The 63,765-nt window shown below is 42.0% G+C and overlaps 1 protein-coding gene across 1 annotated transcript; it reads left to right on the forward strand.

Moving 5' to 3' along the window:
- The first annotated feature begins 20,052 nt into the window (after positions 1–20,052).
- LOC8037211 (papilin-like) lies at positions 20,053–57,712 on the forward strand. Its single transcript, XM_040216555.2, has 7 exons — positions 20,053–20,138; positions 37,184–37,387; positions 42,527–42,712; positions 48,400–48,573; positions 50,737–50,907; positions 56,549–56,725; positions 57,517–57,712. Exons 1-7 carry the CDS (start codon positions 20,096–20,098, stop codon positions 57,543–57,545), a joined length of 984 nt encoding a protein of 327 aa, XP_040072489.1. The 5' UTR covers positions 20,053–20,095; the 3' UTR covers positions 57,546–57,712.
- Positions 57,713–63,765: the final 6,053 nt, after the last annotated feature.

The raw sequence follows: 63,765 nt of genomic DNA on the forward strand, positions 1-63,765 counted from the left end.
CGATCGTTTCTAGGCGATGCGTTATTCCGTGGATGTATGGCATCATCACAAGAGGTTTGGGGGGCTTCTTTTTTTGTTGGTTGTGTAATTTTTTATTTTTTGCCACACTTGCTTGCAGAGGCTCTCGCATACCGGTATTAGGAGTGTGCTTGTGTAACCAGAGTCCTGAAGCCTACAGAGCTGTTTTTGAGAGTTTTGCCCGACTCTATGGGGGCATGATTTTTGTAATGCGGAGACAAAAGCTTTGGTAGCCAACCCTCGTTTTATAGTTTCTGTGTGTTCTGAGTTGCTTGGAAGGAATCCTTTAGATGAGCTGGCTTCATACATCCAGCACATATGGGTAGTTTAGAACTCCAAGGAGAGATATAGAAACCGTATGGACAGGTTTACGCGAAGTTCCTGGGTGAAGGATAATCCTGGGAAGCTGTATTTAAACTTGCGTTAGACACTATCTAAACACCTGTTACTCGGCTCGTCTGCATCGGAATTGCACAGTATGAGAAAGTAATCTACATACAGGAAAATGGCCTCAATGCGTCGATCTTTAAGATTTTCTACTCGGGATCCTCTGCAGACTCCACTTTCCTGCACATAGTGTTGCTCCTGGTGTGAAACCACAGTCGCTATGACGTATATTCCTAAACGCTCCAAGAAGCTATCAAGGCTCATACCAGCTGCACTTTGGAAGCATTAGAGGCCCTGCTCCTCGATGGTTGTTCGGAGGATCATCAGGAGAGTGACATGGGAATCGAATAGTACATGTCCTGGATATCTAAAAACAAACCCGGAAAAATTTAACATCCTTTTTCCTTAAGAAAGTAAATCACTCGTTCCGAGCTTGGTATCCTGAAGGGTCGTTCACTTTAACTTACGATAGAATCTTCGCCAAAACCTGTGACACTTGACTTTGCCATGTGTGTCTCTCCGATACGGTGGCGCGAAAAGGAACTCCGTTTTTGTGTGTTTTGTTGCCGAGAAAAAAACACACAATTCACTTGGTTGCGATCCTTTGATAATGATGATAAGGCCTCTGCATTGTTTAGATTCGAGTAATTTTAGGATGGCTTTTCTTGCTGATTGAGTTCGTTTTGGATCTACTTGTTTGAAGTTCTTCGCTATGGCTTGTGTGGATTTTTCTTTATACGACCCCGAATCCAGAACTACAAACCCTCCCTCTTTGTCTGAAAAGCATAGCCTTTAGTTTTTGCGACGCAGTTCTTGGACGGTTGAGGCAAAGGTCAACTTTGGAGTGTCCGGGTTGTGTAAGCCGGCCAGGCATTCAAGTCCCTCATAGATGACTTGCAATGATGTTTTCTGGGGTGCTTTGAATGCTCTTTCTCGTACCACTAGGAGCTTATCAATGGCGTCTTGCCCTGGTGGGAGGCAGCACTTAGGTCCCTGTTCGATCACGCGTCGGGCTGGTGGCGAATAAGATACGACCCCGATGAACTGGAGCGGCGAGCTTTTGGGTCCCGTCGTGACTCTTCGTGCTGTATGTTGTTTTCTTGTTGGGAAAAAAACACATTTTCGAAAGGTACTCCGTGGTATATCTTGAGTTTCTTCGCACCACCATCGCGCGATAGCAAGTGTTGACCACATAGTCATCACGCGCTATAGGTCTCAAACCTTGAGCGCGTGATTACTATGGGGGCAACTTTCTTTATATCGAGTCACCCAGGAACGAAGCGGTGTGGCATTGTTTCCATAGAGTGGTTACCGAGATCCGAAAAATTTAGTCGACGCTAGCAATAGAACCAGCTTTTAAAGTATCTGCAGTTATTTTTTTTTCTGTCCTAGAATGCACGTGACATAGCAACCCATAGCTCTCGTCAGAAAGGGTTCATTCACTCAATAGAGCGTTTTCGTAGATCGTTTTCGCCGCTCCTCAAAGCTCTCCCCAGCCCACTCTGATACCCAGAACTCTACAGTCAAGAACATCGGCGCGCAGGCGCAGTAGCGGCTTTTTCGTTGCTAATCGCTCAGTGGAGGGGGAAACGCGGTCTACGAAAACTCCCTATTCACTCAATAAAGGGTCTTAGTAGACCGTTCTGGCAAGCCCCGCTCCGCTATACGCTAAAGCGACGACGCTACTGCGCATGTGCAATGCTAGCGGTGCATTAGCAGAACTGCGGAAGCTAGCAGAGGCGCGCTATTTTACGTGAGTTGCGAGAAACGTGGCGCACGTAGCGCGGCGCCCTAGCGTGAGTCTCGTGAGAACAAGTCTCGGCTAGACTAGGGAGAGCCATCAACATGGCCGTCACGCCGCGACAGTCCGGTCTGTCCGCTTCGCGATCGCGGATCTGAGGGGCGGATTATATCTTGCTGCTGCGAGAAATAGCCGCGACAAAGCCGATCCAGGACTGACACTGGTAGCGATTTATGGCGGACGTGCTAAATACAGCCACGGGGGAAAAACAAGCTGCGCAATTCGTGGTACCTTGAGCACAGGGTGCGGCCTCCTGCTCGGCAGCTATTGTCGTGAGGACACAACCGACCAAGGGAGCGAGCGAGCAGGCGGATCTGAAGGACTTCTGTGGCGTTTTATTTGTGTAATGAGTGAGAAAGATGAAAGAAAAACAGACCGCAACGACACAACAAAAGAGTTACGGTCGTGGTAATTTATGTTTGAAGATTTCTTCTGATGGCTTTGGCTCTTGACTCATATCGGATTGGCTTGGACAGCTTGACAATCAGTTGTATTCAATTACAAACAAAATAATCATTTACTTAAAAAGAAAACAAGCAAAGAGTAGCACTTTATTCGATAAAATAAGAATATTATATAAAGATAACTACGTTAATAAAAAAAAATGCAAAAAATTGCTTTAAAAACTTTTGCTTTACGCAAGCCTTAGTGTCTCAAAGAACCGCTGGTGGCGTTGTGTCGGTTTTTATAATGCTGTAACGCGTAGTGGTTTGCGAACGTTCTACTAAAACTTGAAATGCCTGTTCCGCTACGCTATAGACAGCACACTCAGCGAAGACGTTAGGCGATTGCGGATAGCGTAGCGGGAGTGACGGAACGATCTACTAAAACACTCTATTAGGGAGTTTTCGTAGATGGTTTTCGGCGTCCCGCAACGCCCTCCGCAATCCGCTACGGTACCCGGAACTCTACAGACAAGACTATCGACAGGCAGCCGCAGTAGCAACTTCTTCGATGCGGAGGGCTTAGCGGAGGGGGAAACGCGGTCTACGAAAACTCCCTATTGGCTGCTTGGGGTGTTTCGGGAAGGGGGCGCCGCCGCTGCTGCAGCTGCTTATCGTCTCCGCGGTGTTTGTCTACACCGCATGCGAACGCCGCCGTTGTTGAGGGTCCTGTACGGGTGAAGTCCGGGCGAAGTCATGACACCGGGCCGTCACCCAACGTTCCGTCCCCTTCCACCGCTCGCATCCGTCTTTCTTCGCTCAAGAATCTCTTCATATGAAATGTCCTCACCCCCTATAAGGCCTTTCTTCAGTCCGAACAAAAGATTAAGTAAAAGGTGTAAAAATATTTTCAAAGGCGCACATAAAGTATAGACGTTTCAGCAAAAAAATTGATATAAATAGAGTTCGTTTTTAGAACGCCGGGACATGTAATGTATGATCATATAATCTCCGACCAAAACGAAAACGTATCATTGGCAGGATATCGTGATTTTTAAGTTGTTTTACAGTTACAAGTTCTTTTTCATTGTATTATTGAAGTGCGTATAAGTTGCCTGCATCTGTGCTATTTGCTATTAAAAAAAACAAAAAACCTCGACACACTTTAACGGCAGTGACGCGCAAGCAACTGACCACTTTTCACCTTTTTGTCTTCCACATTTATCCCTCGTACTACTAATACTACTACTATAAATGCCTTCATACTCATTGGCTTGGTTTGATGAAAAAAAAATGTACTTTAAAAAGTATCTTGATTTTGTACTTAGAAGCCAACGGCAGCTAAAATCTACTTTAGAAGTATTAGATATTATTCCTACAATATTCGACGTCCGTCTTGAATTATTAGAAAAGTTCCAATAACTGAATTGTCTTGTCAACTACAATATCTTGAAATTGACTGAAAAGAAACATGAACGTTTAAAAGTGATAACGGTCTTTAGTTTTGTTATAACTGAAATATCCCCAACATTTACAATGAAATGCAATTAAGGTGGTTGTAATCCTTCTTTACTAACATTTTTTACTGTTATCTCATTTATAGCTGCTCACGTACCTCAAGAGGAATATTAACATGAAGGAGCTGATGGCGCCCTGACTTCTTTGAATAAACTTCACTATCTGATAGTCTTGCTGAGGCACTCCATGAGTCGGCAATGCTTTTAACGATGCCATTTCTTTTAATAATCTTACTCTCAAAATAAAGGTTGTAGTTTTATCTCATCTCTTGTCTTCTTTATTTTCATATTTAAGTAATGCGCGCATGATTAGAGAAACTCAGGAGGTCAAAAGGCTTGAGTAAGATTGACCACACGCCTTGGAGCGTGTCTGTGGATTTTGTCTGGAAAGATTATTATCAAAAATCAACAAGGTGAAGGAACGACGTGCGTTTCATAACCCAGGGGCCTGTGATGAAGACGAATAAATAAAATGCCACTATTCATGGGTAATTTTTTATTATTAACTTTTCCACTTCATTTGTCATTTCTTTTCTATATCACGGAATATCGTATGATTTCAAACATTTGTCCTTTAAATATGAAAACCCTAATTCATATTCATATCAGCTATGAATTCATATGAGCTTTCTGCTGATAGTGTAATTAAATATGCAGACATCTGTAATTTAGTAACCGCAAAACTCGCTTACCCTATAAGGATGTTACAATTTTCTTGCTACGCGTACTTGATTTTCTCTATTACTAACATCAAGAATTACGTTCACAAGCTCGTGACCGTAACGAAGTATTTTTGCGACATAATAAGCATACCTCGTTTCACCATTAGTCACTCAGAGCGCAGTCAAAGTGACGAGCTGATGAAGTCAATCTAGCAGCGTAACAAACACGAGTCGTTCTTTTCTCAATACTGTGACACTGTGGTTCGACCAATGAAAGCGCTCTCAGCGCACCATGACCTGACTCTTTCACTCTGTGCGTGTGTAACTGCGGTCTTACTTATGGTAAAAGCAGGTATAACAAAATTGTTTCATTTGACACCAATATATCTGGAATACCTATTTCCTATCGCGCTCTCGTGACCACATTTAGAGTGTTTTGGTTCGTGAACCAGCTCGACAAATAAGAAACGATGGCTGCCTGCTTTCAAACCTATACGGCGAGCAAGCTCGTCTGTTCTTGGCGAACCTCGTGCGTTTGTTAACCCTCCAGATAAGCACAAGTGCTTCTGTTTGCCCGCGCGTTCTCTATAAATCATCCTTTGATTAGTGAGCCCCTCTCGGCGTTATGATGCGCCAGGGACGCTTTTTGAAACACTTGCTCTCCCTATTGCATTTAGTTCAGGTGCCTTTTTATATAGCAGAATGACAGAGCGTACCATAACAGTTACCACACCAGTACCGTGAGATCCTGCACTTACCGCGCTCAACTTATATACAATACAATAGAAAGACCATCTTTAGTTACTTTCTTTAAAAATAATAAAATGTAAAGCCACCCAGATTTTGTTCCTACGGTGTCCACGCACAAAGCACCGACCAAGCGCTTGTCGGTAGCTTGCTACCAGTGTCGGCGGCAACGCGTTACAAGTAACGGCGTTGCCGGTAACGCGTTACTTTTTTTTGTAATGGAATAACGTACTAGTTACTTCTTCATGACAGTAAGGGGGAACGTACTTACGCTACTTGTTTCAAATAACACGTACTAGTAGTTACGTCACTCGTTACATATTCTTCCCAGGACCTGAAAACAGTATTTTGTTTTCGTGCTTTCATACTTGGTCTTATTTTCAGCCCAGACGCAGCCGGCGCTACGAGCTGAGGGGACCAATCGACAGCGTAAACAAAAACCATCATGCTGTCTGTCATGTTTCTGAAGTACGTGTTCTACCATCCCTGAACCAATCACAAACAAGAAAGATTCAGTGACTCACTCTTTTGACGCTGCTTGATTGGTCCTATTAGCTCATAGCTTCGGCTGCGTCTAGATTTAAGATGAAACCAGGTATAGGCCACAAGTCATTAATTATTGCACTACATTCTACCTACCTTCAAAATTTTGCTTGTCTTTTCCCCGTGCAAAAAGTCCCACTTCGGAAAAACCTTAACCCCTACGCCTTCTGTCCCAGTGCCGGAGAAACGCTGTCGGAAAAAAAACAAAAAAAATATTGTTACCGTCAATTCATAAATAAAAAGTAATGGAAAAGTAACGTGCGTTAATTTTTAACGGATACGCGTTCCTCTTATTTTGAGGTAACGTAGGTTGGTGACGCGTTCCTTTTATTTGCAAGTAGCGAGTGACGTATTTCGTTACTTCTTTTCGATAACGCTTACAACACTGCTCGCTACGCCCGTGCTACAAAGTGGAAGAGGACCGGCCGTTTGTTCCTGCCTTGTGATCATAAGGGTAAGGAAAATATCATGCCTCGACTTGAAGGACGCTCTATGTATTTAATTAATAAATAAATACACTTCCTCACACCCACTGTCTGCTGATCCACTGTGCTGATCCCGCCGGCAGCGCGGAAAGCGGCTCGAAGTACTTGTAGGCCCCGAGGGACCTGTACGCGTACACCCTGTCGGTCGTGAACTGGCTTGGCGAAAAAAACTAAGTAAACGACGACGTGAGCCGTTGACGTTGGTGGCAAAAACCTCACGTCGGAACTCCAGCAGTCCTTGTTTACGGCGTACAAATCGTCTGAGGCAACGCCGTCAACGCACAGTTTGTCTCGATACCGCTGCCGTTCAGGCTCGGGTAGCAAGCTCAAATAGTCGGGAATAACATACGACATACGTTGAGAAGACATAAGACGCATGAATAAAGCTAGAAGCTTTTCTACAACGTCAACAACGAGCGCGCGCGCCACACAACAGAATGGCGAAAACAGGGAGAGCCCGGCCGCTTTTGCCCACATAGCTTCTGCGCATCCGCGGCCTTCCGGACCTGTCGGTAAACATAGCCGCGCCGCGTGTCGGTCTATAATAATTTTTCTTCACTTTCAGACAATTCTGTTACATCTAAAAATGAGAAATTGAAAAGAGGAATGGAGAAGAAAGAAGAAAGGAGAGGTGATGCAAAGGGGCGACTGACCGAATCGTCCTGGGCGCGCCAACGCACAACATCTGTCTGTGCGGAGCGCGGGCTGGGGTGCGATGTCGCCTAACCCGGTGGGCCTCTGAAGGAAACCTAGCCCGGGCTTTGCTCAACTGCCAAGACCTCAGTTTAATCAGACACGGGAACACCTAGCTCAGCCAGGCATGCAGGGGTTCTGAACCCATGCAGGGCTCGGGGCTCATGGTGACTGGGGACACAACTCACCAAACACCCCCAAGGGCACAAGTCTCCTGTGGCAACGCAACCCTGTAAAAAGGCAATCAGTAGATGAAGTACATACTGATCCAGCCAAGCGAGAGATACACCTGAACTAAAAACAATGAAGTCACAGCTCAGACATATGATGGACGCTAAAATGCGGTTGTCTGTCACGTCCAATCTATTTTATATGCTCCAAGTGAACTAATAGGCATCATAAATGAACTCAAAGCGACAAAGTAAAATGTGAACAAAATAATGAAAGCTGAGCCGGTTAATAAGGCTGAATGCACAGCTTTCTGAACCGAGATACCTAATAACATTTTTGTTTTACTTGTCCTTCTAATTAAGTGTGGCATCAAGTTTTCAGCTACAAATAGAATGTGCTCATCTGAAACCTATGACTTCATGCTAGATTTGGGTCATTCCTCTTCTACAGCGTGCTGGCTTTCTAAGTATATTATTGGCATAAGTATATTATTGGCAAACAGAATCAGAATTAGACATTGCACTGAAACAATTAGCTAAGTGAAATCATCAATTAGTTGAATGCTCAGGCGGTCGTAACCTGCCAACTCAGTAGCATCCACCAAAAACTATTTTCATTGCATCAGTTGCCAAATAAACGGGAAACACGTTTACTTTGGCGATTTTAGCGGGGAAAATTTTTCGGTTAAATTTAGCGGGGGGAAGTTTTTTGCTCGAACTTTAGGGGGGAATTTTTTCTGCTACATTTAGCGGGAAAATTCGTCCGCTAGAGTTTATGGACAAATTTTCCCGCTAAATATAGCGGGGATTTTGTTTCGCTAAACTTTGCGGGGAAATATGTCTGCCTAATTTTGCGGGAATTTTTTCCATCAAATTTTGCGGGAAGATATTTCCGCTAAATTTGGTGGGGAAATTTTTTCGCTAAATATGGCGCTGACGTTTTTGGGCTATATTGAGATGGAAAAATTCTCCGCTAGTTTTAGAGGGGAAATTTTTCTACTAAATTTAGCGGGGATTGTTTTCCGTTAAATTTAGCGGGGAAATTTTCCTGCTAATTTAAGCGGGGAATTTTTACCACAAATTTTAGCGGGAAAATATTGTCACAAAATTTGATGGGGAAATTTTTCTGCTAAATATAGTGGGAACATTTTTCCGCTAAATGTAAGGAGATATTTTCTTAAATTTAGCGAAAAATGTTCTCCTCCTCCTCCGCGCTGTTACGCCGGCGGCGACGGCGGCGGCGGTGGCGACGGCGGCGGCGCTCAAGCCGGAATTGGGCGCCTACAAGCTGCGCTCTAAAAAAAGCTGCACTGAAAGTTCACTAGCAGTAGATGTTGAAAGTGCGTCACAACCATATCTGCGAAAGCAGGGAAGAATGACGCACAACGGATTTGTTAATGCGTCGTAGCAGAAGCTTTTGTTATTTAGGCAATGAAATATTAGTTTTTCTTATATATGAAATTTAATCTTTTTTTTCTAGATACAGCTAGTTTTCCTGATGCGTATTACACGAAATATATTTATTAATTTTTTTATTCAAAATACTTTATTCGCTTGTCGGAATTACAAGAAAAAGGACTATACAGTCTGATTAACATGACTAAGGAATTGCAGCGAGCACCCCGACTCCATACAAACAATAATACAGAGCTGCGCGCATTAAAATAAGCCAGACATTTGCACAGATGGGTGACATAAAGCGCATAATGACACAAAAAAAATGTTAATACCCACATCCATTAACATCTCATGTAATTCAAAGTATACAGTGCCCAGTTCACAAGGAAAGAACATCGTTATTTAATTAGCTAATATGTATGTGGTTAACTCTAAACGAAAAAGTGCGGGATCGGAAACTGAAACAGCGGCTTCGGGAAGATCACTTCAGAGCTTGAAGGCACGTGGCAGGGAAGAATCATTTAATGAAAATTATGTTCCGAAAACTCGTTTAAAATGTTTAGTTTTAAGGTTACGTAGTTCCTTGTTGAGGTGTTCCAGGTGCAAGAACTAAGTCCCACATGGGCTGTTGCATAATCGTTGAAGTATGCATAGGAGAGAAATGTCACGTCAAGTTTCCAGTAGACTGAATAATTTCGCTTTATTAGTGACACGCTGTCGAAACGCGAATATGATGAAGAAACGAAGCGGGCAGCTCGGTTTTGGATGGATTTTATTCTAATAATAATATAGTTTTGGCGGAGGCGTACTCTAGTTTTGGGCGAACATTGGTTTCATAGGGTAATTTGCGGAGGTGAGGGGGCGCAGATTTCAGTTGGCGTTTCAATTAACTGAGAGTACGGGATGCTTTAGCGGTTATCGTATTAACGTGGGAAACCCAAATAAGATTACAAGTTAGTTCGACACCGAGGTACTGATATGTAGAAACAGGGATGATGGGCGAATTGTTGTGTAAATATGCGAACTCTGAATTTGTGCGTTTACGGGAGAAGGAAACAAGTTTGCAATTTGCTGTGTTAAGGGTTATTTGCCATCTGTGTCACCAGTTAACTCCTCGATCATTTTCACCTTAGAGAAGTAAGTGGTCATCAGGGTTGTTTTTTCTTCAAGTACAGTACACAATTTTTGTCCTTTGTCCCCCTTGTTCCCGTTCTTCATGGATTATTATCCTCATTCCTGTCCAGCTCGCTTGAACCTTTGCATTTACTGAATTATTATTATACCTTTGAAATGCAAGCCGTTCACCCTTGTTGGTATTAGACTGATGGCTCTTGATAAAACCCGTTTGCTCTACTGACGTGTAGCTCCTGGTTAGCTCAGTTGGTAGAGCGCTCCACCTGTAATGGAGAGGTCCCTGGTTCAATATTAGGACCAGGCGGATTTTTTCGGTCGCGCACCAGTCACCTAGCTGTGTTTGGAGATTTATGTGTGTCCTTTGTCCCCCTTGTTCCCCTTCTCCAGGGATATTATCCTAGGTCTTGTCCAGCTTGCAAGCCATCTACCATTTACACTTAGCAGAACGAACGACAAAAGGAAGGCGAGTCCCTCTTCACCTCGTGTCGGGTCCTGTCTGACATTCGATCTGCTAAGAGGAAAGAGCGGAGGGCTTCACGGGAGGAACTCGTCCTGTTTTTTTAACCTGCAACAGGGTATAGTCAAAAACGTGTTATAAAATCATGAAGATAACGCAATTAATGCAAAGGGGCAAGCGAACTGGGCAAGAGTGCCCATAATAATTCGTGGAGGAGGAAAACAAAGGGACAAAAGACAAACAGAAATTCACAAACACTTACAATGCAGACTTAGGCGAGTTGGATATTCAGATTGTAGGAGAAGCGCAAAAGTAAACTCACTCACACTGAAAATACACGCACACCAGAAAAACGGTCACTGACATCGCACTGACTTACAACTCAGTTTGTATTTTCTTCTTCTTTCTTTTTCTTTTAGTCTTATTAAAAGTGTCATATCTCACTTCGTTCTCTTCTGTACAAAACAAATAACGCTGTCAATCACATATTACCTTCGAGAGTCAAGATATAACAATTACTTTTCAGTAAGCGTTGTGGATGGAAAACTAACACAAGTGTCGCTCCTTTTCATGGCGTTAGCTGCCTTTATTATTTCCTGTGTTAATTAATGATCGATCGTTCCAATTACGGTGCTATTTTCGAAGTCCGCAGTGCACCCACACTGCACCCGCAGTGCATCCGCAGTGCACGCACACACAAGGGAACGTGAGTAAACGTTTTTCTGGTGTGCGTGTATTTTCAGTGTGAGTGAGTTTACTTTTGCGCTTCTCCAACAATATTTACAAACACATCAAGATGACTCGTGCGCGACCGAAAAGATCCGTCTGGCCCTGGTATCGAGTCAGCGACCTCTCCACTTCCAGTGGAGCGCTCTACCAACTGAGCTAACCAGAGGAAAGTTTCCAGGAGTTAGACATCAGCAGAGAAAACGTGTTTTATCAACTGCCACGAGTCTAACACTAACAAGGGTGAACGGCCTGGATTTTTTTTTTAATTTATGTGTTTTATACAATTAATGCCAAGGTGCAAGCGAGCTGGGCAAGAGTGAGGATAATAATCTCCGGAGAAGAAGATCAAGGGGGACAGAGGACAAACAAAACTCTCCAAACACAGCTAGGTGACTGGTGCGCGACCGAAAAAATCCGCCTGGTCCTAATAATGAATCATGGACCTCTACAGTTTCAGTGAAGCGCTCTACCCACTGGGCTAACCAGGAGTTAGACGTCAGTAGAGCAAATGGGTTTTATGAACTGCCGCAGTCTAACACCAAGAGGGTGAAAGGCCTGCATTTTTTAAGGTTTTGAATAGAATGCAATTAATGCAAAGGAGGCAAGGGAGCTGGACAATAATCTCGATAATAGTCCTCGGAGATGGGGAACATGGGGGATCAAAGAAAAACTAAAATTTCCAAACACAGCTAGGTGACTGGTGCGTGACCGAAAAAATCCGCCTGGTCCTGATATCAAACCAGGGACCCATTCGCTGTACTGACGTCTAACTTCTTGTTAGCTCAGTTGTAGAGCGCTCCACTAGAAATGGAGAGATCTCTGGTTGGATACAAGTACCAGGCAAATTTTTTTTCGGTCGCGCACCAAGCACCTAGTTGTATTGGGAGATTAGTGTTTGTCCTTTCTCTCCCTTGTTCCCCTTCTCCAAGGATCGTTATCTTCATTCTTGTCCAGTTCGCTTGCCCCTTCGCATTAATTGTATAATCTTCATAACTTTAAAAAAGTGCAGTTCGTTCACCCTTGTTGGTGTGAGACTGGTGGCAGTTGATAAAACACGTTTGCTCTACTGACGTCTAACTCCTGGCAACTTTCTCCCGGTCAGCTCAGTTGGTAGGGCGCTTCATTGGAAATGTAAAGGTCCCAGGTTCGATACCAGGACCATTCGGAGTTTTTCGGTCGCGCACAAGTCGCGTAGCTGTGTTTGGAAATTTATCTTTGTCTTTTGTCCCCTTTCTAAACCTACTACAGGAACTGTTATCGTAATTCTTGTCCAGCTCGCTTGCTATTTAAAATTAATTGCATTACCTTCATGTTTTCATAAAACATTTTTGACTATACCCTATTGCAGGTAAAGAAAAGCAGGACAAGTTCCTCCCGTGAAGCCGTCTGCTTTTTCCTCTTAACAGAGCGAACTCCAGACAGGACGCGAGACGAGGTTAGGAGGGACTCGCCTTCCTTCAGTCGTCCATTTTGCTGAGTGGAAAGGGTAGATGGCAATTTGGGAGGGGCCTGTCCTGCATTTTCTAAACTGAAACATGGTTTAGTTGCACTGTCCGCGTACTGGCGTGTGAAGTGGCAATAGGAGGTACAGGTGTCAGGACTAGCACTGGCATACATTGAATATGGGGGTGTAAGAGAGCACAAGTGTAGAGAGGTCAACTACACTGACAGTGGAGGTTTTCTCGGTGATAGGGGCGGAAGATATACAATAAATATTGTGCAAGATACATTTATGATCGCGAATTTAGGATCTTAATAGAGGCGGCAAATATAGTCCACGTAAGGGGTCAGTATGTATGTTTATTAAAAACATCGTGCCCTGTTATCATAGAAAATAAAACAAGTTACTTTTGATTATATGCGGGAATAATGTTTTCTGTATAGACATTCGCTCGATCAGTGTATTTATTGGTTTAAAGAAAACATGTATTGTTCTTGCTCCCATTACTACCATTTCCGCAGATCATTTTCGACGTTTCATCACCACAATTCTACATCGACGATAACATCGGCCAAGAACTTCCACGGAATTGCCACGGAGCGATGCAGCACCGGATTGCAACGACGTCCTAGGCATCGTATGGGATGGGGGCTGTGAGAGGACATTGTCGATTTCGCCAGCTACTTCAACTGGTAAGGATTCGACGACGTGGTTAAAGCGGGCGACTTGTGAGGCGATTCTACGGAGTTGGAAGTGCGCCTCTACCTGGCCGAACCAAACCTGGGGGTTCTTGGGCCAAAACCGGGGTAGCCGTAACGGAAGTGGTCCGTTGGCATTGTCAATGCCTGTGTTTGGTTCGTTTGGTTTGAGGGGAGTGGGCTGGGTGGTCCTCGGTGTGCTGCGCGGACGCGCAGCATTGTTGAGCCTGACGTGGAGGCATGGCCAAGCATTCGGTAGGTCGTCCGGGTCACCAATTTGTAAAAACGTCCGACCATCTCGGGGCCTGAATTCCAACTGTTTTAATCACTAGAGCACGGGGCTCGTTGTATCGCACGTGAGCCTGCTCGTATTTTACGAGATGACAAGGCGCCGTATCGCCACAAAGAGTAAGACTGAAAAGAAACCCTAGTGTTCAGGTACCGAAGCATCAACATTGAATGGGAATATACAGTCAGTGCCCAGGCAAGCTGATGCAAGTTTATCATGATGCATTAACCTAAGACTGAGGCAGGATGACAAAAATCTTTGGCAGTGGTAGAAAAAGAAACAGTGAGAACGTCTCTGCTTCTTTTACTACAATAGTTAAAGTTGTTTCCTCCATCTACCCTAGTATCTGGTTAAATACATCATGGAAGGCATGAATGCGGTAATAGTTGGAGTGTTTTGAAGCCTTTCTATTGGCCCCATGTTTCACATAAAAAGGAATATTCTTCCTTCCCCTGGAGTCATTCTTCCAACTCACAGACCATGTCATGTGCAAAATACTGACAAACACTTCACACACATAAGAAATAGCTTTTTAAAATTTTTTTGTGACTGCCGCAACATAACTTCTCTTTCTAGCACGTCATTGTGGAGAGGCTTGTTTGCGGTGCGTCGAGCGTAGGAGACGAGCCATCTGGGGATCTCGTTTAAGAAAAAAATCACTGTATGACGTCAATGCCACCACCTGCTGTATCTTCTTGAACCCGGATGTTGTGTCTAACACCGTGTCTACATTCTGAAAAATTTCGTCTACACCTTGTCTCACGCTACGATGGACTAAAGGCAAAAGCTAGAAACCGCCAGATCAAATCACGAGCCACTTGTGTGGTATTTCGCTTCGACGCACGTATCGGCCGCTCGCATCTCGGATTACTGATGGGCATGGGCGGACAGTGGTTTGAATAGAATAGCACAGAGTGACTCATCAAGTTTACATTGCAAAAAAAAGACACGACATGCGGGCTCTTTTTAATGTCGAAGTGATAGAAATGATGCAGCGGTTTTTTATTCGGAGCATTTTTCGTGCGCCTATAATCAAAGTTAAGCACGCCCCAATTTTGCGTAGAGCTTGATTGGACCTGGCGGCCCGTGGCTTTGGCCTTTATCCTATTGTACGATGAGACGAAGTATAGCAATTCATAGTATACTTGATCATCCGAGGCGGGCACCTTCGTCTTGGATCAAGTGCACCTGTGCGCACCCGACGTCCTCCGTCAACGGAGCGAACGCTCTCAGTGCGGCTTTTCGTTGCCCCAAGGCGCACCAAGAAAAACGTTGGTGCCCCTGAGTGCAGTCCCATTAGGTAACGTGGCAAAGAGCAGGAATCGAGGAGATGGCGGGCATAGCTGACGCGCACTCGATCGAGATGATGACCTAACGAAAACGAACACGCCTCGCAGCGGCATTCGATGACTTACTCCGCTCTTCTGACAGCCAGGATGACGAGCTTCTTACCATCGCCGCGATTACTGGATATCGCTGCATCGGCAAGGAGTGCCCGAAATTTATGAACTTCGTGAAAAGCGCAATGAGGCGTTTGGATGACACCTATCTGATGGTACGCTTTCTTGAACCCAAATGATGGGCAAAATATAACTGTGGAATTGTCACCCGCTTTGTTACCCCACAGGGAAGCAGGTCCAGGATGTTCGTTTGTGTGTGACCGCTAAATCTGCGAGTCAAAGACCAGAAGAAATTGACAGGATGCGGGCACCGCTTTTGGACGTATGCAAAGAAAGGAGGGAAAAAAACTCGAGGCGACGCATGGTGGCGGTCGCCGCGGTGCACCGGCGTGGCGCACCGGCGAGGCTGCGCCGCGGGGCGGTTTGTCCTAGGTGCTGCACCGATTACACATTGCACAATCGAGGAGCGCTGAGCACACTTCTGGTTTCAGGGCAGTTTCGATGTGAGTTGACCGACGGTGCTGTCACTTTCGCGCAAAACACGGAGACGGCCAATCATACAAAACAATATCATAATCCCAAAGAATCTTTAAGCTCAGTATAACGATTAGATAAAAACAAATGTAATGTACGCTGGAACAATGTTCATGACGTTTTACTTCCGTGCTGTCCCTGCGCGCACGGCATGTTTATATGTAATCGCATTATTAGCTTGATAAATTTTGGGGATCTTTGTATTGCTCTCCGTGATTGGCTGTCTGCGTGTTACGCAAAAACGTTAACTCACAGACGATTTTCAGAGTGTACCCGGGATTGTACTAGATCCGTACTAGAAAATGAGTCATGTCCGTGCAGTAAACTAAAATAAATTAACAGCCGCAGTAGCATAGTTAAAGGACTCCCAGTTGGGTTGATTCCTCTCAGAGAGCAAATTTTCCTTTAACTGTACATCTAAAGAAGTAAATATCTTTTTTCTTTTTGTAGCTGAGTAAAAAAAAAAAAAAGAACGATTAATTACCAGGATTTTTACCGTTCAAGTCTAGTAATTAGAATGTTAGCACATTACAATTAAGGATCTTTGACGCTTGTGTTTCTTTATGAGCTAAGGCAGCTGCACATTTACTACATCAAGAAATCAGTGCATCTAATGTTTACACTCTTATCGCTGCGACACGGGAGTCCAATAAATATGTTGTGTGGCATTATTTGCTATCCTAACTATATTGAATTTTTGAATGCTTGTTTTCCTAACAATGTTCTGCTATTTTGTTATATTCAAATTTAGCATCGAATAACACAATAAATGTCACCGTTCTATTTTATAGCCAATATTTCACATGATGAAACGACGCCACATCGAGACATTTTATGAAATTTGTTTTTTCGATTCAACGGAAAACCATCCGCAATGAGCAGTGTCAGAAAAAAAGTAAACAATTTGTCTATCCTCGCGCCCTACCAGTAATTTAAAACATAAAAGTGTAAACGTTTCTGATATCCCTCGTATCTATTCGATGCAATAAAGTTAGTGGCGATAAAATATTTAGTTTCAAAATAAATCACCGTTGATAATGACATTCTTGCTTGAGTTCTTTTTTTTTTTCTAAACAACCACTATAAGAATATGCCACCACCAGTTCGATTCAATCAGTTTTCTCGATATCTACAGTTGCCACTACAGACGTAGGCCCAAGGTTGATGGTCGTGTTCTCATTCTAATTTAAAAGACGACGTTAAGTGGTGTCTTAAGATATATTTGCGAAACTATACATGGGATAGCTCATCATATTTGCTCAAATAAAATACTTTCTTTAGAAAGTTAAAGGCTCTGAATAAAAAAAAAGCACCATAAAATTGTGCATAGGTGAAGGTTTCACGTTTTCGATTCGATTCTATTTGATTCGATACTGTGAACATTGGAACGTTAGTTCCACTGTTCACAATATACAACTATACTCTAACTTGTAATTATTTGCACTTTGGACTCTTTAAGATTTTTCGTAGACGCAAAATCTCCCCTGTCATCAGTTTAAATTTCTGGCTTTTATGCGATTATAAATAGACAGCCCAGTCCAATGTCGTTTTAAATTTGATTTTCTATAACAAGCGAAAGGCTAGAAATTATTTGATTCAGCAACTGCAAGTGCGTAGCCACTAGTTGCGCTGATGTTTTAAGGCGGATCTTAATTATATTAAAAAAATATTGCCCGTACGTTAGGTTTCACATTTCGCGATATTTCAATTTTATTTATTAAAATGGCTATATTGTTTATTCATGTTTCAATTCTTGGTGGATATTACTTGAATTCGGTTGTTGGCTGATGATATTTTGCGTTTATAAGTGTCAAATCATTGTATGATTGCTCCATTCTCCAGGCTAACATAGAACGTGTTTCTGAATAGTGCGCCGAAAACCACTTGTCACGTAACCCCAAGAGAACTAAATCTATTCTGCTATCCAGAAAGTGCGAGGTAATTTATTTTTCCTATATACTGCGAGGGCCCCGATTCCTCCGGTTTTCTATTATCAAGAATCTTGGTGTATTCATGATGAGTTCACTGTCTTCTATTTACCACATATTTTTAAGCATGAATGCAGCACAGTAATGGGCATTATTTCACAACTGTGGCGCCAGTTTTTCCACGTCCCATTGCTTACTACATTTCAATAAGACATAACTGAGGTCAACAAAAGAATTTGGCTGAATTATTCCAAATTCATTAACTTTATCACAAGTCATTGCAATCAAAAATATACAAAAACGATTGATTAGAATGGTGTACGACCGTTATATTAGAAGAAACTATTTTTAGGATTATGAAACTTTACTCGTTCGATTTGCGTTGCACAAGCCAGCCGTGCGAAGGCAATACAAAGATGTTATATTTATTCACAAAGCTGAACACGGGGAAGTGAATTCAATTGATTTGTTGCGTTTTTCACACTTGTATGCCCTGTGAAGAGTCAGCAGTAATGTGCTAGAGTTTACCTATCTCGAGTGTCTTCTGTGTCTCCTTTATTGAGAATTTAATTAGCAGTTATTAAGGCCCATCTTGACATTTTTCTTTAATTTGCTCTTCTCTTACCAGTTACATTTTGATGTGCAAAGATAGAAGCCTTCGAACTATCTATTGTAAGGCGGGTTTCGTGTAATCTTTTTCACTCTCTATTTTCTATTGCTTATATTTTTATTGCTACGTGTATTTTAATGCGTGATAAGATGCTGTGCTTTTGCTTGCTTTGTGAGCACCATATTATAGTGTTAAGTTGTTTGTGAACACGGAAAAATAAAAATTTATTATAAAGATTATTATTTATTTATAGTATATAACATATTATTTTAATAGTTATATGCTTCGGTGGGGCTGAAAAAGTTTATTTATACACATCTTAGTACTCGCTCTAAACATCTGAATCTTGTGTATTCACTTATTCTGAACATTTTTTTTAAATGGTATGCAATTCAAATTGCCGGAATGGTATAATCATCGATACGGTATTCTCTACGTAATTCATTTGTAATTTTTCTAAATTTTCAAAGACTGATGAAAGACTCAAATATTACGCTAATTTCACTGCGGCCGTTTACCTCCTGAGACCACCACAGATCTTGGAAGATACGCCTCGGTGTAATGGCGATAGTGTGTAATGTTACATTCCTAAATTATGGCTGAAACATTATGTAAACATACGAAGTAGAGACGCTCAAAATAGTCATTCCCAATGTGTGTTCGAAGCAGTGTTAATTGCTCTCGCTGTTAGAGTTCAAACATTGCCCAGTGGTGTTGTTACTGTCACGTGAAAATCGCAATAGTAGAAACTTAAAGGAGAGTTATGAAACAATGTTTCCTGTTAAGCTAGGTTTTTCACTTCACACAGCAGCTGGCTGCCACCCACCTGCACCACCCGTTTATTTCTCTCAAATTTTAAAGGTAATATTTTAGCAGTGTGTAAACTCCGGTCTTGTTCAATTGCTTTGTTAAACGTAGTAGCATAGCAACTTGCTACTTCATATATTTCGAAAAAAAAAGTACTTTGTTTTACGATTTTGTTAGGAGGGAGATATTTTCGCAAGTTTCCTCGAAGATATCCTGAAAGACTGAAGAATGCTGACGAGTAGACAAGAATAATATTTATCATTTAATATAAGTAAACACTTTACGTGTTTATCATAAACAGTCGAGGTGAAAAACCAAGCTTAATATTTATACATTTTAGCGGACACCTTCGTGCAGAAATTTTGTCGAGTAATGTTATGACTTATAATGGTTTTGACTGTCGTCTAGGCGTCTTGGCGCAGTGAAGTAGTATAGGAAATAGCGGGAGACGTTCTGCACTATATATGTACATCAAGGCTTGCTCCTAGGTTTTTGGCAGGTGAGGATACACTTCAGAAATGCATACTTATGAAAGCTAACAGCTTGCGTTAATAAATAAAAAAAATATTGCAGGTAGCTTAGATCTTGATTTGCCCCGTAGAAACCTCCGGCCAATTCTTACGGAGCAAGAAATTGACATAATACATAATGTGATCACTTCGTTCAATAATAACCCAAAACGGCTGAGGAGGATATTTTCTTAAAATTTGCCTGTGAACCTCGGCGAAAATTCTTCATAATATTTCTAATCCTTGTTTTAAAGATGTCACAACCAGTTGCACCAGCTTCACACTTTAAATGGTTCATGATTTCTTTCTGAGATACGTCACATTTATTTTACTCGTGCAGACAAAATGGGCAGAAGGCTACGTAAAGGAAATATACACATACAAATATAATTTTTTCTGCTCTTTTTGGTGATGTCCTTTGTTTGTTCGTACCATGGCTGAACCAGATACATGCTCCCTGGACATCTACTTAGCGCACACCATATCCCTGCTAAACACGTCGGTTGATAAAGTTACTTTCATTGACTTCACGAACTGACGTCATGAGTGAGTCACAGGTTCCAGATGCTAGGAAGAGTTTTTTTTTTTTGGTTCGAGAAAAAGTCTGTACCGCACCGTTTAATAAGTTGCCTACGTTTTTTTAGTTTTTCATGTGTTTACAATAAATATATATTTTCTCCTGCTGGACGCGTAAAGTACGCACAACAGAAACTTCTTCAATTACGTATCACTCATCAGGATCAGTTTAACTGGCAATGCTCATTCAAATCGTATGGATTCTCACTACTGCAGCAACAGGTAAGCATTTCTATCAGTATATTCCTCAACGTGTCAGCGCATATTGCTATATGTTTTCAGCTAGATTTGCAACTTCATCATTGTCATTTTATTTCCGATCATTGTTTACACATAATATATATTATTTTGTTATATTCCCAGAAAAGAAAGGAGCGATATATGCTTATTTTTATGTGAGTTGTTTTTGTACGAGTTGTTTCAAAGATACATTTTCCAAAATAATTTGTAAAACATAAATAGCGTTTCTATCTAATTATTTATTTTATGTTTAATGTTTGGCTTGTCTTCCTTTCCGCATTAATCTCTAGGGTTGGTAAACTTTAGTTAAAAATAATTTTATTGAAGGTGTTTGCTGGTTTCGAGGCACTTTTTGAACTTAATGGGACTACCTTGATAGCAAGAAAGTACTACATAAATTGTACATCTATATTTATATATAAAAAATTGAATAGGTGCATTAATATTGGCTGTTAATCGACCAATGTTTGTTTCGTTTATGTTCCGCGCTTTTCGCAGTTCACCAATGTCCACGCCGAAATGACAATCAAAGTGAGAGAATGTTCAACATGGAAATGTTTTTTGAGCTGTAGGATAAAAGGTGCTATCACCAAACTATGTCATGGTTTTTGTAAGAACAATACCTTCATTTGTCCCTGCACTGAAGTTTTATTTGTTGAGCTTCTACGATTTCCGTACAAATTTATTAAAATCCCCTTACATCTTCTTTCAAGAAACTAGTGAACACATTGGAGTTCTGTGACCACTTCGTAGCTGAACAAATCTGTAAATACATAATTGCAACACACCTGAGAGCACTAAACGCACTATTTCACTTGTTATGCCATTCAAGCTACCCAGGCTTCATTGCAGCTAGGTTAGGAGACATGTTAAAATATATTTGCACGCCTAACAACACGATATCGCTGAGTTTGTGTTCATTCCACTTCAGCTGTGAAAATCGTTATGAAAATATAGCACCTCCACCCTGACGCCATCAATACAATTACTCCCCACCGAAACTTAAAGCATAATTTGGATTGTGACTTGTTCCATGTGCGTTTCGAATATTCAGACAATTCTTTAAGAACACACTGCCCTTTTTTAATGGTCTCCGCATTGTTTAAGGTGCGCAGCACACCGCTTCAGGTTTGGGGTTCCGCGACGGTCAGTTTATTGAAGCTTCACATTTTATATTTATTTTTTAAACAAATCCTACCTGATACTTTGTAAAGCATTCTTGAATGTACTGATGTTATTGGACTTTTTAGAATGGAGTTTAACAATTGTCGGCAATATACAAGCTATGGTCATTGTTGTTCTAAAGATAAAGTTAATTCGCCTGTATAACTATTTCTTGCCACATGATCTTGTTTGAAAGGCAGTGGTCCTGATTAAAAAAGAGTCATTCTAGTTTTTAAACAAACACTGACATCCCCCAAATCTTTCTTTCATATTTTGCGAGGCGATTCATTATGGTGTCGGAATACTACCCAACTAATCTTTTGCTACAGAGTCATCTATTTTTTTAATAAAGCCAAACAACGGAACTGCTCGAAAACAAAACCGAAACTCCCGCACTGCACAGAGAAGTGAAGAGGATAGAGGGGAGTGGCGGAAGTCAGGTGGCTACACCCGACCGTGCGATTTTTTTTCCCGAACGCAGCAGACGAATTGCGTTGCAAGATCCGTTCGCCGTGCGATTCCTTTGCAGTTATGCTTGTTCCGCTCGCTGTTCTGTACTTGAATATGAGTTGTTTTGTACATTTAAGTGTTGGCGATTCGAAGTGGGTGCCTCGGGTGAATTATCGTGATCGGCTCCGAAAAGAATACTCCCAAGATGTTGCGTGAAGAGCTGCCTCACATGTCCTGCATCGGAAAGTGGTATTGTGCTGCAGAGTGCACAAGTTTCCAAAAGATCAACGGGTCAGTGACTACATTGAGTTCGCAGGTGTCAAAAATGAAATCCCATACCATTTAGTTAAGCGACGCATCATTTACAACAATTTTTTTTCAGTGATAGCTATAAAAAAAAAAATGTAGACATCGCGAAATGATTGGCAACAAAATGGTCTACCCACTCGAAGGAGCGAACCCGTGCTCACTGCGTGTGAAGCAGATATCTTTCCACTGAGCTACTGAAGGAACTATTGCTCGTAGTAATGCAGCCAGTCGACTGTATGTCAGAAAGTTTGCTGCCGATTTTCCTCCAGAACATGCACTCCCAGTTTAAAGTCGGGCAGCACCACGCAGGGACGACATTCGCACCGAGTAAAGAAACCGTACGCGTCCGTATTCAATTCGAAGTATGCACTTCGTGCTTGACGTTTGAGCGAGCGATGCCTTCAGCCACGAGGAGGGGCGAGGACTCGGCGACGTCTTTGTGCAATCGGCTTGCTGGTCGGGCATGATGTACGGGATGAGTATCCATTCTTTTGATTGGTCCAAAATTTCAATTTCGAAGGAAGACAGAATTCGCGGGTACCGTGAACGACAGTTCTGAAGTAGAGGTCCCACGGCTGTCATCCGCTGCCTAGTCCCACGATACGCGAAATGTCGCATGTTGAGAATTATGCAGTGAACACACAGAATGCTTCCGGTTGTCTGTACAACCTTTTTTTTTTTTTGTTTCTTCAATGAACGTATTTGCAGCTTTTTGGAAGCCACAAAAAATGGGTTTTATATTTTTTTATTCATTTTTAATATTGACTGTGTGCCTTCAATGACCCACAACTGCGATTAAATTCGGTGGTCGCGTATAAACCTTTGAAAATACCCCGTGACCACGGAGAAGGGTGTGAGCGAGACTCGAACCGGCCATTTCTTGATCGGCGGTTTTCGGGCGGAGAAAAAAAAAAAAAAAAACGAATTTCGAGCCGCAAATTCTATTCAGGGTAGTTGGGTTCGCAGGTGTCGAAAATGGAATCCCACACCATTTAGTTCAGCGACGTATCATCCACAACAATTTTTTTTCTGTGATAACTATAAAAAAAAAATTAAACATAAGTATACCCTGTCAGTGTCCCTTTAAATGCTGTTTTATACAGATGATGCAATTAGCTCCCATACGTGACTTAAGAAATAAGCAGAGCTTTGGTCAAAGTTTGAAAGACTACTTCTCCTGCACCTCTAAGTATCTAGGCTATCCTCCTATAAGTGCAGTTCCACATTTCCAGGTCTTGGTCATTCTTTGACACTTGCTGCTGCGCGTTTCTTTCGATTTACAATGATTCCTAGAATGCGGTATTCCTCCGCATTTTCGAGGGGTTGGTTCTGAAAAGTGAGGTTGACCTCATGAGGTGCTCCTTTGCCGAAAATCATAGGCTTGGTTTTGTCCGGCTAGGGTGTCAGACTGATCCGCTGGAGATAGGTTCTTATTGGGTTCAAACATTTTTGTGTGATCACTCGCTGATCCGAGTGGTGTTCTCTGTTTGTCTAAAAGGTTATAACATACGGCGTATACTGTGAGTTGCAGGACAGAAATTTTGCGGAGTTCCCAGAGCAGCAAAACTATGGCGACATTGAACATTGGTGCCGGACACCACTGATCGTTGAGGGACGCCGACTTTATTTATTTTAGCGAGCTCAGGTACTGTCCTATTTTTATGGTATATTGCTTCTTTTTAGAAAGCGTTTCACAAAATTAAGAGGTCTACCCGTTATTTTTTGTTGCTTGAGGCTGCTAAATATTTCGTCGTGAAGTAAGCCGTCGTAAGCTTTTTTGATGTCCACAGCTACTGGAAATCAAACTTGGTAGTTGATCTAAATGCAATAATACAAATGGATAATATTCCCTTCCTTCAGGGAGTATTGTCGTTATTTCGTAGTCGCCCGTAATTTTGTGTGTAACCCCTTTGCGGTTGAAACAAAGGTTATCTTAAGTTCCTGTGTGTTTGCGGAACCCGCTGCGTGTCGGGAGGTTCCGGGTAATGCTCCCACTAATTTGGTCGAGCTCGGGTGTACATTTAATGTTGCCCTTGCCTATCGCCGCTTCTGTACCCCACATGTTAAAGTCTGCGTTGATCTAGTCGGTATCGCAGGTCTTTCCTATGTAGTAGATCGATTGATCGGGCGTTGTTGCTCTTTGTGGAAAGAATATTGGTGCTATCGCTACGTTACTTTTTCTATTGAGAGGCTTTGACAAAAAGCAATATTGAGCACTGTTAGCTTAGTTTTTGTCTTTTCAAGCGTGGCATTGGGAAACGACCGTACCTTGTAGCACGATACATGTTCGTTTGAATATTTACATATGGCCGAGCAGCTTTCCTGTCTGACTTCTTGGGCATATTTTAAGCGTATTGAGTTAATTTGTTGACCTTCTTTAAGATATCAAGATACTTTCATCTGCGGTATGCATCTAGTAAGGTATTTTCTGGTGCCACAGTGATAATAGTCGGGTGACTGGAGTCCAAGTTTCGGGGTTCACCTGCTTGTTTATATCTTGCTCCGATGCTCTGACGACGGCTGCAGTGAAGTCCTCCACAAATGTCATGCTATGCAGCTTGCTAAAGTGGCGAAACCTATTTCAAATTGTTTTTCTCAACCACTTCTTGCTTCTTTGAATGCGAACATCTTTGATTTCAATTGGATGACGGTCACTTCCCCACGTATCCTCAATAAGCCGCCTGTCCCCGGCGGATTTCGGAGTAGTGAAGATGAAATCCGGTGTCGTATCCGCGACTCATGGATTCGTGGAATACCTTGATTTGACTGTTAGATTATTCACTAATAGTAGGATCACTCTTTAGTAGGCGTATGTTTTTTATTGTGCTCTCTAGAAGATATGATTTTGTAGTTCCACTCTGTGTTTGCAGCGTTGAAGTATCCTTGAATTATTACGTCTTCATTGGGAAAGTGTTTTTAATGGCACGCACTCATAAGTGCTGCTCGTCGCCTTTCGTCGTAGGGTGGGGTCTTCTGTATACAGAAATTAAAATGATTCATTTGTTTCTAAATTGTGTGCGAAAAGACACCACTTCTTCCGAGGCAGAACGGACTGTGCTTGAACCATCATTTGATCGTTTGTGCTGCTTGTGCTGGATTGACGGTTTGAAGAATCCATGGAATCCGCCTCAGCTGGTTGTTCACCAGGCAGTATACATCAGGTGGACCGCCACCCAAGCTACAGCCAGCAAAACAGGATGAGGAATGCCCAACGAGCTTCCGCGCTCCAATGCCGTAACTTCTCCAGAACCTTTGAGATAGTGTCAGATTTGCATGGTGCACAACAAAACACGTTCTGTGTGAAAAACCTGGACGCGCTTTAAACATTTTTAGGACATTAGTTTTCACTGATTAGATCATTATGTCTAAAAAATTGGTAAAAAGAATACAAAGTTACATTTCAGCAGGCGAGTAAAGGCTGAAACATATATAGACCCAATTTTTATTTTTGGCATATTATAAAAAAACTACTCATTTATTCTACTGTGAAAACGCCAAACAATGTAATAAAATTGCATACGCTTGTTTTGTCGTAATCTATTGAAATGAATATAACGTTCGTAACTTATACAGGCAAGTGTTAACATACAGTTGAATATCACAGGGCTTAACATATCGTTTAATATTCTACCCAGAAACATGATGTATTTTCTTTTTTTCATATAGTGCGAGAAAAGGATTGTGCCTAATTGCTTCCTACTGGCCTTTTTCCAGTTTTACTTGTAAAGAATAAATTTGAAATAAGATTGTATAGTCAAAACATATTTATTTAACAATAACATAAAAAGGAACCGCAAGTTTTTTTATAATATTACTTTATTCCGTGAAACATGCTCAAAGTGTGTTTCTTCTGTTAGCTTGGACGTCCCAACTATTTGCAATATTTTATTCGAAACGCAACCAACGGACGTACTCTTGGGGCGAAAATACGTGTAATTTCGTACTTTTGTATGCTCATGCGTTTGTTGTTGTTTCTTTTTTTTTTGGGGGGGGGGGGGAGGGGTGGTGAGAAGGGAGAGTGAATAAAATATTGAAACAAATGATCTGACCTTATGCCACACGTACAAGGAAAACTAGGTGTTGAATACACGTCGTTATTTTCACTTTCACATGGTAAAGAAAAACTAAAATTTATACCATATCAATCGTTTCAAAAGCTACGCCTACCTGCTTTAACAAAATCATTATCTTTTTTCGTGGATAAACATTAGCGGCATTTAGAATGTTTTTTGGGATCTATCTCGAAAGAATCGCGAAAAACCTGATTTTTTTTTCAGTTCACATTATTTTTTTAAGCCGTCGTTGACCTCGAAATGTCCAGAAAACAACTAGATTGCTCGAATTACAAGCAAAGAACATGTTTTAAACGTAAAACAATTTTCATTATCAAAGATGCGCTCGTAAAGCAATATCCAGAAATAGGTACTTCACGATTTTTTTTTAATGGTATCAGTCAAATTCCGATGATATAGTAGTTCTTTAAATGTGCAAGCCGGAAAAAAAATATGTGACGGTTTTATCTACTTTGGTTTTAAGACTGTTTTGTTTCCTTGGGTATGTATCATATTTTTTTTATTTGGTAGGAAAGTTATTTTTGGTTTGATTCAGTCGTGTCAGAAATGTATGGAAACTAGTTTCCGCGTGATCTAAACAGGATCATAAAAAGAAATTCGTTGAATAAAAACTGACTAACTGCTAAAAAGTACCTCACTTATGGAGGCTGTATATTATTTTCAATAGCTGAACACTGAAATCCTTCAAGATAAAACAGAAGACCCTGAATAAATGCGCCAAGCTATGTGGACTACTGTAAACTTCTTAATTTTCGCGGGCTTAAATTTTCACGAATCGGGCCAAAGGTGAAAATTAAAAATTATTCGCGGGTTCTAATTTTCACGAATCGAGTGTAGTTTCCGTAGCGTTCATATATTGCCCGAATTGTTCACGGTACGTATTTTTCGCGAATTGTAGGCGATTCGCGAAAATTAGTTCCTCGCGAAAATTTAGTCGTTTACTGTATATATTTTACGTCAGAATGTCCATCGACGAGAGGTGAACTCATGAACCCAGACCTACTAAATTCTGTCCACGATGCGACTTTAAAATATTTATTACTTATGACATCACAAGCAGCACCTCCACTAAAACAGCATCCGTAATGCGGTCAAATCTGTCATAAAGTAGTTTTGAGCATTTGGCATTCCGCGAATCCTAAAACCCTGACTGAATGGGCGTGCCGACAACACAAATAAGTCAATAAATAGTCTAATTCGAGACTGATGTCCCAAGACAAGCATTGTTGGGACCACGAAAGATGTCTGTTTATGGCACTGTATAGTATACTACAATTGTAGAAACGAAACGAAGAAACATGTGATTAACGATTCGAATCGTACAACCGTGTGTTGCACTGTCAGCCGCAACATATCGGGCAGCGCCCTGATTGTGATAGGTCAACTGGAGGGGCAAGAACATTAATAGAAATTAAAAAGAAGTTTAGGCGAAATGGGCTCGCTCTGTTCAAACTTATATGTATGCTCCTTGCACGTATTAAACAAACGCCTCACTAAAATTTGTCAGTTTAAATTTTTGCTCCCATCAAAATACAATATTTCTAAAAAAAAGATAGGCGTGCGATGGTCTCTAAATGAGCTCTGTATATTGAATACGCTGGAGCATCCGGAACTTATAAAATTAAATAATCTCTCAAACATATTTGTCTTCAGAGCGCGATTGATAATCAAATTTAGCTCACATCTTGTCCCGTGAGGCTACTGCTTTTTTTTTTCTTTGCTAATCAAACGTTTTAGCTTTATTTTACTTTAAATATTAGCGTCTCTTGTAATTAAGATCTACGAAAAAATACCACAGTGTAAATTCCATAATAACGGAATGTATCACCTATAAGTTAAGTGAAGAAAAAATAAATTCCACCTAAAATGCTTTATTCTTCAAATGAAGCATAAAATTAGGGTGATTATAGAATGTTGTGGGGATGATGGAGTTAATGCAAAGGTTCAAGCGAGCTGGGCAATAATGGCGATAATAATCAGTGGAGGATGGGAACAAGAGGGACAAATAACAAACACAAATCTCCAAACACAACTATGGGACTGGCACTGGACAGAAAAAATCCGCCTGGTCCTGGTATCGAACAAGGAACCTATCCATTTCAAGTGGAAAGCTCTACCCGCTGACCTAACCTGAAGTTAGACGTCAGTAGAGCAAACGGGTTTCATGAACTGCCACCAATCTAACACCAACAAGGATGAACGGCCTGCATTTATAGGTTATGATGATAATGCAACTAATGCAAAGATACAAGCAGTCACCTAATTGTGTTTGGAGATTTGCGTTTGTCCTTTGTTTCCCTTTTTCCTATTCTCCAGGGATTATTTTCGCCATTCTTGTCCAGCTCGATGCACCTTTGCATTGATTGCATTAACATCACAACCTTAAAATGCAGGCCGCTCACCCTTGTTGGTGTTACAGTGACGACAGCTGATAAAACTCATTTGCTCTACTGAAGTTAACTCTTAGTTAGCCCAGTGGGTAGAGCGCTCCACTGGAAATACAGATGTCCCTGGTTCGATACCAGGGCCAGGCGGATTTGTTTCGGTCCCGTACCAGTCACCCAGCTATGTTTGGAGATCTGTATTTGTCCTTTGTCCCTCTTGTTCCTCTTCTCCAAGGATAATTTTTTCTGTTATAGAACGTTGCTTTGCGTCAACGCTCCATTAAATTTTAAAGCGCCTCTATTGAGAGCAATAAAAGAGATTTAAAATAAAGCGATGAGTTCATTTAGCCTACCATTCTCTCTGACGTCTCTGAGAAAAATGTCGGCTGCCAGTCTGAAGAATTCAAGACTTATTTATTTATATATTTATTTGCTTATTCATTTCTTTTTTATTTCAACCCTAAAGTCTCTCTTGGGTATTACATAAGAGGGAGGAAATACAATGATCGATATAACTGAACCAAGTAGCAACAAAAAAAAAAGACATAAAAAAATGGTACAAAGGATAAAGTGAAGGTACAAAGCATTTGGCACAATTCTGGACTTCATGCGTAAGATATCAAAAAGATGGCGTAGAAGAAAACCTGTACATCAGAAAAAAAGACACTGACAACAACCAATATTGCAGGGATACCAGAGTGTTCAAGGTTTGACGTGTCTAGAGCGGAGACAAAGGACTTATGGTCCCTGATGGAGGCAATTTCTCTAGAGAGTCTTTTTCATTCCGATGTAGCCAGGAGCAGAGAAGAGTTTTTAATGATGGTGGCTTGTGCAAGTAGGGGGTTAATTTTGAAAGGGTTCTCTAGGCGTTTTAGAATTATTCGTTATCTCTGGTTTCTCATTGCATTGTTGAAGGGTTACCCTGCTGTCGAGCTATTACGTATAATGGCGCAGCGTGATGTTTACGGTGAACTTTATTTGTTTTCACAGCAAGGCGCTTCAACAATAAAAAAAAACAGGCTTCTACGTAGCTGAAAACCAATTTAGATTACTATTTTTGTTTGCTTTTTTATAGGAACTGTGGCACTGAAAAAAAAATTATATATAGAAATAAATAGCAGAAATGTTAAAAGGCGTACAGTAATTGTTATTATATTTGACCCGCTCGGAGCACGTGCCGAGATATTAGAGAGTTTCAGCAGATCGTTCAGAGGCCTACTATAACGAAACCCGATACTCCGCTTCAGCTTGTGTGCATGCATTGTATCGTTACTGGAGACAAGCTAAAAAATCCGTTCTTTAAAGGTCTTTTGACGTTGCATAACCCTTTCAACTCGCGAAGACCGGTTTCGCCTGAAACACTATTCCCCTGTCGCTTTAGAAAGGCAACTAGGCAATAGAAGAACTCTTTAGCGCTAAAAAAAAAAGAGCTCAAGAGAAACCCCTCAAAGAATTTTTAAAAGTTCTTATACAATCTTTTTTTTTTTTTAAGTGTATGGTTTACGGTGGTGTCGGAGGTATCGCAACGGTCAACTTGAAGTTTTTAATTCCTAGTGGTTGCGCGGCCCGCGTTGTGGAGAGTTTTCTGTCGCTTCGAGGAAAAACAAAACTAATGACGCAGCAATACTAAATTGGGGCTAACTGACGAAGAGCCTTCCCTTCCCTCAGACCACATAAATTTATCCAAAGCGTGAGCGCATTCATTAGTTTTATTTCTTTTGGCACCGTAATGCATCCGCACAGCTCAAGTTATAGGCACACGCTAAGATTAGGCCTTTAATAGTGGCAGTGACAGTACTCTTGGAGAAGTTGACCATATACTTTATTGCGTTGCGAATATCTGGCAAGATTAGGTGAAGATAAAGAGGAAAAACGCCGGAGCTGTACAAAATTGGCGGTAATCAGCATTCACACATTTTACGCTATATCTCGACATTTTTTACAATTAATAGGGTGGTCTGTGTTTGATAAAACGCGCCAGAACAGAACTAAAAAATCGAAATTATTTTCAATGTCGTGTAAGAGAACAATTTCGTGCCCGGAGAAGTAAATCAACCCACTCATCTGGTATATGCCGCTTGTCAACTGAGATTTAAACGTAATAATTCGGCAGAAGTCTTCATTGTTGGGTTAAATTCTAACTAGAAAAGAAGGTCGATAAACTAATTATTTGAATGTAAAAATCCAAACACTCGGCTGCGACTTTTCAAATCGTCATGGCACATTCAGTTTATGACGGGAGGAATCAATTGGTTCATTGGCGCTCTAACATTCTTAAGTAAACGGGTTAACCTATATGTCGCAAATAAAAAAACAACCGACGCCGTAGAAAACAAATGTCAAAGCTACTATGATACTTCAAAAAATATAGTTGTCCCTCTTGAAGAAAATACGGAGTGAGTGTTGAAGCGTTGAGACCCATAAAATGGTAATGAAAAGATCTGGGGTTCCGATTTTACAAACTGTATAATATTTAGTAAGTAAAAATCTGATTTTCGGCATAGAAATGTGTGAATAAAAGCTCATTATATTTGGTCTTATCACCATCTAAAGCTTTCTGTTTTGTGACTGTAATGCATCTGCAGTTCTCAAGTACGTCAGCCCAATCAAGCTAACGTATTGCATTCAACCAGTGCGTCATTCAGACTGAGCTCCTAAACGACAAATTCGTCGGCGAATATTCGGATTCGCATTCGTGGACGATGATTGCCATGAAGGAAACTGTCATATGTCATATAACGGGAGCCATGTGCCGTCTACTTAAAGGCACACTAACAGGGTATTTATGCTCGCCGATGTTTTTAGTTTTACGTGACATACGAGAGCCCACCTACCCCGAACAGAATTTGCGGCTCAAAATTCGGTTTCTTTCCGCCCGAAAACCGCCGATCGAGAACTGGCCGGTTTGAGTCGCGCTCACTCTCTTTCCCGTGGTTACGGACCGTTTTCTAAGGTTTCGACGCGACCACCAAATTTGATCAAAGTTATGGGTCATTGAAGGCACACAGTCAATATTAAATATAAAAAAAAACAACATGAAACCCATTTTTGTGCCTTCCAAAAAGCTGCGAATACGTTGATTGAAAAAAAAAAAAAAAGGTTGCACAGACCACCGGAAACATTCAGTGCGTTCACTGCATAATTCTCAACATGGCGTCGTTTCGCGTTTCGTGGGACTCGCGTATGGCAGCGGACGACGGGCGTTGGACCTCTACTTCAGAACTGTCGTTCCCGGTACCGCAAAGTTCTGTCTTTCTTCAAAAGAGAAATGTTGGAACGATCAAAAGAACTGATATTCATCCCGATCGACACGCCCGACCAGAAAGCCGATTGCACGAAGACGTCACCGAGCCGTCGTCCCCTTCTCGTGGTTGAAGACATCGGTCACTCAAACATTAAGCACGAAGTGCGTACTTCGAGCTGAATACGCCCGCGTACGGCTTCTTCACGAGGTGCGAATGCGGCCTATGCGTGGTGGCGCCCGACTTCAACCCGGGAGTGCATGTATTGATGGGAAACCGGCAGCAAACTACCGACATACAGTCTACCGGATACATTGCTACGCATGAAAGAGTTCCTTCAGTAGCGGAGTGGAAAAACGTGCGATTCACACGCAGCGGGCACGGGTTCGCTCCCTGGTGTGAGTGTAACATTTTTTTTTGTCAAGCATTTTGCGATGTTTACATTTCTTTTTTGACAATTATCACTGAAAAAAAAGCTTTTGTGGACGATACGTCGCTGAACTAAATGGTATGGGATTCCATTTTGGACACCTGTGAACTCAATGTAGTCACTTCCCACAAAAAGCAAGAAGCATATGAATCGGTTCGCGTCCGCTTTCCGAGCTTTGCGTTACTGTTCTACAGAAATTGCAGCCAGCCATTGATCCCGGTTGATCTTTCGGAAATTTGTGCATACTCTGCCGCACAATGCCACTTTCAGATGAAGGACATGTGAGGCAGCTCTTCACGCAACATCTTGGGAGTATTCGTTTTCGGAGCTGATCACGCGAATTTACCACGGGAACTCACTACTCATTCCCAGCACTTAAATGTACAAAACAACTCATCTTGAAGTACAGAACAGCGAGCGGAAGAAACATAAGTGCAAACGAATCGCACGGAAAACAAATCCCGGAACGCATTTCGTCTGCTACGTGCAGAGAAAAAAAAAAAAAAAAAAACCCGCACGGTTGGGTGTAGCACGTGACTTCCGCCGCTCCCCCACTCTATCCTCTCCACTTCTCTGTGCAGTGCGGGAGTTTCAATTTCGGTTTCGAGCAGTTGCGTTTTTTTGGCTTTATTAAAAAAAAAATAAAAAAAAATCTACAAATTTTGCTATTCTTCGAAGTCGGGAATCAGGCGAAAATAGGGATGTCATAGAAGCTTTTTTAGAAATAGGGTCAAATGTAATAATTTAGAAATGTAATTAGCATGTGCTGATAATTGACCAGTTTCTGTACATTCAGTGCTTTAGTAGCACAAAAAGTCGGATCACTTTGACTTCATTCGACAACAGGTTCTGGACGAGAAAGACGTAATGGTTTCCCTTAGTGTTGTATACAAGTTTGCAAAGGTCCTGACAAATCTCGCAGTAGAAGTTGCTGAAGATCGCCAGCAAAGTGACATCGCACTTTCGTCACGAACGTCACTGACAGTTCAAAGCATTGTAAAGGCTCCTACGCATATTCGCGTTTCAATGTGTTGCGGCGTCCTTGTGGCCATCAGCGGTCGCTCGCGGTAGGACACGCACCGTCACGCAACGCCCGGCAGCGCAACGCAAAAGAGTAGACCTGCTAAACTTTCTAAAGCGTTGCGGTGCGTTCGACCAATCAGAAGGCGAGAAAAGAGAGGAGGGTCGCGTGTTCGCTGGCAGCACACGGCAATGCGCCAGCAATGTTTCAAAGGCGGCGATGGTTCAAGCAGGACAGAATGTCGACGAAACCAGCGTGATTGCCCCAAGATCGACCACCTCAACGCTGTCAGTGGGCCCCGCCATGTTGCCGTGAATTTCACTTTCTATTGGTGAGCCGTTAGCGACAATAGCGCGTTCTTATTTTTTCTTGGCTACACTCGACTGTGTGTCAACGCAACTGTGTGTACAAGCTCTGCGGAACTGCTCTTCGCAACGCTGCACATCCGCTTGCCGCTACGGAACGCACCGCGTTTAGACGCTAATGTGCGTATGGGCCTTAATCCTTCTGCGGTTTTGCTTCAATCAATTCTATTTTACCTTCCGCAGTAAATAGTATTACAAAATTGAAGCCTGCCCCATCCGTAGTCCGGTTTTAGTAACAATGGCTAACCTCATGATGGAGACGTGGAATAAAAGGGGTTTCAAGTAAATGCATGCGCAGTTACGTTTTACCGGGGTTTTGTAGATGACCCCTTTGTTATTTTGAACCGCGAACATGTAAATGACTGAATAGAAGCGCCGAAAGACAGGGACAAAGTGAAGCGCCTTTAACAGTGGAGCGCCTCACTGTCAAAGGCGCTCCACTGTTAAAACTCTTGTGTCATATTTGCTACTGTCTGCAAGATAATCTTTTATGTATTTTATGTAATTGTTCATGTACTGCTATGTGTATACTTGCCGACACACTGCTGTCAATTGTAGCTCAGAGTTTTTTTCGCGGCATCCAGGTGGCGGGGGCCTGCACTTACATTGCAAACATCTCATATACAAAGTGCTTCATTCTTGTGTCACTCCTATTGTATTCCATGTGTTGGAATAATAGTATTGATAAATAAAAAGATAAAAAAGGTGGTAACGACAACACGCAGCGCCCTCGCAACTGAAACTTTATTTGAAACACACTGACTTAAATACTTTATTAAAACCAGGTAACTTCCAGCCACCCTATTCAAAACCCATTGATACTTTTTTTTTTAGAAGTAACGACAACCTATACAAAGAAAAGAGCGCATTCAGTTGTATCAAAATGGCGTCGTTCAGTTCAGACCTCTGCTGTGCGCCGCCATTCGCTTCCTTAAACCTGCACAGTCACGCAGTCGGCGCTTCAAAGGATGTCGCTACTTGTAGAAAGCTCTTATCTACACATTAACCCCACTATGTTTCTAAAAATAACATTTTCATATCTAACAGTGCCACAGACGGCTCACTGACACACCTATCGGCGCCCCTGGTTTGATGACAAACGCTTTGTGAATTTCCCTATACTTCGTCTCACCCTACGATAGACTAAAGGCAAAGGCTACAATCCGCCATATTGAATAACGAGTTACTAAGAAATTGAGTGGCATTTGGTTTCGATGCACATATCGGTGCCCGCGTCTCAGATCACTGATGCGGAAGGGTGGACAGCCAGCCGTGACTCCTCTATTTTACATTGCAAAGAACCAACGGCTCTTTGCAGCGTCGAAGCTATAGAAATGATGCAGCATCTTTTTTTAATGGGAGCATTATTCGCCTACTCCAAATTAAAGATAAGCATGTCATAGCTTTGACAAAATGCGCCGCAAGACAGGGACAGAGTAAGTACGACGACACGAAGCGCTTCGTGTTGTCTTACTTACACTGTCCCGGTCTTGCGGCGCATTTTGTCAAAATTATGTACCGGCTGACCTATCTGTCACTATTGATGTCATAGTTCAGCGTGGAAGTGATTGGACCTGACGGCCCGTGCCTTTGGTCTTGAATCCATCGTAGGATGAGACGAAGTATAGCGGGTTTTCTTCTGTGTCGTCCCAGGATGGTTGAGTTTGAAAACAAAGGGGTGCATGGACATCGATTGCAATGCACGGCCTGATTCTCAGACGGCGTCTGTTCGATAGCCACTGCGTGTCGGTCATTTACGCACCGGTCTGTTCACCCTGCGTAGGTGCACCCGCAGGATAGTGGAATGTCGGAGACGACACAGGTTCTACATTCCAAAAACTTATTTTTGAGTTTCTTTTTGCATTCGTCACTATTGCTGTCTAGAGCATTAATTATTTTGCACAATAGCGAAACCTTATTCGGGGCAGAAAAAACAGCTGGAACGTTTTAACGTCCCGCAACTTTTTTCAAATTGTGGGAGATTGCATAAAAGTAAAAAATGATGGCGTTTTTTTTGTTTCTTTTTTTTTGCCATTCATGAATTTTTTTGTGGAACACATTTTTATTTTGGTATTTATGTTATTGTTATGCTCGTAAAAAATTATTATTAGAGAAAGAGTGGGCTGGCTGGAAGTGACGTGTTTTATTAAAGTATTTAAGTCAGCTTTTTTCTATTAAACTTTCAGCTGCAAGTGTGCTCCATGTTGTTGTTACCTCCTTTACTTTGACCCTGTCCGTCGGCGCTTCTATCCAGTCATGAACCAACTTGCCCAACTGCACATTTTGTTGCATGTAAATGATTTTCACTAGACTTTAAACGGCATTGAACTGCCAATAGAATTCACATATGAAATAAAACATAACAACGCGCTACCTTTCTTGGATGTAACTGTTTGCCGAGGTGACGGCTGTCTTGTACAAACAACTGTGCGCCGAAAGCCCTGCGACAGCGGTTAATATTTTAGTTTATATTTTAACACTCTTTGTAAAATAATCAGGTTCTGATAGATATTTTAATGAAGCGAATTGAGCGCATCATCTCAAACGCAGAATTCGTACTTGTGATAATTCGATTTTTGTTCGATTCCTCTTGAAGCGCGACTACCTACGAAGATTTATTGAAAACACGCGTAAACATATGCACCAAGGCTGGAGGGAAAATATCAATAACTACAAAACTGGTGTTATGATCATTCCACGTGTGAAAGCTGTCTCGGAATCTATTTGCGTCTCCCCGCTTCCCTCTAGACGTAAGAACAACTTTCAAGCCCCATCTCAATTTGCGTGGCCTCATTTCAAAACCAAAGGTTTTGACCCCTTCAGTGTCCCAGTGTGGTATGGTGTATTAAGTGAACTTCCTGGATTGTGACTCCTCCTGCATCGGTGAGACCAGTCGAAAACGGAGCACCCGCCTGAAAGAACATAGGGGGGACGTGGAAAAAGCCACACATTTCACGAGGTCGAAAACTGAACTAGTGCATCACTGCTGAAGAACGGATCTCAGCTTTGATTTTTTGAGTGCAGTGACCTTGGCGCGAGAACGGAGCTGGTGGCCACCAAAGTTTCTGAAATCGTGGTGAATTCGTAGTGACGTATCCGCCTGCAATGCAAACCTAGGCCCCCGTACCGAAAAGTACGCATATCTCTTCAAATATTCTTATAAAATCTGCACTGCTCTCATTCGTGTCCCTGAACACGCACTGATACTATCTTCCGTATAGGAGACGAAACGTCTGGTTAGTCTGTTAATATTGTTCTGTCAAGTAGGTGTAGTTTCCGTTGCCCTTATAAATCCCGGCTTTTGAAAAAAAATTTTGAAATATTTTATCGAAATGTTGACTGAAAGCAGCAGGGTTTCCTGTTTTCGGTTTTATAAACATTTGATATTAAAGAAGGTCACTTTTTAAAAGGGATTGTGAAGATATTTGTTGTTTCCTGTGAAAATGTGAGCTTGGTTCATAATAGTTCTTTGATTCCAGATGCATATATTTTCATTCGCCTTTTTACAATGTTCAGCTGTGTCACATTTTAGAGGACGCATATAATATACATGCAAGCAAGAAATCTTTATAATCATTACTTCTCCTAGGTACGTGTTCCACTTCATGTCAATCGTCTAAAATAGTGGACATATGCTCTCTTGATCCGGAGATTGGCGATGGCAAAAGTAATATTGAAGAATGGTTCTACGATAAAAGGACTGACAGATGTCTGCTTACAAAATTTGACTCCAATGAAGACCCGGAGGGAAACAGATTCACTTTCGAGGAATATTGTGTTTCCAAATGCAGAAGTAAGTGGTACCATTATACAATATCACTTTCTTCATTTATTAGGAAATATCATTGCATCAGTATATGGTTCAGATGGGCGTATTAAATGAATGGACACTTCAGGTGAACCTCAGACGGAAAAATCAGACTGACTACTTTACACCAAAACAATTAACAAGTTCCGGCACCGGAGATTCTTATAATCAACATCTCTTGGCACAAAACCACCAGCATATAAATCAGGGGTGGCCAGAGTGACATGGGGTTAGAGCCGCAGACAAAACTACAAAAGTTGAAAGAGCTGAAAGGGAAAAAAGGGTCGGATACCTCTGGAAGAAACAATATAGAGGGAACAGTCCTTTCCTAAGGGGACAAATGTAATTATCAAGTACAACAACTAAACCCAGGCGGCAAAACGTTTCTTTTTTTTTTTTTTTTTAACGCGCTAAACAAGAGTAAATGCGTATTTCGCTAGCCAGCCACTGCCCCTGGCGCCCATCACGCGTGTAAGGTTCGAAATTTATTTAAGAACAATAAAGCAAACAGGGTCACCGCGGACACATCTCTGTCAAAAAGCAGTCCAGATGTATCTACGTTGTGTAGTTCATAAATGCCAATTCTGAGTTTTTTTTTTTTTTTTTTTGTTTATTCTAGAACTATTCTCGTGTTGGGGCACAGGAGCGGAAGGGGGGCACGCTTACCATGGAGCCACGAGCGGCACATCAATTCGTGAAGAGCCGCCGTTTGGCCATCCCTGATAGAAACATTGCTGCGTCTCATATCCCAATAGTCTAACGTAATTTGTCCTCCTCATTAAAATAAATATCCCTAAAATAGAAAAGGTGAAACCTTTGGCTTCGATATCTATTTGTAAAACATTTATTTACACAGACTTTTCCTTAAAGTTAAGTAAATTAGTTGATCCTGTACTGCTTAAAGAAGAGCTAAGATTGAGTGACTAAAATATTTTTTTCAAATTATTAGTGACCAAACCTTTAAATAAGACTTCTTTTTCGCACACATCTAGACCAACGAGAAATAACCATGCCAGGCGAATAAAATATCGAAGTAACAATTTTTTCTTTTTTAATGGTACTCATTTTTTATTTGCGGACTCGAACATAATCCGCCGAGAAATTGAGGGAGAAGTGGAGGGCGAGAGCGCGTAGCGACGTGAGAACGCCGAACTCTGATTGGAATGATTAGTGGGTAGGCGTAAAGTTAGCTGCCTCTGTCTCCAACTGCACTCGTCGAACGCGTTCGAATAAGAAAGTCAAACGCCGGACGCCGGCGTTCCTCTCTCTGAAGCGGTCGATGAGAGCAGTGGAGACAAAGGCAGCTAACTTTACGCCTACCCACTAATCATTCCAATCAGAGTTCGGCGTTCTCACGTCTCCTTTCTTTTATCCCTCTCTCTCTGTCTCTCGACGCATAACTTGCGTGGCACTATACATCAGTTAATAAATTTACTTGGAAATATCTTCGACTCAATATTTCCAATGATTCGCGCACATTATTAGCTCAATACTAACAATCCTTTTCTTAACTGAACACTGTATCTTTCGTCCTTGAATTATGTATGTTGTATATGGTTTATTATGTAGTATTATGATTATTATATGAATATTCGTCTGTGTTGCTATACAGTCTTTACCCTATAATGTGAACAACGCTCTTCTCCTCACTCATAGTTCCAAATGAAATTAACTAGTCCTGCTACTCAAATGAGAAATCAATAAATAATTTAATTTTAGGAAAGTTTCTAAAAATTAAATTAGGACCTAAAAATATTGTATCCAATTCCATTGTCCCTGGGCGAGGTTCCTCAATCAGAATGTTTTAGAAATTAGTTTTTTTAGACACACCATAACGAGACTTTCCATTACACCTATTCTGCTGTAAACCATGCCACAAAATACGCATTTACGCTGGCAGAAAAATATTTTTTTTTTGTTAAACTCTAATTTGTTTGTTATATTCAAAGAAGCATATCGCAAAAGGCACAAAATTTATTCCGTATTGCGGGACAGTAAATCAATAAAAGTCAGAAAGCAGTAGCAAGATTGTGCTCTTTGCATCACCGTTAATAAACAAAACCTGCTCCGAGGCTCCAATTTAACTTAATTTCATCCCAGCATCAATGAACTTTTTTAAAATTGTCTGAGCTAATGTGACTGTTAAACCATAGACTTACTATACACGAAGAACTTTGAGGAATTTTTACATTAAAAGTCATCTAATGCTTGAAATACTATAAAACATCCAGAGAGCAACATTACCCAGGGTTATCTAATTAGGGTTGCTAGGAGGGAGAAGGTTAGAGAAAAGATGAGGGGATGGGGAAAGTAATTGATATTTCACGTCACTTACATTTTCCCTTTAAAGTTTGCGGGGAAACTGGTTGGTTGTAGAAGGTAAATAAAATGGTGTATAGGTGACGTGCCGAAAATTTTGCCAAGGTCGTGTGACATCCCGTGACGTCACGCGACTCCACTCTCCCCGCTAAATTTAGCTGAAAAGGCACGGACTGACGGACACAATTTTGGGATTGGGGGTAAAGTTAGAAAGCATTTTATGGTTTAAAATTTTGAGAAGCATAATCTTATAACACATTTGCGTAGTGGCGTTGCCAATGTTATGCTATTTATCTTCCACAATAGAAAGTTTTGACAAATTGGTTTGGCTTTACCTCTCAATTAAGGGCTATTGCGCAGGCGAGCCGGTAAGCGATCACAGTGAAAAAATAAAATAAAAAACTCTTGAGACTACGAAAAAAAAAAAAAAAGGTAAAGCACAAGACCGTCTCAAAACTCGGATGCAAAATTTATTTTCACGCATCTCTTTTATGTAGGCCACAGCTCATCCAACTACGCTGAAAGATCCAACCTCCAACCCCACAACTAGGTTCAAGTGGGTACAAAGGACCCACGCCTTATCTCAAAAACCGCCAACGCCACAACACAGTGGGGTGGTCTAGACCCAAACGAATACCATAGAACCCTCTACCGCTACGCTATATCTAGAAACAAAGTCAACATTGCGCGTGCACGCTGCTATCCAAGACTTTTTAGAGCTGGGAAAGCTAGCGGAGGCGCATGGTGATACGCAAACCGAGAGAAATATATCGCGGCCTGAAAGCGTGGGTCTGCCGAGAAAGAGTCATTGTGAGATTAGAAAGAGCCGGGCAGTCAAGATGTCCATCACGCCGCATATGCTCTTTCTGCAATCCCGCTTTCAGTTCCGAATGTCACCTTGCGGCTGCGAGAAGTGGCCGCGACCGGTCAGTTTCAGGACTGCAACAGATTGCGATTTATCTCAGGAATTCTAAATATGGTCACAAGTAAAGGTATAATCCGCACTTTTCGCCAAAGAAGCGACCTCCTCCTCTGCCACGTTCATCGTGAGGACAGACAAAAGAAAAGTGCCTGATCAAAAGGACACAGCAGGAGAGTTTGTCGTTGCCGAGAAATTTATCTTGGTGGTTTTGCACTTCATCTGAAGGGGATTGGATTGGCCAGATTGGCCGTCAGTTCTAGACTAAGTAAGGTGTTGTTTGGTTAGGTTAAGTAATCAATATAATAATCGTTTAAATATACAAAATATGCATTTTTATCTATAAAAAGTTAGCAATAAATTTGTAGATAATGACTTTATTAAATATTGCTCACGTTTCCTTTACAAACATTTATTTTACGTGAGCGTTATTGTCTGGTACCGTCGCTAGTGGCTTGGCGTTAGTCATTGTAGACCTATAATTTCTACCGAATTGTGAACGTTCCACTGAAACATGAAAGCTCGCAGCTACGCTTCAATATACGTACGGAGGTCGTAGCAGCTTGCAAATATCCTAACGAGAACGCCTGAACAATCTACTAAAGCTTTACACTGTGAAGTCATAGAGGCTGTTGTTTATTTCGTTCCTGAGACCATCTGGTTAGATATAAATATATCACTTATAGTCTCTCGGAAAATATGTACTACAGAAATAACGCTCGGATCACACGTGATCTTATGCTTATTGGGGAGCTCTAGTGCAACCGTGTTACCCCTGTTAATCAGAAAAGCTACGCCGTAATAAGTCAGAATGCGGTAAATCGCAAGCTTCCATAAAACGCAATGTCGATGGAATAGCTAACGTAGCCCTGATAAAATATAAAATGTTAACCCAGGCCTTGTAGCCATATTTTTTATTTGCGTTGGTGCAAACGAATAATAATTGTAATATCACTTGCGTTTAACACGGCACTTACAAATATATATATGAAACCTATATGTGTGGTGTACTCAAATGTGGAGGTCGAACGAAATCTAAAGCGTGTACCCCAGATAAAGAGTAAAGTATTTTTTTCATCACAAAATTAAATTTCTTGTCTCCGATGGCTTCGTCTCCACTAAAATGTGAATCAAGCGGTCTGGAAAAGATACCAAAGCTTCAGTGCTAACCGTTATCTTACTCAAAACGTATAGGTAATCTTCTAAAAATATCACTTGAAAGACGGGGCTCATTTGCGGGAGTTATGCCATTCAGCATCATATATTCGTGGGCTTTTTTCTGCCGCTATTTTTCCATTGGATGTTTGAGAAAGTTACATATATTTTAATTTAAAAAAAATGAAGGCTCATACTTTTTGCATTTTGTGCGGACCAGTTGTACTACAAATGGGAGCAGACTGAAAGTCACTTCATGTATAGTTTATTTTAAAAATAAAAACAACTTTTTAATGATTCTTTTTTTTTCTTTGAAGGGGGGAGGGCAGATATTTTTTTTTTGAGGAGGGCGGCATTGCATAATGCGAATAGAGTACAGGAAGTCAGAAATAGAAAACGAAATATAAAACCAATATGAATGTCAATGTAGTATAGGCCAGATAAAAGACAATGATAGAATGCTCTTTTAAATACATAAAAATAAGCAAAAATATAAATCACATTGTGCAACAGTAACAGTCAGAATATAAGACCCACAAAATATTGTAGAGGCACGTTGCCCTACGTAACGTTTTATTTACAATATTTGCACATGAACAACGGCACCGTGCGCAGGCACCTGGCGTCGATGCTATTCCGGGGCTTCATCTGCATTCTTAGACGAGTCACTACAATGTGTTTTGTTGAAGTTTTTGATCCGCTACTTTTTTTCGTTCACATTCTTCAAACAGAAAATGTGCCGACGTTTTGTTTCGATGACGCCAATAACTATCGCTCTTACTACGGACACAAACCGGCCCAAAAATGGACATACGATTCCGACACTATCAAATGCGTCCAATTTACCTGGAAGGGAAAAGACACAACAAACAAGAATGTATTTAATTCTCAACGCGAGTGCGAAACCAAGTGTAAAGGTATGTTTTCGATGTTTGAGACGCTTTCACTCTTCATATGCAGCGATTGTTTTGCATGTACACGTCATGCAACCTTGTTAAAGCTATTTTTGTCCTGACGCTTCAACTATGGAGCCAAAATGTTTCACCAATATAACGATGTCTTATATCAAAGAAGTGTCACTCTAAATCAGAAATAAAATGGTTTTCAGTTTGCTTGCGTAAAGTTATAACTTCATTTAAGGTTGCCTCCAGATGGCGAGCAACTGAACAATGTAACTTACCATGTTCTTCGTGCTAGTTAGCACATGTAGAGTAATTGAGTTTGTACTGCTACTGAAGAATCTTTCATGTCGTCAGAACGTATTCTCGCGTAAAACCACTCCAGTGCAATGCTAAAGGATTATTACCACGAAATGTGTTATACGTTTGGCACATTACCGCTTCCGAATTCACACTACAGTGATGGAAGACGATCACTGCGTCAGCATTTGTTTATTTTACAAGACTGAGAGTCAAGGGCTGACGTAGCGCTCGCGTCCTTGCTGATTACACACGAGTCCGACCCGAATGCTGCCGTAAACCTGGTGCCCATCTGTGACTCACGCTGAACTCCAGTAGGTTCCCTGCACAAAATTCAGCACTACGGCTTTGTTACTGCCTTTTCAAACAGCACCGATTCTCTACGGTAGATTGTCTGTGCTCCAAAACTTAACCAAGTAGATCAGAGTTACTCCCACGGGTCACATCATGTGATCAAACACCGTATCTCTCCACCCGTATCGGACGATAAAGAGCGATATTCCGTATCTCAGTACGTTGTACTCTCAGCATCTCTACCAAGCACACGCGCTCACGCAGTGCAGGCATCCTTTAGGACTGCACTCACGCTTGCTGCGCCATCACTGAGATGTTTCTGCGGATTGCAAGTCCGTCTGCGTCTCGCACGGGGGTTGCGATGATGTCATAATGCCGAGCTCTTATTGGCTGATTAAAACAAACAGTGGGTAGACGTCAAGGCATCTATCGTTGAGGTCTACCCACAATGTTTTCAATCAAAGCCAATCAGAGCTCGGCGTCGCTCTCACGTTAGCGTAACACTTGCGCAAGGAGCAGACGGCTTGCTTTCCGCATACGAAGATCTCAACCGACGTAGTTTATAGCGAGTAACTGTCGCAAGTGCACGCTTTTTGAAGCGCTGCGCGGGTGCATATTCTTATAGCGAGACTGGCGTACCTCAATCATTTTGCTTGATCTCGCTAGATTTGTTTCTTTTCTCGCGTTGATGTTGAAGAAAGATGCCGGTTCCCGTTAGCCTTTAATGACGAATGTGGCCTACAGGAAAAAAAAAACACGTAATAATTTATAATCCGTTTGCATTCAAATACTCGTTTTTACGAAAACCCGCCGGTTTCTTTCGTTTGTCAGTGCCGGGGGAAGAGGAAGAAAGAGGAGGAGTGAGTGACGGGTGCGACGCTTCCATTGGTCTGAAGCGTTGACGTCAACAAGGGTCAACATCTCTCTCCCTCCTCGGCGCTGACAAAACTGACAGACACCACCGGGTTTCCACCAAAAGGAGCCATTTCGTTTTCGTCAAAGTCACGCGCACTGTTGGCGCTGTGCAAGAGAGGAGGAGGCGCCACGCAGCACTTCCTAGGTAACAAAGCCGTAGTGCTCAATGAGATGGCGTAATCAGAGAAGCCCAACGCTGGACACAGATTGGAAACGAGTGCTGCGTCGGCGCTCGGCTTCGAGTCAAGTTTGAGCAGAACGTTGACGCAATCGTCGTGTTCAATATGTGTCCAGTGTTGGCCTTCTCTGATGACGCTATCTCATTCAGCAGTACGGTTTTGTTTTCGAGGAGGTATTGCGCCGCGGCTCCGGTGGAATGCGGGCGTGCTCAGTTGCCGCTCTGCCGTCGCCGGTTGTTCTTCGCTCTGGGTTTCCATAGTAACGGTGCGTGGGCAGTGATGTGTGTGTGTAGTTAAAACGATCGATGCGGTTCCCTTCACGAGTGATATGGATGCGGTTCCTCCCTCCGAGTGGTATGGATGTGGTTCTTTCCACGAGTGATATGGGTGACCTATCCAAGGGCATCGATGTACTCTGACAGGCAGAGTACAGAAAAGGGGTGACAAAAAATGACAGAAAAAACCATTGTTGGACTCTTAGGGAATCCGTTAGCATGACATTTGGGAAACGCCACATGTCTGCCTTTGGGAAACATTAACACTGATCCTGTAACGAGGCCAAAAGAGGCAAAAATAAAAAACGGAAAGCAAAAAAAAAGTGAAGGGGTCAGCGTTAACGTTTCTCTAGTGTGGCGTTTCCAAAATTCCTGCTAACGCATTACCTGAGAATCTACCAATGGGTCCATTTTTTATTGGTTCTGTTTTATTTCGTATTTTTATATCTAATACTCTGGCAACAGTATTAAAGATCGAGACTACAGCGCCATCTAGTAAAACAATATGTAAAGAGAGAAAAAAAAGTTTAACGCGGAAATACGTGGCGACCGAGAACGGCGGAACCGCGAAAAATATGAATAAGTGTTTTTTCTCTTGCCGCTAATATTTATAATACGTGACCGTTTTACTTTAGGCTATCATATGCGCAGATATTATTAACATTTTATAGTGATCCATAGAGGTTACGCAAGGAAGCTACTTTCAGTTCTTTGCGTGGTATTACCCGAAGGCAACAAGGCTATAACTTGAAAGTTTACCTTACAATGTGTTTTCGTCATCTTTATCCTTTTATATGATCTTGTTAAGCATTATTACTGTTAGAGGCGCCGCGCTATGCGAGCTGGCCGGCACAGCATGCGGCACGAGCACTGGAGGCTCGCGCCAGCCAGAGCTAGCGTGGGATACTTCTTCGTCAGAGCAACCACCCCAACGGTCACCCCGTTAGCTGGCCCCGTTCTTGTCTCTCGTGCCGACAGAGGACCGCAACAAACGTCCTGACAGTGTATTGAAATGTAAATGTTTTAAGCAATATTTGTATATCCCGTCAATAAAGGGCTAAAGCGAGCTCACCCCTGCTCTCTGAAGGGCTGCCCACATTGCGATAGCAGCCATTGTTCCAGTACTCAAGCGATACCGACAGGGAACAATTTACCATCCCCTTGGTTGAAAGCATTCCGAAGCTTCCATCAGAATTTTGAATGTATTTTCCCGTCACATTTCTGAAATTCTTCCAGGTTTGTAGCTCTGAAGTCCTCAGCAGTGCATGTTGATGCGTTGTGACGCTCCCCCACCATGGCCCTGGACGCCATACGCACTCCTCGTTGAAGATGTGGACTAGCCACTAATTGCGGGGCCTTCTCGTTGGGCAGTATCAGCTCACCGGATTGCGCTTTGCGCTACTGGTGCGCCTTCATTTAGGGTAGTTCTAATTCACCTGTTGGCCACCAGAGGGGCTTCGCATTACGATTTCATCCCTCGGAGGTTTTTTTTTTTCGTTTTAATGCTGAAAAGTAAAACAAACTAAAATCTTTCCACGTCTAAAATTGGCTAGATTCAATGCTGTAAAAGAATCGAACGTGAGAGCCACACGCCACCACCACTAGGGTTCGCCTCTCCTCTCTCTGGCGGTTTCTCTTCAAGCTCTAGAGCGCGTTGAACGGCGTCTCCCGGTTGAGCTTATAAGGCCCATCCACAGAGTTGCGTTTGGTATGTTTTCTGTGTTACGTTATGGGTCACCGGTACATCCACGGTACGTGTGTCTCGTGCCAGGCTACTTTTCGAATTGCTTGTCACGCTTCTTATATGAGCGGATGACCCGCTGATTCGCAAGGTAAGCAGACAAGCTCCCGTAGGATAACAAAATTGTAAGGAAACGATACTGTATGATCTTTCCTTTAGCATCTTAGTTTTAATCTGTGCTAGTGCGGCGTTTGGAATTTTGTTGATCGTTTATGTGTTTTTGTCATCACGTGTAGCACGAGGGCATGTACACCGTTACACGCGTGACAGCGTCAGACGCTCAAGTTCGTTACATATTGACCCTGTAAGTGACATTAGTGCTCTTAAGAAATTGTTGCGAGCGGCGGTGTTTGAACACGCAAGTGAAATTGGAGATCGCTCCTAATGACCGACCATTAAAAATTAGAAGTTACATTTAAACGTGTTAAAATATAGAAAGCTTAGATATAGGACCCTTTTATATCATACTTATCACGTCAGAAGTTTGCCGAGCATCGTATGCTTTTGTCGAATTGGCAACGTCAACGTCCGGTCCTGGAGACGTCACGGTGAGGCTGCAGCAAACATCGAACACTAGCAGAACGTCAGACCGTAGGAGTCGCACGTCTTCCGTAGTCACTGATATGGTGGGAGCTAGGTCGTCACACTCCAACAAGTAGAAGTGAGTAGTCTAGTGTAAAAATAAACGATAAAAAGAAAATTGAATCCTCCGCTTGCTCCACCTAGCACACTTGGCCATACTGCATTTCGATTGCAGAAGCCCTATGCCGGTTGATTTGGGTTCCATATTGTATTTTGGAATAACCTAAAACACATGCCATGCTATTTAAAACACAACATTAAGAGAAAAAGAAGCATGTAGTAACAAATGTATGATTGTGATATTTTTTTAATAAAGCATAAACATAATGAACGACGCGAGAAGGACAGAAACATGCTTTGCCAGATTTCTCTCATCACGTAGCTTACCAGCGGGCACCACTGACGCTTCATTTCCCTTCGTTCAGCGTTTCGTTTACCATGATTAGGTGGTAGTAGTATGGTGCCTGGAACGCGTCTCCGACTGGTGTGTTTACCGCGTCCAAAAAAGTGGTCCCTCGATTTCCGCCTGATGACGTCATAAAAGTGTCATGCTGTCGCCGGTCGCGACCCTGGCGGCGTCCCAACGGCCGTGGTGTATGTAGCAGATGCCTGTTCGGCTACAGGTCGCTTTCCACTGTGACAGTTCACGGAAGCTCTAGCAGCCGGAGTTGGGACGTCTAAAGGGACGCCGTGACGACAGCGACACTCACATTCGCTCGTGCTTTTCGCCAGCATTTCTACGGCCAACCGCCAGGATCGCGACAGGCAACAGCATGACACTCGCGTCATTTGTTGCCACATCGGGACCACTTTTGATGTATGGGCGGGATAGGGCGCTAAACACACCAGTCAAAGACGCGATCCAGGCACCATAGTAGTAGAGCAGGCCACTGGGCATCCTATTCGACAAACACATGAATCCTACGTTCTCATAGTTTTAATCAGTTCGACGTTACGTTTGCGAATTTCACGTTCTGGTAAATTTCACGGCACTTTTTTTTATCAGACCAAGTAGTGCCCCCGTGCGAAGTAAAAAGGTTGTAAGGCAATCGTCAAGCAAAGGGCGGGGACTACAAAACCTCCTCTCTGTTGTTTTCATATTATATGTGAATATATATGAACCGGATTTTGCGGCAAGGAGATATCAGGCTTGCATACAGTGTTCAGCTTAGCAGCCAAGCCAATCAAGTTTTGATGGGCGGAGCCTACAGTAAGGTATGAGTTGAGAATGGCTCCTCCAAAACTGCTTTTTGGTGGCGTAATGATTGTACAAATATTTTAGCGAAACTTATTTCACGAAATGTTTGTGTTATCTAGGCACTTAACAAAATCAGGGTGCACCGTTTCTTTTTGAGCAACCATCGAGAAAAACGTTCCTTCTTTAATAAACTCTCTCTCCTACATCTTTTTTTATTAAAGATAGGGACATTGGACCATGCAAGCATCGGATTCACTTTGACTGTAAACATGGAGACGATCTATACTATTCGTTTGATTACCAAAAAAAAGAATGCCGGACATTAAATGGCGACGAGTGTCCTCCCGGCGGAAACGCATTCTACTCACTACGCGACTGCTATCAGCGTTGTGGAAGTAAGATTGTTTTGATATTTTACTTGAAAAACTAATTTATTCATGGAAATATTCTCTGTAAGCAATTTGGAGCTATTAAAAGATTTCTCATTACGACAATATTTTTGCTACTTTGAAAAATTTAGTATTTATTGCAGCTATATTCGTTCTCTTAGAAATGTTTATTAATTTTTACTGAAATATATCGTAGAGTGTAATGTAGGAACAAGACATCTGGTCAGGCTGTCAAGTTTTAATTATTGTTGTAGCGTTGTCAAGACACGCGTGTGAGGGCCGATAGAATGGAGGTACCTTTTGCTATCTCGCCCATTATCTGACACAGTCTAATTATTGGCTCTGCGTCTACTTTACACGGCGTACTCTTGGTTTTATGACTGGTATGTACAAAAAACGCCCAGTCAAGTACGTGCACAAAACACAATGTTTTAAACTGTACCAAAAAAAGAAAGCGGGATTTTCAAAGCGTTTCAAAGCAAAGATCTGCTTCAGCCGAAAAAGTGGTTCATCCATATGATTGATTGAGTGCTCTGGTTGGTTCAGCCCGTGTTATACCGGGTGTTTCGGAGAAAGCTTTGAAAAAACTTATAAAATCGGTTGGTCGAGAAAAATACTAAACCCGTTACGGAAGCAAACTCGTAGCCTTGGCGGACGTCAATGTTCACAACCACATATTTAATATATAAATAATTTACAAAACGTTACCAATTAACGTTTTTATCAGTGAAAATAAGCATATGGTTGTAACTAGAAACTCAATATGCGTAAATTAAAATCACTAAATCAACTAATTTTATAAAGACACAAAGCACCGGAAAAAGACGTTGAATTTGGACGCGTTTTTCGGTTTTGCTTTTTTTATCAGAGCGGATCTTTGCGCCAGCGGCCCTGCACCAAGTGTCCAAGTCGCGGAGTAACCACCTCGCCTCCCTCGTAGGATGGAAGAAAGTGTAACACACGTGTATTGCGCGCCTTGGACTAAGGAATATGAAACTAAAACCTAGAAAAGCATCCAAATAGAACATATTTTTTTAACGCCGTAAGATGTTGTACCTGCCTTATATATTTCTTAAGTTAGTTGTTCCAGTATTTTTGATGATGCTCATCAAGCCACTAATTGAATGGATACGTTCATGTTTACAAACTACAATATATTTAATCAAATTCTTGTTACTTATTCAGCCACTTAGTATATTTTTTTCAATCCCTGCTGTCCGTCATAACTGGGATTTTCTTCCCATAACGATTCACACTTTTCTCAATCGCCTTACTTTTAGGTACCTTAGAAAGTATCCGCTGAAATACCAGGTGTGTGAAGTCAACCCAGGGAAAATTTTAGAGCACATTGAAATAAAAGATAATTGTAATTCACGGGGCTGTATTAAACGGATGAAGTTAAATTATTTTAGGGAGAATATGTTAACTAAAGAAGAAAAACACATGTAACAGCGAATTAAATTCCACAGCGTCCTGTATTAACATAACCTTTGTAGTGCGAAATAATGCCAGCTATTTTATAACTCGCTTTGATTACAAAAATATAAACTTGGCATTACGAGGTCGGAAAAATACTGAAAGTTGAAAGATTTTTAAACTCTGTTTTTTGTGTGTTAATTCACTAGTGAGGATTTTTGTGCAGCTTGCTTTTAGCAACCACAATATGACCTTCATCTCTGAATAAGTTGAAATTATATAATGTGTATTTGCTTAATATAAGCATTCATTAGCACCGGTAGTCTAAATTTACCGGTAATATTTTACTGGAGCAGTTGTCCACATATACGCCCATTCCTCGTTCGACCAATGGCTTATTCCCATGTTTTCATGAGCGCAATCTGGAAGCATGACCACAATGGTAAATAATATATAATATTCAGTGCTTAATGGTATATAGGAGCGTTTTAGAATGATTATAAACTGCCGCTATAAGAACCGTGGTGTGCGTTTTTATTATATGAAGGACGTATGTCACGTTCCAAGCTTATATTAAGCTACAGAATACTTGCTCGTCTTTTTTGGCGGTTCGCACTTTAAGTTATGCGCAATCGCTTCTTCTTGTTCCCTCGCCCTCTCTTACCGAACAGCACGGGGTACAATGTTTTAGATCTCCAGAGTCAATTTAGGTAGTGGTTGCAATTATGCTATATAAAAATTGATTTGTTTCAGGATTTGTGGAAAATGTTTGCAAGCTTCCAATTCAAAATATGAGCTTTTGCAGTACATTTGAGAGAAGGTACGGTTACAACACCAACACACAAAGGTGCGAAGAGTTTCGAGGCTGTCCAGACATTGGGAACAATTTTGATTCTGCGAAGAAATGTTGGGACACTTGTGCGGGTAAGTGCACAACTACGTTCGACGCCGTGATATTGTTATTACCACTATTTTGTTTCTTGTGGCGTGCGCAAAAGTTATTTATTTTAATCCTAGATCGTTTACTTAATGGTACGCATTATTCAAAGGTTCTGGATTATCAAATTTACGGGACAATTCCTCCAAAATCTAAGGGTAATTTTATGACTTGGTAGATAACTATATCGTAACCTGTTCTTGCTGAAATCATGTTAAACAGCAGAAATATCTTCAGCGATAAATATTGCCATGTGCACTTGTAGCTGTAGGGAAAAGGGTTCCTTGCAAATGCAAGGAAAGCTTCTCCGTACACGTTGAAGACCCGTGTTTACTCTTTCCCCACATGTAAAACATAAGGAGGCCAACATAACCTCACAGAGCCCGTCTCGCCCAAACTCACTTCCGAACCTTTTAGGTCGAATCTTCGAGATACCGAATGTAGTATTTAAGGAGCCGGTCTTTCATTCAGTCTAGCGCTAGCGAGCTGTCACACCGATGCGTCGACGCTCGCTGGAAACTTTCTCGACGTTTTTTTGTTGCTTTGTCTCTGGCACAAGTTCGGCCCTTAGGCCTTCATCTTCAGTTCATCATTTATCGTCTCGTCGCCCTCACCCGTGCCGATATAACTATCGATTTCTGTTACCTAACTTCGCGTTACCTATGCAGGGTTTTTAACAGACACTGGCCAATGTCTCACCGGCGAAAAGTACAATATCGCACACCAAAAAAAGATTGATGTAATATCGATATTTGTCAAAAGTCTCCCTAAAAAATTAGCAGCGTGCAGTATTTTGGATTCTTAAATACTCTTTGATAATTTTGTTTTGTAGATGTAAAGGCATAGTTTTCCATATAAACGTTATGGGCATAATTGAAAACCACTAAATTACCGCGCTTCTAAAAAATGTAAGGCACGCGCGGCGTTTTACGGAAGTCCACGAAAAGAAATCCTAATTTGGGCGGGGTACTCGAGTTCCGAACTCGAATTAAATAGCGATTATCAGATTAATTAGATTCGATTTTTGGGTTCATAGTACTTTTTTTTGCGAGAAATTCACTACAACGATTACCACTACTGCTGGACAAAATTTGAATTAATACAAGAACGCTATGTTGTGGTGACCCAAGGCAGCGTTAAGTAAGTAATTAAGTACACAATAAAAAGATTTTAATGACCAACAATTTTCATAATAACTACTTAGGGCCTTCTGTATACCTTGAACGAAACAGTATAGCACTCTTCAAAAACCACGCAGGTATCAACTTTCATGTTTAAGGAAAAGATAGTTAACGTGGCCAATATCTTATTCTAACAAGAGTAATTTTGAATGCCAGTATCTTGCACCACGTACGGCGTGTTCTCTGCACTACAGACCTACAACCATTTTGTGACGTTGTAACCCCCCCCTCCCCCCATTAATTTGAGATCAGTGTTTGACAACCCAATACTCCGTTTACTCTAAGCTGATAGTGCGGTGGAAGCTACGTGCTCGTTGCGCCAGTCCTACGTGGATCTTTTTACAAGTAATCAGGCTGATAACTGCACCCAAGCACAGAAAACGGTGTCGTTTAACAAAAGGCAGGCGGTTGATGTATCCGGCGAGCCTGTAGCTCCCACCACACTGTCAGCATATATGAGTGAATGGATCATAGTAACGAAATTGTGGAAACGGGAGTGAAATCCTCCTCCACCCTCCCACAGCCCAACCATCTCTCGAATACTTCCGACGCCACAATTTTCAATTCCTACATCTATATTATGCAAATGAATTACCAGTATATGAATAATATCAATAATTAAACCCGTCATTACGTAACCCGTTCATGACGTCAACCGGGGTGCAGAGGTAGGGAGCACAAGGCGTCCGCCGATTCCAATGATTCATGCGTATCCATGCCTGAATGGGTGAACAGGTGCTCACCTGCCTCCCCAAGTTGGTCGTTGTCATATTTCGGCTTTTTATTTTTATTCATGCTGGCTGCTTTTTGTTCCGTGTTCTCTGCGGGAGAGTAAACATGTAGGCGTTTGATCATGGTCTGCGTGCTTCCATTTCCTTTTTATTTATGTGTATTGCAAATAAAAGTCATAGTCTTGAATATAACATTCGTCATTTGACCTTTTAGCCACTACTTGACGCGATTCTATGCAAATTAGATTCGAGCTGAAAATTTACTACTCCCATACCTCCAAAAAAAAGGCTAAATTTGGAAATTTGGACGCGTTTGCGGTTTCGCTTTCCTCTCAAGACTCATCTTCACGCCAGCGATTCTTCTCTTCCTCTTTTCCCCGCCACCATCCCCACCCTTTTCTCCCGTCTTTTTCCCCTCCTCCTCCCTCCTCCTTCGCCCCCAGAAAAAACAAACAAAACTTTACTATGAAAATATATTCTAAGACGCGAACGTATGCGGGTGAGCTGGTCAGGAAACATCATATTCTAAAACGTGAGGCCCGGATAATTAAGATAACGGCTAAGACGAACAAACAAAATATCAAGAAATTTTAAGACTGCGTCGTCTTGTCCGATATATGATTGTTCCGTCTCAGGGTTTAGATTATATTACATTCGACTCTGGTCACTTTCATTAGACAGCGCGCCTATAGCACCAAACCCTCCCCCAATGGTGAACAGAGCACGTTTTGGAGAGAACCTGTGCGTACAGCGGTACCCACGCTGTCGCGCTTTCGTGCTGCGCTGAGAGAAAGGGCGCCAGGCAATGCAGTGAGATACCGGATTCACCAAGATAGCAGAAGCACATGTTTCCGCTGTCTCGAAACCTGCCCGCGACGATAGATGGCGGCAGCCACTTCACCTAATATAGAGGGCAAAACCAAGAGACTGTGCGCGTCCAGTCGTTAGTACAGAGCAATAACTCTCGGCGCCAAGACTACTGTGTTTTAGCGGAATATATTCCCTAGTAGGGTATTCCGCCTAAGCGCGTAATCATCGCATACCTGGACCCCCTCCCCCTTCCGCAGGAGAGAAGGAAGCGGTGCGCAAACTGGTAAAATGGAACACTGTGCCCTTCCAATGAGATTGAAAAAGTAAGCCTTGAGTCTGGGATTCACTTCCGTCATTCGACGAATGCGTGGCTGCGCTCGTTAGTGGCGCGCTTTGGCCACGAGGAGCCGGACCGCTGGCGCTCCGATAGGAACACGAAGTCTACAAGTGCGCCCAAAATTAGTATATTTTTACGCCTCAAAACGCTGTCCGTACATTATGTCATGGGAAGAGTACAGGGGGGGATCGGGTGGCCGAGCTGTCTAGCGCACACCAGTTCGGAACACGTGGAGCGAAAGCTCGCGCTGCAGAACCCAGGATCCTGGGTTCAATCTCCACCCCTGTCCGTTTCGATCTGGATGAGCATCGTACCGGCTTGCGGTTGTGTATCACTACTGCGTGGTGCACGTTAAAAACCCCAGGCTAGCGGTTGCACCAAAATGGCTAAATTGCTCATCTACGCCTGAGACATCAGACGCCCACCGAGGCAGACAGCTTCCGGCTGTATAAACATACACAAAACAATTTGATTTGCATTATATGTCTGCACAATGATCCTATTTGGTGGTTTTCGCCGATGCCTATACCTTTTCTAATTGAAATATCTTTAAAATTAATCATTAGAAAGTTAATTACTCAAAACTGATTAGGAACCTAATTATACCGAATGTTGTACATTTTTCTACATAGGTCCTTTAAGAAAGACCATTAATATATCCTCTCTTTTTCTGCACAATTCGCACGATGCTAAAGTTGAGGCTTGGGCGAGTTGGCACATACTTCGGAATTAAGAACAGCGCGGAAAGACGAGGACCAGGCAAAGAAGTGACACGGACGTAGCGCTACGTCCGCTACAGCGCTACAACGCTGCGCAGTGACACGGACGTAGCGCTACAGCGCTACGTCCGTGTCACTGCGTAGCGTTGTAGCGCTGTGCGGACGCGCGTAGCGTTGTAGCGCGTAGCGTTGTAGCGTTGTAGCGCTGTAGCGGACGTAGCGCTACGTCCGTGTCACTTCTTTGCCTGGTCCTCGTCTTTCCGCGCTTCTTTTAATTCCGAACAATTAGTACATTTGGTATGACTGATGTGGACAGCATTCCGTGAAACGTCCTGTATATCTAGAGTTACAAATCAAGAGGCTTACGCTAAAACTAGGAAAATCTCCGCTTGCACTAACATGCTCATATTTCCACCGGAGGTGTATTTTTGTGGTGCTTTTTGAGTTTCAAACTTTGTGACGTAGCTTTCCTGTAATAAGAAAACTAGACCAACACTCTTGCCATAATAAAGAACATACGCCGAAAAAGAAAATTGAATTAACCAAAGAACTCGAAAGTTGAAGGTGCGTCGCAATCTCCTATTAGACAACGCAAGTATACGACGGTATTGTCTGCTTTTGACCGAGTGCTGTTGTTTGCTTGCCACGCTTATCTGGAAATCGTTGCATGAATCGCCGTTGCAAGTGTCAAGTGTTAGTCTATACTTTTAAAGGCACTCACTGATTGCTCTTGTCTTTAGTAACTCCCTAAACTTCACAATGTCAAGTACACCATTAAAATACACTATTGACAAAAGCTTGAGCTTGTTACGTGGAGGTGCCGATTTTTTTGGTTGGTTTAAGAACAAGCTCCTCAATACATAATAGCTGATATATAACCTCTCCAGGTGTCTGGTTCTTTAATTGTACTGTTTAACAATCGCCGAATTCAACTTACAACACTTGTATCACTAATTCATTTACAAAAAAAAAGAATAGTTTAAAATATAACCTATTCCCATTGCACGTCAGAATCCAACGTTTTATTTAATCACCTTTGCATACTTAGACTCAGGGAAAAAAATAAAACACAAAATTTCAAAGATGTTCAATAGAATAGTAACGGGAAAAAGCCCCTTGCCAATAGCAAAATGCCCAGATGAAGGAGAACTTTATCTGGCCATTTTATTCTCCCACAATGTCACAACATGTGCGGGAAAGTACTGATCCGGTTCGGTGAAACGAATATCTGGAAGCATCCCAGCTTAACGAACTTCGAAGTTCAAATAAATTTAGCCTAGCCCTGAAGCCCTACCTTTTACTTTCATAAGTCGCTTTCACCCTCATAACTATATTCTTGGTTTGGTGAGATCGATATGGCTCCTATGACTATGTAAGTATTGTATATTTTTGGTTTAGCTGTATGTCCTTATAGTTTCTTAATAACCTGTATTGCTCAGATGGCTTGTTTTAATGAACCCAAAATATCCAAATATGGCTATGGGTTCATCAGATCAGCAACATGTATGTGGCTCACTGATAATGAAACAAATTGAATTGAAATGAATTGACAATCTAACAAACCAGGTTAGATTTGGCAATTAAAGGGTTCAAATTAAAAATTAATATGAAGGACATAGGGACGTCACATATCAGCTCAGTTATTTGGATCATTGAATTGACACTGACCTTTTTCCAAGAGAAAATACTTGTTTAGAAAACCAGATACTACCGTGAATAATACCTCATTTTTTAAATTTATAATACCTTCAATAATTATGTAGTACGTTACTAAAGTACTTACAAAATACAATATGAGATTGTACAAGCAGTTAACGTACTCTGAACACTTTTAAACCTTTTTTTAACAGAGAGTAAAAACCCTTGTGTCATGCAACCGGATTATAAAGTTCGTTTCATCTTTACTACACGCTACTACTATGACATAAATACCCACAACTGCGTGGAAACTTCCCTGTTTCGTGGCCAAGTTACTGGGCATTCTAACTTGTTTAAGACAAGTCATGACTGCAAAAAAGCGTGCATGGGTAAGATTGATTTTCCACAGTGGCTTGTCAAAGTGAAATTTTGACAAACTACTACGAATTGGTTTAACAAATATTTCATCATCGATATACCTCCCTGCGCAATTACTTATTTTTTTTTTTTATGTGAGAGTTTACTGCCAACAAAACCGAGAGAATTAGTTCAGGGCTTACTATTTTAAGGCTCATAAACAAATTGTGCTTCACTTCAAATTCAAAATATTTACGTAATATATGATATGTGCAAATGCCGATGCATATCAATCTGTAAACGGCTTGGCCTGATTGGAGTAAATCGTAAATTAAGCAAACCTTTGGACGTTTTTCTGGCGTTTATTTGACTGTGCAGAATTCGAACAGATTTACGAAATGTGTTCTTTAACTTACAAATATTTTCTGACACACATGAACTCATTATTATTTTTGTCTACTTGCTTCTTAATTTATTCTCGTGTTTTGGTGACAAATTCATTATATAAGAGACAGCTACGAATTCCCTTGATTTTATTCGAATATATTCTTCGCACAATGTCTAGTTATTGCCTATTGTCATCTTAAAAGAATGCACCATTTGCAAGGGCACGTGTGGACTGAGACATAATAAATTTTAAAAACAATTATACGCACCAAACATAATGAGCCGCTACAAATTCTGTCGTGTTTATTGATCTTGTGACTGAATATCAAAATGCCACTCATAACGGCCATTCTAAACTGCTGAAGATGTTGTAGTGCACTAATAAGGAACACGAGCCTGATATATTCAAATTTTAATGTATATTTTCTCTCCCTAGCAACTTATGTGTTAGAGCCCGATTGGTAATTAAAAAACATGTAAGCCTCAAGTTATATAAAAAAAGCGGCCTTGCCTAAGGAACAGATCTCTGTTTACGTCTACTATTGGATAAACCAATCAAACACCGAAATACAGAAAATAAGCTGTTTCTGATGTAATAAGGCGTTGGCAATAAAAATACATATGTTGACGGAGTATGTTTCAAACCTCGATAATAATTTAATAAAAATAATGAAGGGGGATGTGTTAAATAAACTTCGTAGCTGAGTTTTGGGACAATACGGTGTTCGTGTTTTCTCGCCTTGTGCTTTTCTGACGGTATAATCACTCACTAGCTTGCTTGCGTGTTAACCCTTTCCTAAGAGCCTTGATTATTATGAGCTTAAAGGGACACTGACAGGGTATTTGTGCTCGCCCAGGTTTTTGTTTGAACATGACGTATAACAGTTTAACCATTCATAACATAATTGGCGGATCGAAATTAGTTTTTGTTCCGCCCGCAAACAGCCGGTTAAGAATCGATCGGTTTCACTCGCGCTCACTCTCCTTTTTATGGTCACGTGGCGTTCAAGCTATGTGTACCTAATATATTCAAAGTCATTGGTCATCTAAGACGCACATTTCTTATTAGAAATAAGAAAGAAAATGAACATCCTCTTTGTGGCCTCCAAACAACTGCAAAGACGTTAATTGAAAAAAAAAAAAAAAAGAAGCTTCTGAGGACATTTAAGCACTTCTGAGTTTTGAAGGCGAAAGCATAAATGTCGTTCTTCCGCTTCCTTAGTTCGTCTGCACGTACTAGCGTGGACGGTCACGTTTTGCTACTGCCGAAAGAGCAGCGGACGGCCGAGCGCGCGCTCTCGTGTGAAGTGGCAGCCCGCGCCGAACTCGGCCGTGCAGCCTGTCAGGACTTTTTCCGCGTGCCACAATGGAGAGGGATTCTCTGGTGCCGTTCCTTGGAACTACGCCGCGCGAAAGCCAATGGGAGCCTCGTTCCTTGCAACTATGACGCGCGCCAGCCAATGGGAGCCTATCTATCAGTTTTCCGCTACAGACAACAGGCTTCGTTTGCTCCATTGGTAGAGGGGAAGGTGCCGTTTGGCGCGGCTTGAAAACCTGATGCCGTCGATTCGCTCCATGGGACAGTTATGCTTTCGCATTAAAAATCTTCCACAGGTCACAGGAAGTACATGTACACGTCATTTTCAATATGACGACGTACCGCGGGTAGAGAAGGCTCGACGACGCTATAGAGGCACACGACGGACCAACGTTGCGACGGACGTGGGGTTGCTACTTGGAGACTCGTTCGTCGTACCAGCCTCCAGATCTTCGAGCCCAGAACATCGAGCCGAAGAGAAATAAGTGCGAAACAATCGCACGTGCAAACAGTGCACGCACATTTGTCGTCCTCATCGTCTGATTTACGCGCCGGAGAACCCGAGTAAAAAAACGCAGTCGGGTGTAGCCACGTGACGTACGGCCATGAGCTTTTGTGCTCTTGTTTCATTTTCGTTTTTGAGCCGTTGATTTTTTTGTTTACCTTATTAAAAATATACGTTGCTCTACAGCAAAATGTTGAATGGGTTGTCTTCTAACGTCATATTAAATCGCCTGGCAAAAAAATAAAATTTTTTGGAGGTGTCAGTGTTGCTTTTTATTGCTTATATATTTATTTACGTTCAGACATAAACTTCTTGACCCATCTCGAGAATAATTATATGCGTTGAGACGCTAATTGTTTTAGGCTAAGTGCTAACTATTTTGTAAACTACCGAGATGCACAATCTATTGGTCACAACGTTAAACATTTCCAAAGGACATTGACACATGATCTACACAACGCAGTAGGAACACAAAGAATATGTCCTCGCTTGTGTCGCCAAGCATATAGTGGGGACATTAAAATAAAGGAAAATTAAATAGACAGGAAGGATGACATAAAAAGATGTCATTATCTCTAAAACAACACATTTTCAGAAAGGTAAAGCGCTATAAGTATATATTTACTACATGTTGAAACGTTTTTAACGTTTTTCAGATATATGTCTGACACTCCTTCCTTACGTTTGCGCATTTTAAAACTACCGCTTGTAACAGACATACGCATCTTTGATGCCTTTCTTGAGGAATTATGCATTGGCTCAGCTATAGAGCACGGGGAGGAACGCTGGTGCTACGGCAAGACAAAGTTCATGCGACTGCACCAAACTGAAAGACAATGTAAAGGCGTTAAAAAATTGGTCTGTTCATAGTTGTACTATGCTGCATAAATTTCCCCAGAACCACGTGTTGATGGCACAAAAAATGAGAAGGGTGGGGGTTGAAAACTTCGCCGAGCGGCGCTTGAGAGTCGAGTGAACTGCCCGTGCCGCAGAGGACGCGGGCTCGGCCGCTCGGATGTTGTCCCGAGCGATGCGCGAAGGTTGTGGAATCACTTGTGACTGGCCTGGAGCTGAGCTGGTTAATTTGACATGCTTCTGAAGGTTTCCAGCTGAACATAGAGGAAAAAACGCCGGAGCAATACAAAAGATACAAACACTGCTGGAGTGTCTGTCTCTTTTTCTGGGTATGCTTCACGTTAAAAGGTGTGGTGGTAAGCCAGATTCTTTTTATGCGCCTTGAGAGTATGTCTTCTTCTTTGACAGAGAGGAGTTGTGGGCGATACAAAAAAAGTGCCATAATTTTGTTTGTCATTTAGTCACCTTAAGCTGCGGTCCCACAGGCGCTATGTCGAACAAATCAGTAGTTGAGCCGCCAGGGCGGCGATGCACGTCCGTTCGCCATAAAGTCCCTAGATGAGAGTCTTCGTTCAAGTACCGAAATTCTGTGAAGCGCCGACTGCGTGACTTTACAGATTTTAGGAAGCGAATGGCGGCGCACAACAGAGGCTTGAACTGAATGCCGCCATTTCGTTCGAGCGGATTCTGCTTTGTCATTTCTATTGGTTGTCTTTACTTGTAAAAGAAGTATCAGAGGACTTAACTTCGCCAGCATAAATGTTTGCGCACGACACCTGCACTCATCCTTCACATCTGTGCCTCTCAGCAGCCGCATGACGTGACTCAGCTCCTCAGAGTTTCACGCTGTCATTCTGCTCAGGGCTCCCGCGGCCTTGTTGTCACGCTATCCTTGATAAACAGCCTTTGTTATAAACAAAGGGCTCGATTTTTTATTTTATTTCTTTCTGGGAACAGAACCGCCAATTTCCTTGTTTGGCGGATTGAATGTTGTCGCCGTTCTTTCTTTATATACTAGGGCTGGGCGTCGATTAAACGTGTTAACCCGATTAATCGCCTGCTTTTAATCGATTAATTAATCGATTAATCGGTCTCGTTCATTTCCATGCAAAATGATATTGTTCAAAAGTAAAAATTGCATGTATTTTTTTTTTCTGAAGATGTGGTAAACGACGCAATAATTTCAACTATGAATCAGCTTCGATATACACTTGAGAACAGTTAAAAAACACTCACATTCAAATAATATTACCTCAGCTCCATGAGGTAAAAATGTTCATTGATATTCTCCGAAAACGGCGACCTCCTTTGACTGCTCCCAGCAGTCTCTGCTCCGCTAAATGGACACTCGCACGGCGTTGAAGTCGCTGAGACATGTGTAACCTTCTGCACTTGTGTGAAGTTACAAATTTCCTCCTTAGAGTTTACCTTAAAGGGGCGGTGCAACAATTTGCAGGCTTTGGCTAATTAATTGCAGGAATTGATCCCGGCCACATATCAAACGAAGGGCCGAAACCTATTCTTTCCTGCTTGCCCTAGTTTTCATTTTAAAAAAATAAAAGAAATTGATATCTCTGGCACCCCTCAACTCAACATTGAAGCGGCACCAGCTTCGCCTGTGACGTCATTCGGAGTGGCGTTGGTTTCCGGTTGGGTTCTTCTGGCTTCCGTTTCCCCAGCGCTCGCCGGCTCGCCGGGCTCGCCGCTCTCCCGCTCTCCCGCTGATTCCCGACCAACATGGCGGCATGGGCGGACGGCCTGAGCGACGTCGAGCGCAAGATGCTTGCGTATAGCAAGTCTTGGACTTGTGCGGCGGGCAGTCGACGCGGCGGGCAGTGGAAGTCGAAGTCGAGGTCGAGACACCACGATACTACGGACCACGACCAACGCACTCCGTCGAGCGAGGGAAAGACAAAACGTCCGGGTTGCTCGTGTAGCCGCCGTACGCGCCTCGGGCGTCGACAGATGACGGCGACGGCAGGTTTTGTTGACTTGCGGTAGATGGCGCCACAAGTAATTCATACCCTTTTAGTGGCAATATTAGGCTTTTGAAGCGTTTCTGCATGCCTAAACAAGAAGATTTTTTAAACTTAACCTTGAATCAAGCTTACAATTGCCTAACACTATCACTTACCACTCCGAATGACGTCAAACCACAGGTTCCATTTGCGGCCACCATGTGGCCGCAGGTTGGGAAAAAAAGCGTTTTTTTATTTTACGATTACGCAGCGAAATAGAGGTATTTTGGGGTATGGTGGCACTTTTTCTCTTACTTGTGCCGAAGTAAACAATATAAAAAAGTACAATCTGCACATTCGTTCAGTGTTAAAATCATTGCACCGCCACTTTAAAGGGGCACTGCAAGGAGTTTTTTACTGGCTTCAACTTGCACCGAACCTGAGCGAACTGAACGTAGTAACTTAATGAAACTTTTCTTTTCTAGAATTTCTCTTTAGTTTAAAAGTTATAGACAAATTAAAATTACAAAAACAAGCAAAAAATAACCTCCTTCATGACGTCATTGGTTGCTTGAGTGGCCGTGAACGGCCAAACAGCAAGCCAAGCCTGCGCCGAAGGCCTTCGGAACGCTCTGAACCGGTCGGATCCTCGAGTCCGTAAACGACCGCAGCGCCGCCGCGTACATCCGGGACTTCTCTACGCTCGCGCTCGTGAGAGCCTGATCCCACTAATCCTTTCTAGTATGCGCCGCCTTTTTTACCGCTTGGTGACGGGTATCTCGACGTGTCATTTCTGGTTTCCGTACTTTATAAACTGCATTTGTGTCTTTTCTGATCACAAATACTGAACAAAAACTGTTTTCATAAATAATTGAAACGGTTCGCGCCACTTATATTTTGTATTTCGACTAAAAAGAAGCTTTTAGCGGCTTTGACCAGTAGTAAGCCCAGGACCACAGACGTCATATCGCGCGCTTTCGGTACCGCGGATCGCCCCCGTGGGTGGAGGAGGTTTCCGCGTTGTCCGGTTAAAATATGACGCACTGATATCTAGTTACTCTCCCCGTGCCCGCTGGTTTGCCCGAACCCCAAGAGACATGGAAACCGCAAAAAAGGTGGACGCTTAGATATGGTTGCAGGGCCCCTTTAATAGCATTATGTGGCGATGTATATATATCCTCGTTCAATTTTTTTTTCTTTACTGTGCTTAATTGTTATGAACTTTGTTGTATTGGGTGTGCCAGTACAAGGGCAGCACGGTCGTTCATGGGCACCAAACAAAGCTGATTCTTGATTGATTGTTTATTATGTTTTATTATTATTATGAGTAGAGAGAAAAGCTAGGTCCAATTTTTATACATATTTGGAAAATAATTGCAAGAGTTTAATTTAGAAATGATAGCACTCAACGTTTACTCCTCTTTTACTAGACTTCGGCATTAGTTATAATTGGGTAGAGTATAACTATTACTGCGGGATGTTCTTCGCTGTATGCATTCACAATGACTTGTTGATTTTCTATTGCAGAACATGCATATCAGCTATACTCATCAAACTTTAAAAAGCTGACGTTAATAATATATGAAGGATATTGATCAAGGCAGACCTTTGATGTCCTCACCGTACATGTTCACATCAAACCTCATACGAATTGTCGCACAGCAAGACCACTGACATTACCCGCCATCTACCCAATTCGTACTATATTAGACTAACACTAGAGGATAAATTTGTTTTTGAAATTTGTTCCTGAACCTTATCAAATTCCCTTAAAATTACCGCTGATATCTTTCCTTATACATCACGATGGGTTGAATCCGTTTGACACATTCGATAGTGGCAACTGTTTTCTACACAATGTGAGTTTTCATTCTTTTCTAGGAAGAGTGCCAAAGATTCCTAAAGCAAATATCGTCATAAAGGTTTTATTTTGTGCAGTGTTTAGGTACAGCTTTTTTAACTGCACACGGAAGCTTCTAGACCGGCAGGTTGGCCGAACATCTGCCACATACCTTACGTATATCTTACGTTAAACATACCTTACGTATT

Source organism: Ixodes scapularis, unplaced genomic scaffold (assembly GCF_016920785.2).
Source record: "Ixodes scapularis isolate PalLabHiFi unplaced genomic scaffold, ASM1692078v2 PGA_scaffold11__112_contigs__length_91849675, whole genome shotgun sequence".
NCBI lineage: Eukaryota > Metazoa > Arthropoda > Arachnida > Ixodida > Ixodidae > Ixodes > Ixodes scapularis.

Coding starts and splice junctions, on each gene's coding strand:
- LOC8037211 (XM_040216555.2), top strand. CDS start 20,096: ATGCTCATTCAAATCGTATGGATTCTCACTACTGCAGCAACAG. Junction 20,139..37,183: donor TCTCACTACTGCAGCAACAG/GTAAGCATTTCT, acceptor TACTTCTCCTAG/GTACGTGTTCCACTTCATGT. Junction 42,713..48,399: donor GTGCGAAACCAAGTGTAAAG/GTATGTTTTCGA, acceptor TTTTTATTAAAG/ATAGGGACATTGGACCATGC.